General features: G+C 41.2%; 1 long non-coding RNA gene across 1 annotated transcript; it reads right to left on the bottom strand.

Moving 5' to 3' along the window:
- Window positions 1-42,555: 42,555 nt before the first annotated feature.
- Window positions 42,556-46,392, bottom strand: LOC111761089 (uncharacterized). Its single transcript, XR_002794552.2, has 2 exons — window positions 43,813-46,392; window positions 42,556-42,808 (listed from the first exon to the last, which is right to left on the bottom strand). It is a non-coding gene; the product is annotated as an uncharacterized lncRNA (long non-coding RNA).
- Window positions 46,393-72,089: the final 25,697 nt, after the last annotated feature.

The raw sequence follows: 72,089 nt of genomic DNA, 5'->3' as shown, positions 1-72,089 counted from the left end.
TAAGGATTCAGAGTTGCAATTAATAGTTTTAAGTTGTTCAGGTTTGTAATACTTTCATGTTATATTTCCATGGGAGCAGGCCTGAATGCCAATTGCATTTAAGCTTTACTTACAGTATCCTGGTAATCATGGCTCCACTTACTATTTTTTCACACAGTGAGCAAGCCACAGCATTGTTGATCCTAGAGAGTTTCCAGTATTCTACCAGCCTGGTGCATAGCACTCTCTGGCACTATGGAACAGTGCCAGTCTGGAGGTGCTATCCATTGTACGCTTGGCTGTACTGAGTTATCATTAGCTGCTGCAGGAGCTTGAAACTGCAATGTAGTTTCTGTTGATTTCTGGAGCATAACCAGTGGCTGATATAGCAAATATTTCTCTTTGAGGGATCAGTGGCCAGCCTGCCAATAACTCACATGGAGAAGCAATGTGCAATGTATTCAAGACCTGGTTTGAATGTATAAGAGAGTTTGACAATGTTAAAGTTTATTTCTTGTTTTTATATATTTTTTAAAAATGTTTTAATTCAACACATCATATATCAAGTGACTTTGTTTACTTATACATTCTTTTTTTTTTTACCATGGAGATAATAGTAGGTATTTTGCTTTAGTAATAGAAAAAAAAACTATTTTTCATTCTTAAAATGAAAATGGGAGATTTCTAGTGTTGTAGAATTTGAGAGAGATTCAATTATTTTCATATAGAAAAGCCAGGATTCAGGAATGATTTTGAGAAGGAAAAATGGTTTATTGATGGCTGGCCAGACTTGGGAGCTTTCTGTTTCAAACCTGAGCCCTGAACAAGAATTTTGAGTTCCTTTTATACAGAGGAATGGGATAAATCGTTCTTTGTTTCACGCTCAATAGGTTTGAATTAGCATATATACCTTTTACAACCTAGGTAAGCTTTTAGCATGGACTTCATACATTAGAGATAAGCTTTTAGCACATTTGGTTTGCATTTTCCCTGAATATTAAAAGTTTATAGAGTTTGCATTGATAAACTGTTTCCTGGGACTGGAGTCATTGCCATGGTTACCAAGGACAGGACTGCAGCCTCTCACCATCCCACACCCACAAGTCAGGACAGACAGCTTAGGTTAAGGTTTTCTCCAAAGAGACAAAGAGCCTCCCACCCATAGCCCACATCATTTTCCCCCTTTATACTGAAGCTTAACTTGCTAAGCTTTGGCATAATTATTGTTGGAGCTATGAGGTGGGTGGCTGTTGGTTCTTTTGATTGATTACTTTACTTATCAATTTTTAGTGTAGCGTCCAGGAATTTGTTTTTAGAAGTTTGGAAGTTTTCATTCTGGACAACAGGATCCTGGGGTGGGGGCCCCCCTGCAGTTATCCTGGGGCCACTGGTGCTCAGTTGGATTTCCAGTTATACTCCAGATCCATCTACTAATTTTGTTTTACCCTTAAAGAGTTTGCACCTTTAATCTTAAAGGGGTGCTGAAGGGAGATGATCTTTTTTCTGTAACAGCTTCCTGCTGGACATGGGCAGTAGTCATTGCCTAATAAGTGTAAAACTCTTATTTTAACTGGAGGAAGATGGATCTGGCATTCTGTACAAAGCTGGATGAAGTTTTCATATGGTTAATAAGATGTTCATTCTGAAGGAAACAAACTTAATTAAAATTTTGAAATATCCATTTTTAAAAGAGGACATCAGATTACAGAGGTAGACAAGGTTAGGTGCTTATAAAGATGGCACCCCTTTTTAAAAGCTGGTGGGAACAGTATATATATATATATATTTTTTTTTTTTCTCTAAGGTATTTTAGAGAGAAATTACAATAGATACTTAGCTTTGTTTTGAAGACACATTTCAGGCTGTTTAATAATTGGCACACATGTGTTCTGTTAGATGCTCCTGGTGAACAGGCACCTTCTGGACGGTTGGTTTCATTCAGGATTAGTGCATGAAGATGGAAATTTTCTTACTTTTTAGTTGTGGGAGTGGATCAGAACTACAGAATAAAGTTTTTTATATTTTGGTTTTAATAGCACAATTTCTAGTAAATTTGACTGTTTAATAGGTGACCCATAATTAGCAAGCAAACCTCATTTTTGCTACACAGTAGAGTACAGTAGAATAGTAAGTTGGCTGAGCCTGGCTAAGACCATGGCCATATTTTGTAGACATATTTATTAATTATTTAGAAAATAAAATTACCAGGAATTTAACATGTCTAATATACTTTTGTACCTGATCCAGAATAGAAAAGATAATGTTATAATTACTAGGCATATATTTAGTGCAGGACAAAAGTACAGCACTTTAATATTAATTAATGTATTACTTAATGCATAAGGATTCTGAGTTGCAATTAATAGTTTTAAGTTTCAGGTTTGTAATACTTTACATGTTATCTCTCCATGGGAGCAGACCATAATGCCAATTGTGTTTAAGTTTTACTTACAGTATCCCAGTATCATGGCTCCACTTAGCATATTCTTCATACAGTGAGCAAGTCACAGCATCATTGATCCTAGAGCATTTCCAGTATTCTACTAGCCTGGTGCATAGTGATCTCTGGCACTATGGAACAGTGCCAGTCTGGAGGCGATATCCCTTGTACACTCGGCTGTACCAAGTCATCATTGGCTATGGCAGAAGCTTGAAACTGCAACATAGTTTCCATCAATTTCAGGAGCAGAACCAGAGGCTGATATAGCAAATATTTCTAATTGAGGGGTCAGTGACCAGCCTGACAATAACTCACATGGAGAGGCAACCTGCAATGTATTCAAGGCCTGGTTTGAATGCACAAAAGAGTTTGACAATGTTAAAGTTTATTCCTTTTTTAATATATATTTTAAACAATTTAATGCAACACATCACATATCAAATGGCTGTTTACTTATACAATTTTACTATTAATAGTAGGTATTTTACTTTAGTAATAGAGGGGAAAAACTATTTTTAATTAATGAAAACAGAAGATTCCCAATAGAATCAGGATAACTTTTTATTATCATTTACTTAAATATGCACTTTGCAGTGGCCTTCAGACAGGTTTTATTACCACAAAGTTATTTTTTGCAACCAATACCAATCCAAGTTTTTAGTTAACAATGACTTCTAGAACTAGAACTATTTAAACATTTTCAGTTTGGAAGATGTTTTACAAACTCTTTATAATTGACTACAACCATACTGACTAGTTACCTTAGGTTGAAATAAACTTAATAAATTATAATTATTAACTAAAGAAATTTACTTTATTTAAGAGAGTATATCTACAATCTTTCTTCTTTAGCTTAATTTCATTAACGTGCACTTACAGTTTTTATTACTCTAAAGATTTTGTACATATAATGTTAATTTAGTTAATGGGTAATTTATAAGCTATGGGAGATTACACTCAAGCTAAATAAAATTGAAACCATTAAAGTCTATGCAAGGAATGTTCTTTTTTCCTTTACAGGAAGCTAAAACTTGTTTGTTTAAGTTATGAAAATGAATAATTTTTAAAAGCATACTGACTACCAGGTTTCACAACACATTACGCAGTTACTTAATTTGTTTAATCATAATCTAGGAAAGTTCCCTCCATAGTTTTTATGGACTTTACTTACTGAAATTTGTCAACAAAGACACTAATTATCCTTATTTTATGGCTTTTAAAAGGCTTAAACTGGGAAATTATAGGGCAAACTAATTCTAAATTCCCCAGCCTAATAGATAGGTTTAATCTGCCACACCTAGTCCTGCCCTCAAAGCTCTTGCAAAGAGGAGGGCCTTTCCCAATAGTTTTATAATCAGATTTCTATATGACCTTTCCATCCTGCTTAGTTTAATTTGGGTTCCAGGAATATTTATTCACATATATAACTGCATATTAATTTTTAACAATTTAAATAGCACTCTTTTAAGAATTTTGGTTAGTTAATTTGATATTATCATCCTGATGTATGAAGACATACACTGAGTAAATGGGCAGACACAAAGAGGGTTAGACACAGAAACACAACTCATTGAGGTTACCTATGATTTGCATTATTTTATATACTATTTAGCTTAATTTGGGTTCCAGAAATATATATTACTTATATAACTGCATATTTAATCTCAACAATTTGAGCAAATAGGCAGACATGAATAATTTGACACAAAAACATAATGTTAGTTACTTAAAACTTCCATTTTTTTAACAAAATAAGTGTGACTGTAAAACATTTCAGAGACTTTTGACACATTTTCTTTTTTTAATTTGCACTATGACTCTGCAGTTTTGTACAAGAATTTTGTTTCTTAACTAATGGCTTGTAACCAAAATGTTCCCAATGCTTTAGCACCATTTTCTTTTGATTCAAGACTTTATATTTTATCTTGAATTTAGCAGAATTTTGGATAAGCAACAAGATTAATTCTATGTATATTTACTGAGGCTATTTGAAGCCTCAGGGAGACTGGTTTCTCTCATGAATTGCCACTTTTAAGAATACTGACAGTCTAGGCAGGAGAATTCCCTTTTTCCTCCAAGTCCTTGGGAGATAATAAAACTCCAGTGGTCATTTAAACCCAAGGGCTAAGAATTCCACAAGAATTTAGTTTACACTTGGATTCATGAGAGAAAGCAGGGCTACTAATACCAGTAGTACAGGAGACATCCCCAGGTCTGCCTTTCCCTGGACTATAGGGGCAGAAACTGTCATGAAATAACCATAGGCAAAGGCAAGGGAAGGGGCGAGGCTAGGCTTGAAGTAACCATAAATGAAGGTAAGGTTAGTTTAGAATTTACACTTACTATAATAGTTTAGGCTAAATTCACCCAGTTTTAATTTAGTTATTATCTTTCTGCTGCTTTATAATATAAATGCATCTATAATTGACCTTAACTCTTAGTTACAGTTTTTATTAATTTTTTAACCTTAAGGTGAATTGGATACCTTTATTAATTAAGCTACAAGAATTTTATTAGAGTTTAATAGAGCCTATTTTATTCTGACCTGAATTCAGGACCTTTCTGTCATCATGAGAAGGTAAAATTAATTCCAAATCAGGTTAAGAAATCCTAAATTTAGGAAATGGCTGGGCAGCATGGGAAATTCCTAGGGACCAGGCTGTTTTGGGATTTTGCAGGGCAGGAGGTGTCTGGACATTGATTTGGTGGGAAGGTAAGAGAGAAAATTCATGTATGAGATAAAATTGAGGCTCTCTTACATGGAGGTGGGGCTGCATGTGGGACACTCCCTCCTGGGGTGGTCAGAGCCACAGCACCAGCACTGCAGTGGTGATTCCTGGAGGCTCTGCAGTACTGGGGAATTCATAAGCCCTGAGTGGGCTATTGGGGGACTAACAGGGCAGGAGGCCTTCGCAGACCGATTTGGGGAGACAGATGGGAGTTTTGTGCGAGGCGGGGAATTTTTGATTTCTGACATGAATAATAGCACTTCCAGCTAGAGCCCCATCCCCAAGGATGGCTGCTGATCTGCAGTGGCCTTAAATTGCTCACAATAAAGAAACGTCACCAGGAGGCTGTTTCAGGGGCCTGCAAGGTGGGAGACGTCTGGAAGTCGATTAGGGGAATATTATGCCAGGCGTGGGAAATTCCATTTCGGACACTGATATCAGTGCTTCTGGCTGTAGCCCCGTCCCCTGGGCATGGTTGTTGATCTGCAGCATCATTAAATTGGCTGCTGTGTAGAGGCACCCCCAGGTGGCTGTTTCGGGGGCTTGCAAGGCGGGAGGTGTCCTGAAGTCAAATTGGTGATACAGCCACAGAAGAGACCCTAGTGAGAGGGTGAATTGTGGGGTTCTGACACATAGGTCACAGTTTGCGGATGTGACCTCCCCCATAGGGCTGGCACCCAGCTGTGGAGATCCCTGAAGGCTCTGTTGCCCTGCAGTGCTCTGAGGCTCCCTGTTAACCAGATTTGAGGTTGCCAGGTCTGTGTCCCCTAAACCCTGGGGACTGACACCCCAGAGACTCACACCTCTTGAGTCTGCAATATCACAGACTTTCCATCCCTGAATCCACCATGCCCTGAGGTCCATCTGAGGTCCTTGAATGTCCTAGCCCTCAACATTTGTGTTTTTTCTTTTTTGTTTTATTTTTGTTTTGTTTTGATTTTTTAATTTTTTTAAAATTTTTTATTTTTTATTGTCCTGATTGCTAACATTGCATTACCTCCTAGTCTTTTCTCCCATTGTACCCCCAAGGTCTTTTTTTTTTCAGTTATTTAGGTTTTCTTTTTTGTTCCTGTTATTGGTGTTCTATATCTTATTATCTTTTCCTTACTTTTCCCCTCCTTTTACCCACCCCACTTTTACTTTCTTTCTTTCTTCTCTCTCTTTTTTTTCTCTCTTTTCCCACATTTTCTTATTTTATTTTATCTTAATTATGCAATAGGTGCTGCAGGGAACATCTCACATTTGCTGGGTTTCCTCATCCTCCGTTGCCTCATTTCTGTGTGAATTGATTTTGGCTACCTACACTATCCCCTTTTCCCTATATCTTGATATGCTCCATCATCTACTGTCTCTCCTATATTCCACCTCCCTTTCTTTCATCCCCAAAGTGTCTAACTCCTAATTTCTACTGCCTTTGTTTTGTTTTCTGTCTTTTGTCCACTCTTGAAACTACTGCCTTTCTTTCTCTTTCCCTCTCTCACGAAAACAATAGCTTTTTAATTCATACCATATTCCTCCCATATTCAGTCGACTACCTCATCATAGGTACTCTACTTACTGCTATAACTCTACACAACTTACATCAATCTAATATATATCATCCCAGATTCATTGTTGCTCTGTTAACATTTATTACCAATACTACTTTACACATTTTCCTTTCTTACACAATTGCCTTTCCCGGGCTTTAATACTTTCCTTCAAAGTGAACTCAGCCAGCAAAGAGAATTTAGAATAAGAAGAACAAAGTCACAAAGAGAAGACATAACATTTAAGCAAAAACAACAGCTAATTAATCCCCAAGACTAGACAAAGAAGCTAAGGAACTGATTAAACCTGTCAAAACAAAATGATGACCAGACAGCAACAAAAATCTACAAACCAAACCAGTAATCAGGAAAACATGGCTGAATCCAATCAACAAACTAAAAACCCAAAAGGGGAGCAGAACTTCGCACAAGTAATTAAAGAGATCAGAACATATATCACAGACAAATTTAATGAAATAAAGGAAGAGGTTAATAATATGGAGACAACACTTGGAGGGGAAATTGCGCACATACACAAAAATATAACAGACATAATGGGAATGAACACCACAGTTCAAGAAATCAAAAATACACTCACAGCAAATAGCAGCATATTAGAAGAGGCAGAGAAGAGAATTAGTGATGTGGAAGACAGTACATTGGAAATCAAACAGATAGTAGAATTGAATGATAAAAAGATAGAAAAAATCCAGCTAGAACTTAGGGACCTGAATGACAATACAAAACACACAAAGATACGTATTATAGGCATCCCAGAAGGAGAAGAGAAGGGAAAGGGGTCAGAAGGAGTGTTGCAGGAAATAATGGCTGAAAACTTCCCAAATCTACTGAAAGAGACAGATATACATATCCAAGAAGCACAGCACACGCCAAACATCATAAACCCAATCCCAAGAGATACTTGTCAAATTATCCAATGCTCAAGACAAAGAGAAAATTCTAAAAGTAGGCAAGAGAAAAGAAAACTGTCACATACAAGGGAAGCTCCATAAGATTAAGCACTGATTTCTCATCTGAAACCATGGAGGCAAGAAGGCAGTGGTATGATATAGCCAAGGTACTAAAAAAAAAAATTCCAACCAAGAATACTCTATCCAGCTAAACTAGCATTCAAAAATGATGGAGAGTTCAAAACATTCACAGATAAAAAGAAACTGAAAGAGTATGCCAACAAGATACCACCCCTTCAAGAAATTCTAAACGGAGTGCTGCAGGAAGAAAGGAAAAAACAGGACAGGCAGAGTTGAAGGAGAGTGTAAGAGCAACAAAAAGACAAAAAGAGAAGGGGAAAAAAAACAAACACAATATGACAAACACAAGTCCAATCAAAACATGGCTAACAGAAATAATTCCTTGAAAGTAATAATGCTGAATGTCAATGGATTAAACACACCTATCAAAAGATTGAGACTGGGACATTGGATAAGGAAATATGACCCATCTACATGCTGTCTACAAGAGATACATCTTAGGCCTAGAGATTCATGGAGGCTGAAAGTGAATGGTTGGAAAACAATCTTACAAGCAAACAATAACAAAAAAAAGGCAGGAATAGCTATATTAATATCAGACAAAATAGACTTTAAATGCAAAACAATTGTGAGAGACAAAGAAGGATACCACATATTAGTGAAAGGGACAATCTGTCAAGAAGAATGAATAATCATAAATATTTATGCTCCTAACAAGGGCGCCTCTAAATACATGAGGCAAATGCTGGAAAAACTAAGTGAAGGAAAAGATGCACCTACAATTACAGTGGGGGATTTTAATACACCACTATCAACTCTGGACAGAACATGTGAATAGAGACTCACTAAAGAAACAAAATATTTGAACAGTATATTAGAGGAGCTGGATCTAACAGACATATACAGATCATTACACCAAACACAGCAGGATATACATTTTTCTCAAGTGCTCATGGATCATTCTCCAAGATAGACCATATGCTAGGCCACAAAGAAAGGCTTAATGAATTCAGAAAGATCGAAATCATACAAAATAATATCTCTGACCACAGTGGAGTGAAGCTGGAAATCTCCAAGTGCCAGAGGCCCAGATTTCACAGCAAGATATGGAAATTAAACAGCACACTTTTAGAAAAACAGTGGGTCAAAGAGGAAATCTCAAAAGAAATCAATGACTATCTTGAAACAAATGATAATGATAAAACAACATACAAAAATTTATAAGTGCAGCAAAAGCAGTACTGAGAGGGAAATTTATAGCCATAAATTCATACATCAAAAAAGAAGAGCAAAAATTGAAGAACTAACTGCACATTTGGAGGAAATAGAAAAAACAACAACAAAGTAATCCCATAGTAAGAAGAAGGAAGGAAATAACAAAGATAAGAGCAGAACTAAATGAAATAGAAAATAAGAAAGCACTTAAAAAAATAAACAAGACCAAGAAGTGGTTTTTTGAGAGGATCAATAAAATTGAAAAACCTTTAGCAAGACTAACAAAGAAAAAAGATAGAAGATGCAAATACACAAAATAAGAAATGAGAAAGGAGATATCACCACTGACCCCACAGAAATAAAGACTATCATAAGAGGATATTTTGAAAAACTATATTCCAACAAAAATGACAATTCAGAGGAAATGGACAAATTCCTTGAAACACATAAGCAGCTTATTTTGATGAAAGAAGAAATTGATGATCTCAAAAAACCAATCACAAGTAGAGAGATAGAATCTGTCATTAAAAACCTCCCAAGTAAGAAGAGCCCAGGGCCAGATGGCTTCACAGGTGAATTCTACAAAACATTCTGGAAAGTACTAACACCAATCCTCCTGGAACTATTCCAAAAAATCGAAACAGAAGGAACATTGCCTAACTCCTTCTATGATGCCAACATTACCTTAGTACCAAAGCCAAAGACACCACAAGAAAGGAAAAGTACAGACTGATTTCTCTAATGAACCTAGATGCAAAAATACTTAACAAAATACTTGCTAATCGTATTCAACAACACATTAAATGAATTATACACCACGACCAAGTGGGATTCATTCCAGGTATGCAAGGATGGTTCAACATAAGAAAACCAATCAATGTAATACACATATAATCAGATTGAAGGGAAAAAATCACATGATTATATCTATAGATGCAGAAAAAGCATTTGACAAAATACAGCACCCTTTCTTGATAAAAACACTCCAAAAGATTGGAATACAAGGAAATTTTTTGAACATGATATAGAGCATATATGAAAAACCTACAACCAACATTGTTTAAAATGGAGAAATCCTAAAATGCTTCCCTCTAAAGTCAGGAACAAGACACAGATGTCCATTCTCTCCCCTACTATTTAACATTGTCTTAGAAGTACTTCCTCGAGCACTGAGGGAAGAACAAGATATAAAAGGCATTCAAATTGGAAAGGAAGAAGTCAAAATTTCATTATTTGCAGATGACATGATCCTATACATAGAAAACCTTGAGAGGTCTACAACAAAGCTTCTAGAACTCATAAATGAGTTTAGTAAAGTCGCAGGTTATAAGGTCAATGCGCAAAAATCAGTAGCATTTCTGTACACCAATAATGAGCAAGATCAGGAGGAAATCAAGAAACGAGCACCATTCACAATATTAAATTAAAAAAATCAAATATTTAGGAATAAATATAACTAAAGATGTAAATAATTATACACAGAGAACTATACAAGAATGTACAAGGAAATCAAAGAAGACCTAAATAAATGGAAGAATATTCCGTGTTCATGGATAGGAAGACTAAATATTATTAAGATGTCTATGCTACCAGAACCAATCTACACATTCAATGCAATCCCAATAAAAATCAACACAGCCTTCTTTAAGGAACTAGAAAAACTATGAAATTTATTTGGAAAGGAAAGAGGCCCCGAATAGCCAAAGACATATTGAAAAAGGAAAACGAAATTGGAGGAATCACACTACCTGACTTCAAAACATACTACAAAGCTACAGTTGTGAAAACAGCATGGTATTGGCATAAGGAGAGACACACAGACCAATGGAATCGAATTGAAAGTTCTGATATAGAACCTCATATATATAGCCATATAATATTCGATAAAGCCACCAAAACCTCTCAACTGGGAGAGAATGGCCTATTCAACAAATGGTGCCTGGAGTACTGGATATCCATATGTAGAAGAATGAAAGAGGATTACCATCTCACACCTTATACAAAGATCAACTCAAGATGGATCAAAGCCCTAAATATAAGAGCCAAGACCATAAAGACCTTGGAAAGCAGTGAAGGGAAACCTCTACAAGACCTTGTAATAGGAAATGGCTTCATGAATATCACACCAAAAGCATGAGCAGCAAAAGAACAAATAGATCAATGGGACTTCCTCAAAATTAAAGCCTTCTGCACCTCAAAGGAGTTTGTTAAGAAAGTAAAAAGGGAACCTACACAATGGGAGAAAATATTTGTCAACCATAAATCTGATAAGAGACTTATAACTTGCATATATAAAGAACCCCTATATCTTGAAAATAAAAAGATAAACAACCCATTTTTAAAAATGGGAAAAAGATTTAAACAGACACTTCTCCAAAGAAGAAAGACAAATGGCTAAAAAGCACATGAAAAAAGGCTTCAAATCTCTAGCTATCATGGAAATGCAAATCAAAACTACAATAAGATACCATCTTACTCCCATAAGATTGGCAGCTATGAAAATAAACAGAACAATACAAATGCTGGAGAGGATGTAAAGAAATGGGAATACTCATCCACTGCTGGTGGGAATGCAGAAGGATCCAACCATTCTGGAGGACAGTTTGGCGGTTTCTCAAAAAACTAACCATAGATTTGCCATATGACCCAGCAATACCACTGCTGGGTATATACCCAGCAGAGCTGAAAACAAGGACACAAACCAATATATGCACACCAATGTTCATAGCAGCATTGTTCACTGTCGCCAAAATTTTGAATCAACCCAAATGCCCATCAACAGACGAGTGGATCAATAAAATGTGGTATATACATACAGTGGAATACTACTCAGCTTTAAGAAAAAATACCCTACAAACACACGTGATAACTTGGATGAATCTTGAGAACCTCATGTTGAGTGAAGCAACCCAGTTAGTAAAGGACAAATACTACATGACCTCAATGATATGAAATAAGCAAGCTGTCTCAGAGAGCTAGAGACTGGAAGATAGGCTTACAGGAAATTAGGGGGTAGAGGAAGGATGTAAACTCACATCTACGTGGGTGAAATCTATGATAAGCTGGAGGTAAGTATGCGTACAAGGAAGAGATAAAATGGGGGCATAGGTTTACCTTTGGGTGGTGAATTGCGGGTTTGAGGGGTCTAGGGATTGGCAGATGGGTAATATTGCCCACGAAATTGGGGGTGTGTGGGGCAACATACGAACATAGGATATTGTCAGGTATTGGTTGGGAGTATAATGCTGAGAAAACCTTTTCAAAATATAATTACGAAAGTTACCTGTTTAAGATACTCAAAGGGGATAATCTGACGCAGTGCAGACTCCTTGGGAATATGTGAATGCTCATTTTGCTAGAGTGGTTTATACCATTGGGTAGAAACCCATATAATTAGAGTGAAGTTAGACCCACATCCTGGGGAGGACTAATGCCATCAAATAGAGGGAACTGTATCTCTCAAGAGAAAGGGTGGCTCCCAGGGCATTAGGGTAGTTGAGCAAGTCAAGCCCTCAACACTGTTGCAAGTATCTCTGAACATGGATCCTCAAGAAATGAAGATTGACTGTCACTGTGGGCCCCAAAGGGGAGGAAGAAATAGATATAGAATAGATGGAACCAAAGTAAATGTGAGGGCAAAAGAAGTGTTTCACAAGAGTGCACAAGGATGGATATAAAACATGTAATATTACACCAAAAACATATAGAGGACGACAGACTAATAATGTAAACCACAATGTAAAACATAGGATAACTAAAAAATTTAGAAAACTGTATAGCCTACAGTATAAACCACAATGTAAACACAAATGTTACTTTGTTTGAAAGCTATTGTCTCAATATCTGTACATCAGTTTCAGTAAATATGATATGCATAACGTAAAAGATTATGGCTGTGGAAGGGAAATGTTTTATAATGGATATGCGGGAGTACTGTATATTGTATATATGAATTATTGTGATGTAGGGCTCTTGTGAAGAGAAGCTCAATAATTAGGAAAAAAGAAAAAAGATAGGATGTAGAATTTTTCCAAATCCATATGTATTCTATATCTAACATTTAAACTCATCGCTATATTCCATTTTACTAGTAAGGGAACCTGACATTATATTGGGCTTCACTTCTCAGGAAGTTTTGGATCACAGAGTGGTTCAACAATGGCAGTGGAGGAATACTGGTATGGGATGTTATTGAGAGGGGACATATGGTTGACAGGGAGTTATACAGGGCATGTGTCCAGGGTGCATGGAAATGTTTGGATATACTCATAGTGGAAACAATTAAAAACAACAGCTGGGGGGTACTGGGTTCCTGGCCAGGGGAGGGGGGGCTCTGTCATGGTCCGTAGGGGAGCAGTGGCAGTCCACCAGGTGCAACGGCAAGGACCAGGAAGGAATGAGGGTCCAACAGTGAGCCCCTGGTACTAATGACTATGTTTGTGTGCCTATACACCTGAAATAAGAACAAGGCCTAGAGCAGCACTGTGCCTAAGAGTTCCCTCCTGACAGCCTCTGTGTTACTCAAATGTGGCCAGTATCAAAGCCAATCTCAGCATGTAAATGCAATGTCTTCCCCCCAGTGTGGGACATGACACCCAGGGATGAGTCTCCCTGGCACCGAGGGATCACTACCAAATACCAGCTGATGATGCAACTAGAAAATGACCTTGAATTAAAGGTTCAACGCAGACCCGCAGAATATCCCTGTCTACATATAATAACAGGAGTTTAAAATGGTGTTTGACCTAATGTAAGGGGGAAATGGAAAGGAGAAATAAGTTTATATGGCTATGAGTCTCTAAAAAAGAGTCTGGAGGTTGTCAGAAGAATTTCCCTTATGCACACCTGAGCGGAGTCTCAGAGACAGATAAAATAGATACAACCCCAGGTATTGGTTCTTTTGAGGGCTAAAGAAACCCACAGGTTCTATGGTCATGGCAGATGGAGTTCACTGCCATGTCAGTTGGCCCTTCTTTGGAGCTGGTGTTTCTGCGTGATGGAGCTGGACTCAGACGGGATCTCTTTTCACAAGCCTTTCATGCTACTTTACTGGAATTGTAGTTGGTACTGGGGTTTAAGATATATCTAGGGGATTTGAATCTGTGGACTGACAATATGATAGCCAGGCCCTGAGCCTCAACAGACTTCAGCTCCTACACTCTTATTTATTGGACTTACCCCACTCAGCTAACATGGAGTTGAAGAATGTCAAACACCACACCATGGAGCCTAGAGTTCCTACAACTGAAAGCAGGAGAAGCGCATCCAGTATCCATGTGGAATCTAAGCCCTCTCTTGACATAGATGTGCAATGGACACAACCAATCCAAGGTCCACAGAGAAAATGGGCATTGGTGTGGGAAAAGTGGCCATGGTGGCTGCTGGGTGTGGGGAATGGGAGGAAAAGATGAGATGTGGAGGCGTTGTCGGGTCTTGGAGTCATCCTGGGTGATGCTGCAGGGACAATTACTGGACATTGTAGATCCTCCCATGGCCCACTGGAATGAACGTGGGAGAGTATGGGCTATGATGTGGACCATTGTCCATGAGGTGCAGCAATGCCCAGAGATATACTCACCAAATGCAATGGATGTGTCATGATGATGGGGGAGAGTGTTGCTCTGGGGGGAGTGGTGGGGTGGGGGCGGTGGCGGTGAATGGGGACCTCATATTTTTTGAATGTAATATTTTTAAAAATGAATAAAAAAAAAAAGAAATCCTAAATTTAGGCAGAGAAATTACGAGTGCAAACCTCTGGTGCTTTTTAAATAGAAAACAATATGGAACAGTGTTTTCAGTGTTCCAGTACAAAAGAAAGAAAAATTAAAATAGGAATCCTAAGTCTTAGCATTGATTGGAAGGGGACATCTCAGCTTCTCAATTTCTAAGGTCCCAGAGGAAAAAGGAAGACACCCCTATAGGAAATGTGATAAAATTATCAAATACATCTCATGTAGAAGAGTCAATATGTTAAAATGTTTTATAGAAAATAAACAATAACAAAAAAAAGAATTTTATTAGTAACAATTCTGTGAAGTCCTGCCTTTTCTTCGTAATGGAACAAATTTTCATCTGCAAGTTATGCATTTAATTTACCAGCAAGATTCATTTTCAACTATGTTTTTACCTTTTTACCATGAATTCTTAGGCACCAGCAACTGACAAAAGCCAAACACAGATTTCAAAGTAGCATTTCATTCCTTTTTTTTTCTTTTCCCTCTGTAGTCTTACAGCCCTGAAGTTCCTAGCCAGACCATTGAAAAGGCTATCAAGGGATTAAAGGGCCATTGTTTCAAGTGGTAGCCTCCTTTCTTTAGACAAGTTTACAGTTCTAAAACATTTCAAAGTATTTCTACAGTCTTACAGAGAGAGAGATTTGGAAAAGTAAAGAACCTGGGCAGAATGCAAATGTATTTTGGCCTTGACATCCTAGGAAGGGAACATTACTGCATTTTATTTTGATTCTGCTTTTCATCTCCTTCACCTTCCCCCTTCCAGGCAGTCAGTGCACAAAAATCAAACAGGAATGCAACTTATAATTAGAAGGTGTGGACTCACTGGAAAGGGGCAAGCCACTGCCCCCTTTTCAGCTTTCTGCCAAAATGGGTAGACAGAACCTACTCAAATTGAGCACCCTTCCTGGGGACCCAGCCACCCTGACTGGGGCAGCCCCAACAAACCTGAGTGTGTGGCATGTACACAGATGGCCTTCAAGCCCCGGCAGAGGGGCAGACCAGAGATGAGGCAGCAGAGCATGCACAAACATCCTGACTCTGCAAACATCCAGACTCCTCAGTTTTGCCCCATAATCAATTCACCCCCTTGACAATGGCAAGGGAGGGTTCCAGCTCAACTAAATTCCACCACTTTACATAGCCACACAACTATAACACCAGCATTGACCTGACACAGAAACACAAAGGTCATTAATCTGACTCAAAAGTTCTTTATATATATTTTTTTCAGCATGGCTGCCCCTGCACCCATCACAAACCTTAGACAATTCATTTGCGATTCAGCACCACAGCAAAAGATTCTAGCTAGACCTTTTTCACTGTTTAAGTTTACACCCAGAACAAGCTTCACTAGAAAAGCTGATCCATTTTCCTGTAACCAAGTTTGTTTGTTTTTTTTTTTAAACCCAGACCAATTTCCAGGACATTAGGACTTGAACTTATAAATAGCCCTTCCTATTAAAATCAAGCCTCCACTCCTTCGGTGGATATAAAACCAGTACCAGATTCTACATGCAGTTAGACAAACCCAAAATACCAGGCTTTTTCCTAGTTTTTCTCCTTTTTCCAGACCTAGAGAAAACAGCTTCCCCCCAATTTTCTGGGGCTACTAGGGTTCTCTTGGGAGGTGATCAGCCTCTCTCCCTAGCAATTAAAGCTAGGGTTCTCCAGACTGTGCTTACACGGGGAGTCTTACCTTCTTCCATGTTCAGAGTTCTTTCTCATTCCCAGAATCTTTCTCTTCAGACGTTCCATTGCCCTTGATTTTTCTCGGGAAGATTCTGGTGGAGCCCACATCCTTTCTGGATTAAATTTAATCTAGGGGCACCCAGATTTGGGGTTCACCCAAGTCCTCCCAGCTTCCTCAGGGATATGGAAGGGGGCAGCAAAATGCTACCATCTCTGGCCTTCGTTTGCAATCTGGGATGAGCCCCCCAAAATGTTGTAGCATTTGAGAGAGGTTCAATTATTTGCGTATGGAAAGGCCAGGACTCAGGAATGATTTCAAGAAGGAAAAATGGTTTATTGATGGCTGACCGGACTCAGGAGCTTTCTGTTTCGAACCTGAGCCATGAACAAGAATTTTGAGTTCTTTTTATACAGAGGAAGGGCTAAATTATTCTTTGTTTCAGTGCTCAATAGGTTTGAATTAGCATATATATCTTCCACATCCTATGTTAGCTTTTAGCATAGACTTCATACATTCTAGAAAAGCTTTTTAGCACATTTGGTTTGCATTTTCCCTGAATATTTAAAGTTTATAGAGTTTGCATTGATAAACTGTTTCCTGGGACTGGAGTCATTGCCATGGTTACCAAGGGCAGGGCTGCAGCCCCCCATCATCCCACACCCACAAGTCATGACAGACAGCTTAGGTTAAGGTTATCTTGGAAGAGACGAAGAGCCTCCCACCCATAGCCCACATCAATGCAACAGTGTTCATATGAGAGTTTGTTGAAGTGCTATATGTAATTGTAAAAAAAGAAAAATTGTCAATGTCCTACAGTAGAATATTTGTTTGACAAATCATTATATATCATATTTTATAATAGAATACTTTCCAATTATTAATAATACACATACATAAACATGGATAGTTAGATAGTTGCAGATAGATGATAGTTGGTAGGTAGGTTGGTAGATACATGTTGCAATGGGCAAATGTACACAGTATATTGTTTAATGGAGAAAACAGATTATAAAATATTATGCATAGTTAGATGCTATTTATGCAAAAATGTTTAAATATTTTTAATGTAAAGTGAGTTCTTGGGAAAGTACATATGTGCAAGTTTAGTGACGATATTGACAATTCAGATTTTAAAAAATTGTTTACCTGCCTCTCCCTAAAATAAACATCAAATTTAAAAAAATAAATTTTAAACCAGAGAAAATTTAAAAACAATAAGTAGAAAAGTTTTTCCCTAAGTTCTCTAAGGCCGATGACAATCACAGTTCATGTTTGTAATTCACAATCTTACTTTTCTTTTTCTTTCCTTCAGCTCCCACAATTTCCATTTTATCCTGCTCTCTGAGTGAGGAGTACTTAAATGTTCCACCCAAGCAATATATCCATGGGCTATGATTTCTGTAGTTTAGGACTCTGATTTTATCCTATTTAAAATATCCTAAGACCTCAAACCGAGAAATTACCTTAAAAGGTGTATCTGAGTCGCTTCACTAGTGTCCACGGCGCCTCTGCGCCCGCAGAGCTCACCGCCTGGCCATCCGCGCCTCTCCCCGGCCTGCAGGCGGCCCCGCGAGGAGTGCTCCCCACCAGCTGCACCCCGGCCAAGAGGCGGCGCCTCAGCCTGCGGCCTCGGGAGGGCAGCCGGCAGGGCCGGGCTCAGGGCGGTGGTGGGACAAGCGCCTCCACGGGTCCTGTGCGTGTCTGTCCCTGTCTCTGCACGTCCATCCCTGTCCTCCTCTGCGTCCACTTCTGGGTGCGTGTCCGGCCCTGTGTGTATCTGTGACCATCGCTGTGCATCCGCCCCTGTCCAGCTCTGAGTCCGCCTCTGGGTGCGTGTCCGTCTGTGTACCTGATGTCCCTTGAGCTTGTGTCCCCTCTCGCCACCCACTGGCCCTGAGGGCCACCTCCAGGTCCTTCATATGGCCCCGTGTCTCCGTCTCTGGTTTTGGTCCCTGGAGCTGCACCACACGCTTGTGTCCTGGTGGCATTCCGTGTCTCCCTCCCTCTGTCCGGCTGTCTGTATTCTGTCCGGTCTTCCTCTCTTCTCCGTGGCCTTCCTCATGGCCGGTTAGTCCCTGTCCTTCTCCTGGAAGCCTGCCCCGGGGCCTCAGGCCGTCGCAGGGAGCTTGGACATGGGGTGTGGGGAGATCCCCGCCGTCACTGCACGCCCAGCCCCCGGGCTACTGGGACCTTCCTGCCTGCAGGCGGCTCCCCTGGAGAGGGGGCTCCTGAAGGCTTTGTCTTCCTGCCCCTCCCGCCCTCAGTCCTTCCACACCGCAGGGAACCTGTTCGGTGTTGTGGGCTGAACCCACCCGCTGGGAAGAGGGAGGCGGGCCACTGCCTCTCCCCAGGGACCCCAGTCGGAGTGCTTTGGGCTGGGCGGCGTGGGGTGCCTGGGATTGCTTGAAGGGGCTTGGCTGCAGATGTGGGTGGGATCTCCCCACCCCTGGGCGTGCAGTATTTGCTTACTGATGGATCCTTCCCAGATGGAAGCAGGGACAGCCCCCTCCTCTGCGGTCTCAGGGTTGTCATTTTCTCCTGCAAAGACTCCTCCCATCTCCTTGCAGAAATGGCTTCCTAGGCTTTCTCAGCAGTCGGCCCCTCCGGTATGGGCTGGGGATTTCGGAGGGGAGCAACTGCCCCGCTGAGTGCAGAATGCCAGCCTTCGCGATTCCACCAGTACCCTTTCAGTTACATTTGGGGAAACTGAGTCCCAAAAAGTCAATGCACACAGCCCCTCCCCAGGTCACAGGGCAGCTAGGGCTTGGCAGCGCTAGGATTTCCAGGCCCTTGAGCGGCCGTGCCCTGGAGGCCTTAGTGAGGGGAGGAAATAAATTTGAATTCTTTCTGTAGGAGGCAGGATTAGCATAGGGCACTTTTCCTGAGTGAGCAGCTCCCTGCCTAGCCTTCCTTGAAATGGAGCTTTCCTGAAGGGTGGGGATGGGCAGGCTTTCCACATGTGGAGGGAAGAGGACAGTCTTCGGCTTCTATTCTGAAAAGGTGTCAGGACACTTTAGGCAGAAATTGGAGGCTCCTCAGTAACACATTCAGCACACGTTCATGGCAAATTCCAGCCCAACAGGCCTACCTGGCACCTGGCTCCCAATGTCTGGAATGGGAGGGGTCAGGGGCCATCTGCTCCAGGTCCTCCAGCCTCTTGCTCAGCATCTCCAGGCAGCCACCACCTCTCTCCTGTCCCTCCTGCCTTCTGACAGACCCTGCCCCCATGGCCTGTAGGCCTTCCCAGAACAATGCTAATAGCATAGGTGTTTACTGAGCACTTACTATGTGCCAGGTGCCTTAGTGGGCTGCTTCAGCTTAATACTAGTAAGATCTTGTGAGGTGGGAAAATTATTTCCACTTCACTGAACAAGAGCCTGAGGTTCAGAGAAGTAAGTGACTTACGCAGGGACAGCCAGTGGGGAAGTGGCAGAATTGGGATTGACCTCCACTTGCTCTGACCCAGAGCTTGCCCTGAGTGTCCCAGCAAGGCCTGGCTGCTTCCGGGGAGGAGAGCCATCCACAGGAGGCCAAGACCAGAACTCCATGACCACACTCTTCCTCATTGTCTCCTCCCCTGGCCTCCAGCCCTCCCCTGGCAAACAAGACACCTCCACCCTACCCTGTACCTGCAAAGCCATCCCCTACTCATCTGCCCCCCAACACCCACAAGTCCTCCTTCAGGTCCCAGCTCAAGTGCTGCCTCCCTGGGCAGCTTCCTCTGACTCCTCCAGGCAGACTTCCCTACTCCGTGGCCCGGACTCCTTGCTCCCCTTGTGCGCTCTCTGTTCTTATGGCGATTGTGACATCATCACTGTCAGCAAGGCTGTCTCCATCTCCCCATGAGGGACTGTCCAAGCTGAGTCCTCTCACCTGGGAAGGTAAACAGCAGGTACCCAGTCAACATTGTATAAAAACATGAACTTATGGTTCTGAAAGGCCTTGGAGGCCAAGGATATTGGAATTCTAAATTCTCAGAAGGACTTGAAATTTGATGTTCAGAGAGGGCTCAGCTTAGAGCCTGAGTAGATTAGAGGCAGAAGTGTGGCAGCGCAGCCAGGACAAGCCACCAGCCCTGGGCACTTGTACCTCCAGGAGGGTTTTGTAGCAGCTGTGACCCCTGAGGCTTGAACACCTGTGGGTTAATGAGGTAATTTAACTCTCTCAGATGGTTGGTGGTGCCCTGTAGTTAAGCTTAGGTATTTCAGAACCATGCCTCCTCCTCTCAGGCAGTTCTGGAACTGTGGAGGGAGCCTCTGGTAGAGGAGCTTGGCTTTGGGCAGACTCCTGTCACCTGAGTCAGCATCTGTCAGTGGGATGGGACAGATGCTGGACTCTCAGGATGAGGGAAGAAAGGAACCTCGCAGGCCCTCTGAGTGGCATCTGTTGCAGCCTCTGCTGTGGAAGCCTGTTACGAGTGCTTGCTGTGTGCCAGGTGTGGGCTCATCACCTGCCTTGTTAGGGGGTGAGTGGTGGGCATAGTTGAGCCTGGGACTGCTGGGGCTGTGGGACTGTGTCCACTCTGGGTGGGATTTGGGTGTTTTGCCCACAGGAAATGACTGGGATTCCAGGTGACCTATGAACCCAACTGAGCTTCTGTGGGTTCCAGAGTCCAGTGCCCAGCTGCTCTGGGGTGGAGACTCTCGGGGCAAAGTGGGCTGAGCTGTCTTGTGGGCCCTGGGCATTTGCCCAAGTGTGTGTATGGGGGGGGGGCTGGCCCCCTTCACAGAGGCAGCTCACATCTGGCAATGGGTCTGGCTGTTTGGCCGTGACCTGGCCCAGGACCAGGTGTGCTTGTCCTCTGGGCCTGCCTCAGTGCATGTTGTCAAGAGCCACCCAGGCCTGGGCTCCCTGCCTGTTAGGAGGCCCAGGGAAGTGCCATCCTGTGGGGACAAAGGAGTATTTAAATCCCCTCATTCCTTTTGTCCTTGACATAAGCCCTATGGTAGGTGTTGTTCTGCTCTTCTTTTGGGCCTCCATGAACCAAGAAAACTGGAGGTTCCAGGTAATCTGCCCCAGTTGCATACATGGTAAGTAGCAGGATGTGCTAGAACAAGCCTCACCTGCTTCCACAGCCTGCAGGTCACACACACAATTTCAAGACAGGGGACCTGGTGGAGTTGTGAGTGCTCAGGAGGGTGGGTGCCGAGAAGGACACCACTGGAGCTGGTGGGGAGCACCATGGTGGGTGTGATCCCTGACATAGCGCTGAGGCTGGGCAGGCCTGGCTGGAGGTGGAGGAGAGTCGAGGCTGGAGGGGGTGTGGAGCTGTGGCCCCTAGACCCTGGGCTTCCCTGGCCAGGTACCTGGCAGCTTGGCAAGGGTTGGGGCCATTGAGGGGCCTGCTTTGGAGAGGGATTAGCTGGCAGACCCTGTACACACACAGATCACCTAATTCCACCTTCCTGGAGGTAGGTTCTTTTCCTGCCCCATTTCACAGGAGAGGAAACAGCTTCAGAGAGGAAAGTGACTTGGCCAGAGTCACACAGCCTGGAGGTGGCAGAGATGGGATTCCAGCTGAGGGCGGTTGGATGCAAATAGCCATCCCAGAGGGGGCCCTGCAATGGACCAGAAGGAGTGGAGGGGAGCTGCCCTCCTGTGAGCCTGTCCTCTGTCTGAACAGTGGTGCCTGTGGCCCAGCCCTTCATGGTTTGGCCCAGTGCAGCTGGGGAGAAGCAAAGTGGTCTGGAGGTGAACATGGGGGCTGCGCTGGCTGCTGGAAAAAGGACGTGGGCCCTGGCTGAGCACTGCACACTTCAATGCCTCTGTGTCCTCATTTGTGAGATGGAGACGACAGGCTTCGTGGGGTCATGGGAAGTCATTGGAGGAGGTAGTGGACAGCTTCATAGGGCTGCCGCAGGGCCTGAGTGGGCATTGGGAGCTCAGCCTGGATTCCAGCCTGGGTGGGCTCCACCCCCACAGTGCCACTGTCTTGACTTATTGTCACAAAGAGTCAGAAGAGCCTTGCTCAGTGACTAGCAGGTGAAATTATGGTTATACTCTTGCCAGGACATTGAGACAGCTATGCCATCTGGGGGATGGTTTCCTGGGGCTCCCTGGAGCCCTGCACACCAACCCCCTCTTGGGCATCTGGCCTAGTGCTGTGGGGAGGAAGTATGACTCTTTGAGCAGTGCAGTGGCTCTTTCGGTTCCTAGCCCTGTGCTTATGAACTGTGAGCTCTGGCCTCCTTCTGTTGGGAGTGGCTGGAGCAGGTGAGCCCATTTGGGCTGTGGTTGTGGCTCTCTCCTTTTTCAGGAACCTCAGGAATCTGGACTTCTGACTTTGAGGCCAAGGGTCATCAGCTTGTTTGCACCTCCCCCTGCTCCCTGACCCTCAGCCTGCAGCAGAGGGGGTGACAGGCATTTGCTCTCCTTGTTTTTATTTGCCTCCTTCCCCAAGCTGGGTAGGGCTTGTGAATCTGAGCCAAGCAATGAGGCTGCTAAAGAGAAAAAACAGCCACAAAATGACCATTTCTTCTCCAATTAAAAATTGCTACATGCAGGGAAGCAGACTTGGCCCAATGGATAGGGCATCCGCCTACCACATGGGAGATCCACGGTTCAAATCCTAGACTTCCTTGACCTGTGTGGGACTGGCCCATGCACAGTGCTGATGCACGCATGGAGTGCTGTGCCATGCATTTGTATCCCCTGCATAGGGGAGCCCCACACATAAGTAGTGCACCCCATAAGGAGAGCTGCCCAAGAAAGAAAGAAAGAAAGAAAGTGCAGCCTGCCCAAGAATGGCACCACACACACAGGGAGCTGACACAACAAGATGATGCAACAAAAAGAAACACAGATTCCTAGTGCCACTGATAAGGATAGAAGCAGTCACAGAAGAACACAGCGAATGGACACATGTTACATGCAGATTACAGAAAACTAGAAAATAAAAGAGGGAAGCAGATGTGGGTTAAGCAGTTCAGCACTTGCCTACCAGATGGGAGGTGTGGGGTTTCTCTCTGGGTGCCTTCTAAAAAACAAACAGACACAGGGAGTGGACAGTGAAGACAGTGGGTGCAAACAACAAGGGGGGTAGAAATAAATAAAAATAAATCATAAGACAGCAAATAGACACAGAGAATAGACAAGTTGGGTGGGGTGAAGGGGTGAGAAATAAAGAAATCTTTTAAAAATAAATAAATAAATAAATAAATCATAAATAAAAGAATCTGAACTGGTGGTTCTCTTAGGGAAAATTGTACTGCAGTTATATTTTTAAATAATTCCTATAGATCAAGCTATGACTAAATTGAGCTCACAATATGAAATTACGAGATGAATGGGCAAATAATTCTAGTAAGAATTAGGAGAAAAAACAAATAACAGGTTTAGATCCCTAAGATCCTCTCAGAATAGAGCTAGCCAAGAGAGACAATGAAAAAACCATTCTTTAAGGGCGATTCGATGTATAAAATAAGTAATGGAAAATGTGAGAAAATACATGATACTATCAAATTAGTCCAAATCAAAATCTAATGGAAATAGTCATAGAAGATAAAAACTTTATGGATTAAATAGCAGATTAGACACAACTGAAGGGAGAATTCATGAAATGGAAGCTAGATCTGAACTCAGCACAAAGAGGTAAAAGGAGAGAAAAAATGGAGAGTTTGAGAGAGGAGGAGAAGAAAATGATCATGAATGATCACTAATTCATAGATTTTAACTAAAATGTATGAATAAATAGCTTTTTTCCATTGATGTGAGTGTGACATTTTGGAGCTGTTTCTGGATCCCAGAAAGGATCATGTTTTAGGAGCTCAGCCATTTCTGTGTGTATGGGGCACTTTGGTCAGATTGCTCCTGTGAGGTGTGTCCCAGGGTGGGTCCTGACCCTCTAACTGGAGTACTTTATAAATGAGGGACTGACAGAGGAGACATGCAGGGAAAAGCAGCAGAAACAGAGACCCCAAGAGGCTGGAATCAGTGGAGCACAGAGGCATGGAAAGAGGCCCCTGAGAGGCTGAGAGAGATGAGGCCCAGAGGAAAGGGGAGAGACAAACCATATGCCTGAGCACCCACAGTGGAGCTCAGGGAAAAGCGAACTTGGAGGGAAAGGCAGAGAACTCACCAGAGACTGTCCACCATTGTGCCTTGTCACATGGCAGGAGTCCAGGATCACCAGCAGTCAACCTTAGGTGAGAGAGCATCTCTGAAGATGCCTTGATTGGGACATTTTCAAAGTCCCAGAACTGTAAGCTTTTAACCTAATGCATTCCCATTTTAAAAGCCAACATTTTTCTGGTATTTTGTTCCTAGTAGCTTTTAGAAAATTAAAACAAAGTGGTTTCAAATGTTTTCTTATTTCCAACAATGCTGTGGTAATTAATCATGCACATTTCCTAGTATATATCTATACATATTCCAACAAAGTATAATTCTTGGAGTGGGATTACTGAGTTATGAAAAATGTGTTGGTCCAACTTATTTGCTGTAGCCAAATGATTTTCTTTTTTTATTTTTAAGATTTATTTATTTATTTCTCTCCCCTTCTCCCCATCCCAGTAGTCTGTTCTCTGTGTCTATTTGCTATGTGTTCTTTGTCCACTTCTGTTGTTGTCAGTGGCACGGAAATCTGTGTTTCTTTTTGTTGTGTCATCTTGTGTCAGCTCTCCATGTGTGCAGTGCCATTCTTGGACAGGCTGCACTTTCTTTCATGCTGGGAGGCTCTCCTTACAGGGTGCACTCCTTTTGCATGGGGCTCCCCTGTGCGGGGACACAAATGCATGGCACGGCACTCCTTGCACACATCAGCACTGTGCGTGGGCAGCTCCACATGGGTCAAGGGTGCCTGGGATTTGAACCACAGACCTCCCATGTGGTAGACGGATGTCATAACCACTGGGCCAAGTCCACTTCCCATCAAATGATTTTCAAAGGAGATCAATTTATACTGCCATCAGCAGTGGAAGATAATTCCCATTCTTCCCCTTTTAAATTTTCACCAATCAGATATTTGTGAAAAAGCATCTCATTATTGCTTAATTTGCATTTCACTGATTAGGTTATGTTGAGCACCTTTTCATATAGCTATTAGAAGTTCAGTTTTCCTGTTCTGTGAATTGCCATTGCATATATTTCTAATGGTTGTTTTCATTTTCTTAGTGATTTGAGTGTAATTTTCATGTATTCTGCATACAGATGAGTTTTAAGTGTTTCAAGTATGAGCTGAGAATATAAATAACAGGACATAGCTTGCATTTTAATTTTGGTATCTTTTGGGGACAGGTTTTACTTTAGTAAATTTATTGCTGTCATTATTATTTGTACTTTTTGCTTATTGTTTTTTCGTCTGAGATTTATTTCCCTACTCTGAATTTATAAAGATACTATTGGGGTTCTCTAGAGAAAGAGAACCAATATGATATATATACATATATAATTATTAAAGGAATTGGCTCATGTGATCAGGGATTAACAAGTCCAAATTCCATAGGATAGGCCACAAGCTAGAAATTTCGGTGAAGTTGAAGCTGTATTCTGCAGGAGAAATAGGCTGTCTGATGTAGACATACACATACTTTTTGATATAATGGCATTTTACTACCCTGAAACATATTAAATATATGTAATAAGGATAACTTGACATTAGAGCTTTAGGCAAAGATATATTAATTATTTGCATGGCATAAGAGCTTCTTCTTAGAAAACATGATACATGATGTAAAACACATAGAAACTGCTCTCTATGTTTGAGTGAAGCCAAAATACTTTATGCACAAGTGAGAGGATAAGGCAGCATCTAAATGACTCAGTCTGTGGTTTTCCTGGGATATTTCTCCATATTTTCAATAGTTATATTGGAATCCCCAAAGAGGTTGAAAACTTGGTGAAGGGAATAGGGTAAAAAAAGGAAAAAGGAATGGATACAATAAAAACTCTAAGTGTACAATTCAGAACTATTAATTAAATTCATAATGTTATGCTACCATCACTACCAACCATTACCTAAATTTTTCCTCATGTCAAATACAAACGCTATACCCATTAAGCAATACCTCTCCACTCTCCCCAACACAGGCCCTGATACTTTCTTTTTTTAGAAAAGATTTATTTATTTATTTCTCTCCCCTTCCCCCCATCCCAGTTGTCTGTTCTCTGTGTCTATTTGCTGTGTCTTCTTTGTCTGCTTCTGTTGTTGTCAGCAGCACAGGTATCTGTGTTTCTTTTTGTTTCATCATCTTGTTGTGTCAGCTGTCCATGTGTGTGTCACCATTCCTGGGCAGTCTGCACTTTCTTTCATGCTGGGCAGCTCTTTTTATGGGGTGCACTCCTTGCACGTGGGGATCCCCTATGGGGGGACACCCCTGCGTGGCCTGGTGCTCCTTGTGCACATCAGCACTGCACATGGGCCAGCTCCACACGGGTCAAGGAGGCCCGGGATTTGAACCACAGACCTCCCATGTGGTAGGTGGATGCCCTAACCACTGGGCCAAGACTGCTGCCCTACCCCTGATAATCTCTAATCAACTTTCTGCCTGTATGTATTAGTTTATTCATGTAAGTGGAATCATAGAATATTTGTCCTTTGTATCTGGTTATTTCAGCATAATAGTTCATTCATCCATGTTGTGGCCTGTATCAGGATTCTTTCCTTATTTTGACTGAATATTATTCCTTTATTATTCTATTAAATATGTTTATATATATATATACACACACACCAAGTTTCATTTAGCCTTTTATCCTTTGATGGACACTTAAGTTGTTTCTAACTTTGGGTTATTTTAAATAATGCTGATATGAACATTCATATATGAGTATGATAGGAACTCTTTTCATTTCTTTTGAGTGTATACCTAGGAGAATGGCTGCTGGGCATAGGTTATTCTATGTTTAAATTTTTAAGAAATTACCAAAATGTTTTCCACAGAGCTTGCACATTTTTACCCTTCCAGATTCACATTATTAACCATTTTTTTCTTTTGTAAACATAAAAATGCATAGAACAAAATGGTCAATTTAAACATTAATTATAAAGCAAACACCAATATCTCAAATCCATCCGAATGGTCAATACTTTACTTTTCCCAGGAATTACCACACAACTGACATTATAGGAATTGAATTCTTATTTTTACTTTTTAATCACATTTTAAAGCACCTATACAATATTTCAAAGTTTTCCCTGTTTTTGGACTTTCTATAAGAAGTGCCTTATATATATTTATTTGTGCCTTACATTTTGCTCTTCTGTTCTATTACCATATATACAATCTAACATTTCCCTTTAACCATATTCAAATATATAACTCAGTGAAGTTAATTATGTTCACAATGTGTTAAAATCATCACCATCCATTACCAAAACCTATCCACCATCCCAAAAAGAATCTCTGTACATTTTAATCATTGACTCCCTATTTCCTACCTCCACCCTGTTAACCTACATCCTAAATTATGATTCTATGAGTTTGCTTACTTTACTTATTTCATGTCAATGAGATCATAGTATATTTGCCCTTTTGCATATAGTTTATTTCACTCAATAGGATGTCTTCAAGGTACAACCTGTTGTTGCCCCTGTATCAGAATTTCACTCCCATTTGTGGCTGAATAATATTCCATTTTCTGTACATACCATATATTTTTTATCCATTCATCAGTTAATGAACACTTGGGGTCCTTCCATCATTTGGCATCATGCCACAAGAACTTGGGTGTGCAGATATCTGCTTTCAAATGTTTTGGCTATACAACCATGAGTGTGCTTGTCAGACCAAATGTTGATTTTGTGTTTTCCACAGTGGCACCATTTTACATTCCCTCCAAAAATGAATGAATATTCCTATTACTCCACATCCTCTCCAAGACTTGTAATTTTCAGTTTTTGAAATAGTAACCATTCTAGTGGGCATGAAATGGTATTTTACTGTGTTTTTCATTTGCATTTCCCTAACAGCTAAGCATCTTTAAAGACTTGAATGTTTTTTCATGTGCTTTCTGGTCATTTGTATGTTCTCTTTGGAGAAATGTCTATTCAAGTCTTTTGCCCATTTTTGAAATGGTGTGGTGGTTTGGAGCTATATGTACCCCAGAAACACATGTTCTTAAACTTATTCCTTGTAAACACCAGGAAATTGCTCTCTTTATTCACTGGTTACTGACACCCATCCCCCACTCTCACATTAGGCAGCAGTGGAATCCAGCCACTGCCATAGGTTCTTGGTGCCAGACAGAGACATATAAAACCTGGACCATTGACTACGGGGTGCAGTGATGTTCAGAGATGTAATTACTGGGTGCAATGGATGTCTCATGATGATGGGAGAGAGTGTTGCTGTGGGGGGAGTGGGGGGTGGGGGCGGTGGGGTTGATTGGGACCTCGTGTTTTTTTAATGTAATTCATAAAAATAAATAATTTTAATTAAAAAAAAAACAAAAAACCTGGTTCCCAAGATTGAAGGGGGTACCACACAGGCCCAAAGCTTCCCACTGCTTTTGATTAGCTACTTTGGGTCTCTGGGGGCATGACCTTAAGGGCAATTACTGTTTCTTGCCTCCCCATCCTCAACAAAAGTGACAGAGCAGACTTAAAGAAATAATGCTTCCTCAGACCTGCAGAAGATAGGTGGACTACATTTTATAGAAAGGTACCAAGTCAAGAAGGTACAGCTTTGTGGAACAATGAAAGAAGTTCCTGACATACTTACTGTCCCCTATCTGATCCTCTACCCTGAAAGCTACTCTGGTTGGTGCTGGTTTTGTGGTTCCTGGTCTTGATCCAACTGTAAAAGACTCTCTTGGGAAACTCTATCCAGCTTGTCCCTCCTCCCAGAATTTGTCCTACAGGCAAAAGCAGCTTGAGACAACTAAAGCAGTGTAAAAAACAATTTAGGCAGACAGTCTAGGGCAAAGAGTTACCTGCTTTAAATCCTACAGTGGAACACCTGGAGAAGGAAGAAGGTCTGCTTCTGTGAGGGTCCACAGGGACATTCAAATGCTTGTAAACAGAGGAACTCATACGGAAAGAGAAAAAAAATTCTAGAAACAGCAATGAAGACCAGGCCTGTCTGGACATACCAGACAAATTCATTATAAAAATGTTATTCAATATGCTCAAGGAGATGAAGGAAAATACAGAGAAAAAACTAAAGAATAAAAATGTTTATAAAGAACCAATTAGCAGCTAGGACTTAGGGACCTGAATGATAATGCAAAACACACAAACATACGTATTACAGGCATCCCAGAAGGAGAAGAGAAGGGAAAGGGGTCAGAAGGAGTTTTGCAGGAAATAATGGCTGAAAACTTCCCAAATCTACTGAAAGAGACAGATGTACATATCCAAGAAGCACAGCGCACCCCAAACATCATATACCCCAGCAGACCCACACCCGAACACATATACTTGCCAAATTATCCAAAGCTCAAGACAAAGAGAAAATTCTAAAAGCAGCAAGAGAAAAGAAAACCATCACATACAAGGGACGTTCATAAGATTAAGTGCTGAATTCTCATCTGAAACCATGGAGGCAAGAAGGCAGTGGTATGATATAGTCAAGGTACTAAAAGAAAAAAGTTTCCAACCAAGAATACTCTATCCAGCTAAACTAGCATTCAAAAATGATGGAGAGTTCAAAATATTCACAGATAAACAGAAACTGAAAGAGTATGCCAACAAGAAACCTCCCCTTCAAGAAATTCTAAAGGGAGTTCTGCAGGAAGTAAGGAAAAAAAGGACAGGCAGAATTGGAGGAGAGTGTAAGAGCAACAAAAAAGACAAAAAGAGAAGAAAACAAACAAACAAAATATGACAAACACAAGTCCAATCAAAATATGGCTAACATAAATAATTCCTTGATAGTAAGAATACTGAATGTCAATGGATTAAACTGACCTACTAAAAGATTCAGACTGGGACATTAGATAAGGAAATATTACCCATCTATATGCTGTCTACAAGAGACACATCTTAGACCCAGAGACTCATGGAGGCTGAAAGTGAATGGTTGGAAAACAATCTTACAAGCAAACAATAACCAAAAAAAAAAAAAAAGGCAGGAGTAGCTATATTTATATCAGACAAAATAGACTTAAAATGCGAAACAATTGTGAGAGACAAAGAAGGATACTACATATTAGTGAAAGGGACAATCTGTCAAAAAAAACGAACAATCATAAATATTTATGCTCCTAACAAGGGTGCCTCTAAATACGTGAGGCAAACACTGGAAAAACTAAGTGAAGGAAAAGATGCACCTACAATTATAGTGGGGGATTTTAATACACCACTATCAACTCTGGACAGAACATCTCAAAAGAGAATCACTAAAGAAACAAAATATCTGAACAGTATCTTAGAGGAGATGGATCTAATAGACATATACAGATCACTACACCCAAACACAGCAGGATATACATTTTTCTCAAGTGCACATGGATCATTCTCCAAGGTAAACCATATGCTAGGCCACAAAGAAAGGCTTAACAAATTCAGAAAGATCAAAATCATACAAAATAATATCTCTGACCACAGGGAGTGAAGCTGGAAATCTGCAAGGGCCAGAGGCCCAGATTTCACACCAGGATATGGAAATTAAACAGCACACTCTTAGAAAAACAGTGGGTCAAAGAGGAAATCTCAAAAGAAATCAATGACTACCTTGAAACAAATGATAATGATAACACAACATACCAAAATTTATGGGATGCAGCGAAAGCAGTAATGAGAGGGAAATTTATAGACATAAATACATACATCAAAAAAGAAGAAAGAGCAAAAATTGAAGAACTAACTGCATATTTGGAGGAATTAGAAAAAAAAACCAACAAACTAATCACACAGGAAGAAGGATGAAGGAAATAAAGATAAGAGCAGAACTAAATGAAATAGAAAATAAGAAAGCACTTGAAAAGATAAACAAGACCAAGAGCTGGTTTTTTTAGAAGATCAACAAAATTGACAAACCTTTAGTGAGACTAACAAAGAAAAAAAGAGAGAAGATGCAAATACACAAAATAAGAAATGAGAAAGGAGATATCACCACTGACCCCACAGAAAAAAAGACTGTCAAAAGAGGATACTTTGAAAAACTATATTCCAACAAAAATGACAATTCAGAGGAAATGGACAAATTCCCAGAAACACATAAGCAGCCTATATTGATGAAAGAAGAAATTGATGATCTTAACAAACCAATCACAAGTAAAGAGATAGAATCAGTCATTAAAAACCTCTGAACTAAGAAGGGGCCAGGGCCAGACGGCTTCACAGGTGAATTCTACAAAACAATCCGGAAAGAACTAACACCAATTCTCCTGAAACTATTCCAAAAAATCGAAACAGGAGGAACATTGCCTAACTCCTTCTATGATGCCAACATTACCCTAGTACCAAAGCCAAATAAAGACACCACAAGAAAGGAAATTTACAGACCAATTTCTCTAATGAACCTAGATGCAAAAGTATTTAACAAAATACTTGCTAATCGTATTCAACAATACATTAAACAAATTATACACCACAACCAAGTGGGATTCATTCCAGGTATGCAAGGATGGTCCAACATAAGAAAATCAATCAATGTAATACACCATATAAACAGATTGAAGGAAAAAAATCACATGATTATATCTATAGATGCAGAAAAAACATTTGAAAAACACAGCACCCTTTCTTGATAAGAACACTCCAAAAGATCGGAATACAAGGAAATTTTTTGAACATGATAAAGAGTATATATGAAAAGCCTACAGCCAACATCGTTTACAATGGAGCAATCCTAAAATCCTTCCCTCTAAAGTCAGGAACAAGACAAGGATGCCCACTGTCTCCCCTTCTATTTAACATTGTCTTAGAAGTACTTGCTCGAGCACTGAGGCAAGAACCAGATATAAAAGGCATTCAAATAGGAAAGGAAGAAGTCAAAATTTCATTATTTGCAGATGACGTGATCCTATAAATAGAAAACCCTGAGAGGTCTACAACAAAGCTTCTAGAACTCATAAATGAGTTTAGTAAAGTCCCAGGTTGTAAGATCAATGTGCAAAAATCAGTAGCATTTCTGTACACCAATAATGAGCAAGATCAGGAGGAAATCATGAAATAAATAACATTCACAATAGTAAATTAAAAAATCAAATACTTAGGAATAAATTTAACTAAAGATGTAAAAAACTTATACACCGAGAACTAAACAAGACTGTTCAAGGAAATCACAGAAGACCTAAATAAATGGAAGAATATTCTGTGTTCATGGATAGGAAGACTAAATATTATTCAGATGTCTATCCTACCAAAACTGATCTACACATTCAATGCAATCCCAATAAAAATCAACACAGCCTTCTTTAATGAACTAGAAAAAATAACTATGAAATTTATTTGGAAAGGAAAGAGGTCCTGAATAGCCAGAGACATATTGAAAAAGGAAAACGATATTGGAGGAATCACACTACCTGACTTCAAAACATACCACAAAGCTACAGTAGTGAAAACAGCATGGTATTGGCATAAGGAGAGACACAAAGACCAATTGAATTGAATTTAAAGTTCTGATATAGAACATCATATATATATATATAGCCATATAATATTCGATAAAGCCACCAAACCCTCTCAACTGGAAGAGAATGGCCTATTCAACAAATGGTGCCTAGAGAACTGGATATCCATATGTAGAAGAATGAAAGAGGATCACCATCTCACACCTTATACAAAGATCAAATGAAGATGGATCAAATACCTAACTATAAGAGCCAACCATAAACACCTTGGAAGTCAATGTAAGGAAACATCTACAAGACCTTATAATAGGAAATGGCCTCCTAAATATCACACCAAAAGCACGAGCAGCAAAAGAACTAATAGATAAATGAGACTTCCTCAAAATTAAAGCCTTCTACAACTCCAAGGAGTTTGTTAAGAAAGTAAAAAGGTAACCTACACAATGGGAGAAAATATTTGGCAACCATATATCTGATTAGAGACTTATAACGTGCATATATAAAGAACTCCTATAACTTGAAAATAAAAAGATAAACAACCCATTTAAAAAATGGGAAAAAGATTTAAACAGACACTTCTCCAAAGAAGAAATACAAATGGCTAAAAAGCACATGAAAAAATGCTCCAAATCTTTAGCTATCAAGGAAATGCAAATCAAAACTACAATGAGATACCATCTTACTCCCATAAGATTGGCAGCTATGAAAAAAACAGAAGAATACAAATGCTGGAGAGGATGTGAAGAAATGGGAACACTCACCAACTGCTGGTGGGAATGCAGAAGGATCCAACCATTCTGGAGGACAGTTTGGCAGTTTGTCAAAATTCTAACCATTGATTTGCCATATGACCCAGCAATACCACTGCTGGGTATATACCCAGCAGAACTGATAACAAGGACACAAACCGATATGTGCACACCAATGTTCAAGCAGCATTGTTCACTATCGCCAAAAGTTGGAATCAACCCAAATGCCCATCAACAGATGAGTGGCTCAATAAAATGTGGTATATACATACAATGGAATACTACTCGGCTGTAAGAACAAATACACTACAAACACACGTGATAACTTGGATGAACCTTGAGAACCTCATGTTGAGTGAAGCAACCCAGTTAGTGAAGGACAAATACTACATGACCTCAGTGATATGAAATAAGCAAGCTGCCTCAGAGAGCTAGAGACTGGAAGATAGGCTTACAGGAAATTAGGGGGTAGAGGAAGGATGTAAGCTCACATCTACATGGGTGAAATCTATGATAAGCTGGTGGTAAGTATGTGTACAAGGAAGGAATAAAATGGGGGCATAGGGTTACCTTTGGGTGGGGCTTTGGCGGTTTAAGAAGCCTAGGGATGGGTGGATGGGCAATATTGCCCAAGAAATTGGGGGGATGGAGGGGCAAGACACGAACATAGTGGATTGTCAGGTGTTGGTTGAGAGTAAAATGCTGAGAAAACATTTTCAAAATATAATTAGGAAAGTTACCTGTTTAAGATACTCAAAGGGGATAATCTGACACAGGACAGACTCCTAGGGAATATCTGAATGCTCATTTTGCCAGAGTGGGTTATACCATTGGGTAGAGACCCATATAATGAGAGTGAAGGTAGACCCACATCCTGGGGAGGACTAATGCCATTGAATAGAGGGAACTCTATCTCTCAAGAGAAAGGGTGGCTCCCAGGGCATTAGGGCAGTTGAACAAGTCAAGCCCTCAAAACTGTTGCAAGTATCTCTGAACATGGCTCCTCAAGAAATGAAGATTGACTGTCACTGTGGGCCCCAAGGGAAGGGGGAAATAGATATTGAACAGATGGAACCAAAGTAAATGTGAGGGCAAAGAAGTGTTTCACAAGAGGACACAAGGATGGATATAAAACATGTAATATTACACCAAAAACATATAGGGGACGACAGACTAATAATGTCAACCATAATGTAAAACATAGGAAAACTAAAAAATTTAGAAAACTGTATAGCTTAAAGTATAAACTACAATGTAAACATAAATGTTACCTTGTTTGAAAGCTATTGTCTCAATACCTGTACATCTGTTTCAGTAAACATGATATGAATAATTTAAAAGATTATGGCTGTGGAAGGGGAAAGGTTTTATAATGGATATGTGGGTGTACTGTATATTGTACATATGAATTACTGTGATCTAAGGCTCTTGTGAAGAGAAGCTCAATAATTAGGAAAAAAGAAAAGAAAAAGATAGGATGTAGAATTTTTCCAAATCAATATGTATTCTATATCTAACCTTTAAACTCATCACTATATTCCATTTTACTAGTAAGGGAACCTGACATTATATTGGGCTTCACTTCTCAGGAAGTTTTGAATCACAGAGTGGTTCAACAATGGCAGCGGAGGAATACTGGTATGGGATGTTATTGACAGGCGATATATGGTTGACAGGGATTTATACAGGGCATGTGTCCAGGTGCATGGAAATGTTTGGATATACTCATAGTGGAAACAATTAAAAACAACAGCTGGGGGGGGTACTGGGTTCCTGGCCAGGGGGGGGCTCTGCCGTGGTCCCTAGGGAAGCAGCGGCAGTCCCCCAAGTGCAACGGCAAGGACCAGGAAGGAATGAGAGTCCAACATTGAGCCCCTGATACTAATGACTATGCTTGTGAGCCTATACACCTGAAATAAGAACAAGGCCTAGAGCAGCACTGTGCCTAAGAGTTCCCTCCTGACAGCCTCCATGTTACTCAAATGTGGCCAGTCTCAAAGCCAAATTCAGCATGTAAAGGCAATGTCTTCTCCCCAGTATGGGACATGACACCCGGGGATGACCCTCCCTGGCACCAAGTGATCACTACCAAGTACCAGCTGATGACATAACTAGAAAATGACCTTGAATTAAAGGTTCAATGTGGACCAGCAGAATATCCCTGTCTACATATAATAACAGGAGTTAAAAATGCTGTTTGACCTAAAGTAAGGTGCAAATGAAAAGGACAAATGAGTTCATACGGCTATAAGTCTCTAAAAAAGAGTCTGGAGGTTGTTATAAGGATTGCCCTTATGCACACCTGAGCAGAGTCTCAGAGACAGATAAAGTAGATACAACCCCAGGTATTGCTCCTTTTCAGGGCTAAAGAGACCCACAGGTTCTATGGTCATGGCAGACGTGGTTCACTGCCATGCCAATTGGCCCTTCTTTGGAGGTGGTGTGTCTCCGTGATGGAGCTGGACTCAGTTGGGATCTCTTTTTACGAGCCTTTCATATTACTTTATTGGAATTGTAGTTGGTGCTGGGGTTTAAGATATATCTAGGGGATTTGAATCTCTGGACTGACAATATGATAGCCAGGCCCTGAGCCTCAACGGACTTCAGCTCCTACATTCTGATTTATTGGACTTACCCCACTCAGCTAACATGGAGTTGACAAATGTTAACCACCAAACCATAGAGCCTAGAGTGCGTACAACTGAAAGCCAGAGGATTGCATCCAGTATCCATGTGGAATCTAAGCCCCCTCTTGACATAGATGTGGAATGGACACAACCAAGTCAAGGTCCACAGGAAGGAGGAATACAGTAAGGATTAGAGTGGACTTAATGGTATCCTATTCATGAACTATTGTGGCTAATAATCGAGAAAATGTGGCACTGGTGTGGAAAAAGTGGCCATGTTGGCTGCTGGGTGCGGGGAATGGGAGGAAGAGTTGAGATGTGGAGGCATTTTTAGGACTTGGTGTTGTCCTGGGTGGTGCTGCAGGGACAATTTTCAGACAGTGTATGTCCTCCCATGGCCTACTGGATGGAACGTGAAAGAGTGTGGGCTCTGGTGTGGACCACAGGCCATGGGGTGCAGTGTTGCCAGGAGATGTACTCACCAGATGCAATGGATGTGTCATGATTATGGGGGAGAGTGTTACTGTGGGGGGAGTGGTGGGGTGGGGGCGGTGGGTGTGAATGGGGACCTCATATTTTTTCAATTTAATATTTTTTAAAAAATGAATAAATTGAGTAGAATTTGGGGGGGGGGGGGAAGAATCTCCTCTGTCACCATCCCAACAAATTGATGTACAGACACCTCCTGCCCTGCAAACATCCAAAACAGCCCAGTCCAGCAGGACTCCAACCCTACTCAGCCGCTTCTTTGCAGGAGAGATTATAAAGTGCACTCACTCGAAGCCAAACTCAGCATGTAGATGCAGTGCATTCCCCCCAGCGTGTGACATGACACCCGGGGATGAGCCTCCCTGGCACTGAGGGATCACTACCAAATACCAGCTGAAGATGCAACTAGAAAATGACCTTGAATTAAAGTTTCAATGCGGACCAGCAGAATATCCCTGTCTACATATAATAACATGACTTTAAAATGCTGTTTGACCTAATGTAAGGGGGAAATGGAAAGGAGAAATGAGTTTATATGGCTATGAGTCTCTAAAAAAGAGTCTGGAGGTTGTCAGAAGGATTTCCCTTATGCACAACTGAGCAGAGTCTAAGAGACAGATAAAGTAGATACAACCCCAGGTATTGGTTCTTTTGAGGGATAAAGAGACCCACGGGTTCTATGGTCATGGCAGATGGGGTTCACTGCCATGTCAGATGGCCCTTCTTTGGAGCTGGTGTTTCTATGTGATGGAACTGGACTCAGAGGGGATCTCTTTTCACAAGCCTTTCATGATACTTTACTGGAATTGTAGTTGGTGTTGGCATTTAAGATGTATTTAGGGGATTTGAATCTCTGGACTGACAATATGATAGCCAGGCCCTGAGCCTCAACAGACGTCAGCTCCTACACTCTGATTTATTGGACTTACCCCACTCAGCTAACAGGGAGTTGACAAATGTCAACCACCACACCATGGAGCCTAGAGTGCCTACAACTGAAAGCAGGAGGATTGCATCCAGTATCCATGTGGAATCTAAGCCCCCACTTGACATAGATGTGCAATGGGCACAACCAATCCAATGTCCACAGGGAAAATGTGGCATTGGTGTGGGAAAGGTGGCCATGGTGGCTGCTGGGTGCCGGGAATGGGAGGAAGAGATGAGATGGGGAGGCGTTTTTGGAGCTTGGAGTTGTCCTGGGTGGTGCTTCATGGACAACTACGGGACACTGTAGACCCCCCCAGGGCCCACTGGATGGAACGTGGGAGAGTGTGGGCTATGATGTGGACCATTGACTATGGGTTCAGCGATGCCCAGAGATGTACTTACCAGGTGCAATGGGTGTGTCATGATGATGGGAGAGAGTGTTGCTGTGGGGGGAGTGGGGGGTAGGGGCGGTGGGGTTGAATGGGACCTCATATTTTTTTAATGTAATATTTTTTAAAAAATGAATAAAAAGAGAATAAGGTGCACTCTGTCAGGCGCCATCTTGCCTCCTACCCACAACTATCTTTTTAATATAGGATAAAGCATCTGCCATATCTGAAAAGATTCCAAGGGCTGATGTTGGGGCAGCCATAACTGGTGGCTCAACAGGTGCATTAAGTTGAACTGGATATAAGCTAGGATAAGCACCTGGATGATATATGGAGACTGGATATTTCATTAGAGTAGACAGTTATTTTCTTAATTATAAATGGGTTAGTACTAGGATTAGGCATAAAGCCAGGAGACTCTCCTCTGTCTTTTGGCTCAGAATTAATTTCTTTCAAGTGGCCCTCCACTTTCTGTTTCTCTATGGGTTTTGAAAATATAGTAATTTCTTCTTTGTCATCTTCCTCTGATTGTAAAGGATCCAAGGTGGCAGTAATTTGCTGGCACAAAGCTCACACAGATAAAAGGAATGGATTCCCCTCTTTGATATGCTCTGTGTAAAGCTTGAATTACACATCTCCACTGTTTAAAATTTAAAACATTATGCCCCTGAGGCTGAAACCAACCATAATGCTTTTGTATTAAAGCAAACAATTCAATTAACTCACAATTTTTCAGTCACACCACTAGCTTTCAACAAAGTTTTTAACACTTGCAAATATTCTTCCATAGTTTACATTTGAATACCCATTACCCTGATGACTTCATGGAAATGTTACTTACCTAAAAGAAAACTTGAATCACACTGCTTTGGACATCATTCACGACCCTTGTAGGAGTCCTTTCCGTGGTTCCCAATACTGTTTAGGAAGACTCCCTTCTTTGGGCCCTGCATTGGGCACCATCTGTTGGAGATGTGGGCCTGAAGGGTATTGGGAATGAAAGAAAGAGAAAAAGAAGAATGAAAGAAAGAGGAAGAAAGTGAGCTGGGATCAGGGGGTCTGTGAGTAGAGACTCATCAGACAACTTTATTGTTTACAAGGGGCTCTATATATACCCCAGTCTACATGAGAACAAGCAGCAACATGCAGTTAACTATCAGAATTACTCATAGTCTAAGGAATTTAAAAAATCTTATCTCAAGGTACAAAGTCTAAGTGTTCAATTTAATACAAAAGATATGTGCTCATCTTTTCTTTCAGCCTTTAACAGGTTCCTCCTGTTTACTGGGAACTCTTTATTACCACAATCCTTAGGTTGCAAGCATAGCCATGGAAACAGCATGTCTCTCCTTGTTAGACCACTGTGCCTCAGTTTCCAAGGGAAAAAGCTATAGAATATTCCAGTCTGTAATTGGATGCAGAAGTTATACCATACTCAGCCATGAAAGGATAGTAGCTGCGGTTGCAACATTACATGAGGTGTCAGCTGACATGGGCAGGGGGCATACTTTTTAGCTAATAGAGCCCATGATTTGCTGGTTGCTAATCTCAAGAAAAATCCAGCATATGTCAACTCACAGGGTGACCTTTTTTGAAATCATACTGCTCTCTCCTTAAAATATCGAAATCCTCTACTGTGATACTTTAAATCCAGTACTCTGTTGTCCATGCCTGAAAAAGATGATTCTCAAGATTGTGAGGTTCATATTTCTCAATTATTACCCCCAGGACCAGATTTATCAAAAATAAAGCAAAACAAAACACACACACACACAAAAAAAAACAAAACAAAACAAACAACATAAAAATCCTTGAAAAATCTGCCTTAGATCATATTTTTAGATGTGTCTTACCATAAAACAGAAACAGATAATTATGAGACAGACTATGAAGTAATCACTACAGTAGAAGCAATCACAGGTCTACAAGCCCCTGGCCTCACCATGCCCTAGTGAGCTGTGGTGAAATTTTTAAATAGAGGCAGTCATTTAGCTAAAAGAAAATCACAATATTTATACTGTGGAGTAATTCATGATTTTGGAAGTGTATGAAAACAAATAGACTTCCTGAAGTCATTAGGAACCAAATTAAAAATGGTAAATATCTGAAATAATAGATGTATTTCTATCAATCACCTAAGGATAAGGTAAAACAAAGAAAAAATGCCGTGATAAAAATGGAAGCTCACACTCACAAAACTTAGAAGAAAAATGCCAACCTAGCAGCTCAACAATATGTGGAGACAACAAAACATTTTCCTTGTATAATGTCCCTCATAAGCCCTCTCCAAATGAGTTAGCTTACAGTTAGGAAAATGTTTCTGTATTTGAAAAAGAAAAACAGAGTCAGTAGGGTTACCAATTAAATTCTGGGAATGGAATCTAGGAAGTGCTGGATAGTGCCCTGTTTGCCCTAGAGTCCCTAGAAGGAACTACATGTGAGCACTACATGAAATTACCCATTACAGAATGCAAAAAATGAAAAAGGACAAGGAAATACATTGGTGGGCAGTCTTTGATAAGGTACTTAAAAAAATCTGTAATCAGATTCATGCATGACAGGCTTGTAATCTAGTCAAAATTTATTAATGTATATATCTCCATAAACTTAACCTCCACAACTGGACTATTTGAACATCAGCTGAAGGGCTTTACCAGCCAGTTCTTTCAATGGATTATAATTATATATACTTATGACTTACAGCTATTAAGAATGGGTTGAGGCATTCTCTTGTCAAAATAAGAATGCTTTAACTGTAGGGGAAAAAAAGAAAATGGTTTTCCAAAGCAGGGAGTACCCTTTGAACTCTCAAGCAAGCTTCAAACTCACTTCACTGAAAAGGTTATAAAAAAGCATGTCAATAAACATTTGTGTAATCTAACCATCTTTTTAAAAATTTAAATATATATATATTTAAAGTTTGTGTCAAGTGGTTCTGATCCAGCAAATCACCCATTGCCCATACCATCCAACACCTACTGTAAGGTAGAATAAATCCATGAGATATTTAAATTAAAGTTTAAATATTGATTCACTGGTGCTGTCTTGGCCAAAACATTCCCCTTGGTCCTCATGGCCCTGAGGTCTATGCCATCAGGCAAACACCACTGATCCCACAAGAGGTAATTATAGGGCAGCTCATGTATGGGAAACAGTTCACTAAAGAGGATCTTTAACAGTTTGATGCTGGATGGATCCCAGAGAATCATGACCTTAGAGCCAGTCCATACCTGTGGAAGTGGACTTATTATAAATTGGACTCTTTGGTTAAATTACTTCTGTAAGGCATGCCCCAGGGTGGGACTTAATCCTCTTACTAGAGTCCATATGGAAAGAGACAGACACAGGTGCTCAGAGTGAAATGCTCAGAAGCTGAGAGAGAAACCAGAAACTGAAAGCAACAGAGTTCAGAGGAGAAAGCAGAGACTGACAGATGACACCATGTACCTTCCCATATGACAGAAGAGTCCAGGATCACACACAGCTGATCTTTGAGGAAAGAGCATTGATTTGGACTCTTTTCTCAGCTTCACATCTGTAAGCTTGCAAGTCAATAAACCCCCTTTGGAAAAGCCAACTCATTTGGGGAAATATTGTTTTCATCAGCCTTGGCTAACTAAAACAGGATCCAATATAGTGAAATGAGGTTTTTTCAGTATTGTAGGAAATCAGTGGAATATACTCAGGGATATTTTTTTTTAAGTTACTGAAGATTTACTGACCCTCTACCACCTAAAGACAACATCCCATCACCTGCAAACTGATGCCATTATATTCTGGAAAAGAAAACAATGAAAAACCAATCTCTGACCTACTTGAAATAAACTTTTCAGGTTTTAATAACTTCACATATAGCTGTCAAATTAGAAGGAAATGAGACTTGGGTACAACACATGCAGATAAAACTGATGTCACTTCCAAGGTGGGTATATGAAATGGTATGTGGTCCAAAATTAAAATTAACCAAAATAACCCAGAAGCAGTTGACACTGTGTGTGTATCTGATGTGGACAGGTACTGCCAAGATCATGGAACAAGAACCCATTCAACCAAGTGTTTTGTAGGTTATGGGGAAGTTTTTTCAGTGATGAGGTACGAACACAGATACCCAGCAAGATTGCATGAAATGAGAGGTTCATAACATCAAAGAATCTGGAGGGGGAATGGAGAATCTTGGCATGGCAGGTCCCAGCTTACCTGACCTAGGTTCCTGGGAGGATTCATGGAGGGGCAGGTTGGAACACATGTTTATTCCAGGCTCTTGTCTTTACTGTGACCCAGATGGGAAACATCCAATGGATCCTGGGCCTGGCAGTTTCACAATATATGGTACAAAAAGCAGATGTGATTGAGGCCATGTGGAAAAGCTGAGAGCAGCTTATCATCCAAGCCACATGGAAATTGATGCCTTGCAAATAAATTATGCAGCAGGAAAAAGCTGCAGTGGCAAGGGGGCAACTGAAAAGAAGTGGCAGAGTCTGATCATAGAAGGTGAGGTTAGGTCTTATCATCCATACCTGTGAAGGTGCAGGTGTTGCTAGTTGTGGTTATACCCAGGGAAGGGTTAACTCAGGTGGTTGCTCAAAATGACTAAGTCAGGACAAGGTGAAGATGTGTCAAAATAATTTTTTTATTTCATTATGCCAAAATTCCCTTGTTTAATTGACACCCTTGTGCTTTTATCTATATTTACAATTTTGTTTTTATGCTTTTATCTTCCTCAAAAGCCAATTTTCCACATTTTCTCTAGGCATCAAGATAAAACCTTTAGTTTAAATAACATTATTAGGAGCAGATGTGGCTCAAGTGGTTGAGTGTCCACTTCTCACATTGGAGATCCTGGATTCAGTTGGCTCATGCCTCCTAAAAAATTAAGAAAAACAAACAACAAGAAAAACAAAAGAAAAAATCAATTCAGGGAAGCCTATGTGGCTCAATGTTAGAGCTCCATTTTCCCACATATGAGGTCTCTGGTTCAAACCCTGACCTTGGTACCCCAGAGAACAAAAACAACAACAAAAATCCCAAGGGGACTGCACTTCATCAGTCCAACAGTGGTTTACATGGACTAATATCCAGGTAACCCTTCCCAGGAGAACAAAAGGCAAGTCAGCAAAGCCAGCATCAGGTGACCAAGGGTATTGGCTCTTCTAGGTTTGAATTTGTTTCCTAGTCTGAAAAGGCAGACTGTGGTCAGCACTCATTTTGTTTTGCTTAAAAAAAAACTTTTTCCTGAGAAAGGAAAAAAAATCATACTTTCATTTTTTAAAATCATCACTTCATAAAATTATGGGTTTACAAAATAATAACATTTGACATCCAAATAAAATAGTTTTTCTCCCAGGAATTTCTCAAACTCTTTTTGTGTCATATATGATGCTAACAAATATAAAGTAGATAATCTAAATTAGTTTCATGACAAAATGCATGTTTTTCCAAAGCTGCACAGAAAGCTCACCTAAACCCTTGGGCCCTGAGAGAGTGGCCTTTAAGGAGAAAGCTGGGCACCCCGGCAGCCTCTGGGGCTGAGGTCCAGAAGCAGAATCCCCTGTGAGTGGGGATTGGACCATGAAGGCAGCAGAGAGGCCACAGGAGCCCAGAGGCTTGGTGGGAAATCTCAGTCTCCATTCAGCCATGCTCCATTTGGTGTTCCCTGCACAGATCAAAGGCACCTGGGGAAGTGGCTGCCTCCAGGGAGAAGACCAGGCTGGGGTAGCTCTCACTTACCCCCATGGAGCAGGGAAGAGCCTGAGGGCCATAGTGGACCACCTGCTCACAGAGCCTCTATTCTCTAAGCACCGACATCAAGCACTTGCAAACCACATCCCTCCAGTATAAAACATTGGTCTCCTTCTGACTGCACTCACCACGGGGGAGGTGTTACTACTGCCCATGTGCAGAAAATGGCTTGTCACGTCAAATCCTCCAAAACTGCAGGTTCTCTGTGTGAAGGAGAGGTGGACAGGAGAGGAGTTACCCCTGAAGTAGATAGCAGAGCAGCACACCAACCCCAGACCCCACTTGCAGGGTGTCGCTGAGCCCCAGATGTGTGTGCAGGTGGAAGTGATGGGGGAGAGGGTGCAAGACTCAGGTTCCCAGGAACTTCTTGCCTAAACAGAGGTCCACAGTGCCCCTGACATACAAACACCATGATCACCACACAGCCCTCTGGATATTCTGTGCCCTAAGATTCCCAGTCTTGTCATGACCCAGCCTCCCATTCAACCTCCCTTATGTCAGTGACAAACAAAACAAGTGCTATTTATACAGGGTCATGAGCTCAGCAGTTTTAGAAGAGAAGACAGAAGGCCTGTGGCTCCAGAGAGCCTTCTAATGGACTTCTGTGTAGTTTAAATCACTCAGAAAGGAACAAGGCTATGTTTATTGCAGGCTGACAGGCAGGCTCATGCACTGGTGTCTCCTAACCACAGCCACAACTTTACCAACCTACTTAAATATGACCCTTTTTCTAAAAGTGTAAAGGGAAGAGACCACATTTCCCCAGAAAGAAAAAGTTGGATGAACAACTGTCGTCAACCACACTCTTTAATTTCATCAGGAAAATTATTGAAGCTTTATAAGGAAGAAGAATTTCAGTGTCCTTTTACCTTGTTTCAAACTTCATGGAATGCCTTTATATTAGGTAATATAAGACAGTAATTTTATATTTCCAGAACTTGATTTGAATACACTGTTGACTAAAAAACTAAACAAACAATACCTAAACTTCTAAGAAAATAAGTGAAAGCCAAAACACCCTATTTTTGGCACAGCTGATTATCTTTTTATGTAGCTGTAATAAGATGTGAACAGCAGATACATGTTTCTCAAAGGACTATAGTTAATACTATGTATACTAGAACAGCACAATGAATATTAGAAATGCTGCTTATTTAAAATAGGCATGCTTGCTCTAAATACTTTAATTAGCTGACAGAGCAACACCCTGGAAGGGAAGTTCCAGACACTGGGCTCCCAGATGTGGACTCGAATCCTGTGTCTGTCCTACACAATATGATGGGTGAAGTGCTTAGACTCAGCTCTGGTTCCCCAGCAGCAACACTTACCATGGACTGAAGACTGGATGGCAGGTGCTCAGTGACAGCCACTGCACTCAGGACAGCCAACAGTGCCTCCCGACCACTGTGACCCTGAAGTTGAGGCTCAGTCAATGCCACAACCATGCAAATGAAGGGCTGGAATTCATTCTGTGAATTTCCACTCTAAAAGCAAAGCACACTGGGGAGGAATGGAAGGGCTGGATGTGGCAGTTTTGTCCAAAGAGGAAAAGAGGAACAGGCAGCAGCCTCTCAAGGTGGCAGGTGATGAGGACATCACAGAACCTTCTCCCTCAGCAAACAGCTGCTGCTGCTCTGAATAATGTAGGGTGGATGCAATCTCCAATGGGACCTCCCTAATTCATAGCAATTTAATGGGATATCTGACTTCCTTTATAGTCAACTTGGCTGGACTTCCATCTACTCTGTAAACATAGAAAGACCCACATGCAAAAACGTTCACCAAACCACCTAACAAAGCAAATGGTATTGCACCCACCCTTCAAGGCTGATTTTTAATATTAGCTTTCCCTTCCCACCTTACAAGGCCAAGTAAAGGTTCCCATGTTTACAAAGGCAATGATTTTATTTCAGTTCCTTTCACCTGACTTGGGCTTCATGACAGTGTAGGGTCCAGATGCCACACTTGGTAGCATCTGCACATCCTTCTTTAACCAGCAGCAGCTTCACAAGACTGGAGCCTAGCTTGTTATTTCCAATGCACATGAAATAGCTGATAAAGAATTTATGAGGAAACTATGACTGCAATAAGTTAAGCTCACATTTAAGTTTCTAAATTCCTGCTGTGTGCATTTATTCTTAAATTTGAAAGCTTAAAGCTAAGAATGGACTAGTTTTCTTAAATACCAACTAAGACCTCAACCTAAGATAAGATAAGGTATCTGGAACAATTTTTCTTTCAATCAGTGGGGGATTGACAAGCAGTATAACAATAAACAGTCCTCAAACTAATCTCCAACTTTCTCTGTAATACCACATAGTTCTAGAAGCAGCACTCCTTAAATGAAGAAAATAGGTTGTAAATATTAAAAGAAAAATAACCCAATCTTTGATTTTGTGATATAAATGAAGCTATGTACTCCTTGCATCTTCTGTACAATTATAGAAATGTTTCAGACATACTTGTGGAAAGGGCAGCTAGTAAATGGAATATGCCATGCAGTTGCCATGCATATCTCTTCCCCCAAACAAAAATTTAATGACCAAATAAAATAAAGACAAGTGACACATCCAGTGTGTATGAGGCATGATCATTTCCCTGAGGTTTCATTAAGCAAATATGGCATTTTTAGAAGACAAAAAGATCAAGGTTGAAGAATAAAGGACAGCTTTTGGTAAAATGAAGGAATATATGAAAAGGAGATGCAAGAGAACTTTAAAAATAAATAGAGCAAAGAAAATAATCCTAACCCCTGAAAAACAACAAGAAAAATTTCTTATTTCTCAGTAAAACATTGTTTTACATTACTTTCTCTGGATAATTAGAAAATTAAATGTTGTTTTCCTTATTGTACAGTAAAGAAATATGCACAAATATAATTGAACACTGAACACATTTCAGCAAATGCTAAACTGCCCAGTGCTGCCCTAAGTTCATAGTACCTTAAAAATATTTAGACTTGGGCTGAGATTTGTAACAGAGATTACATACATTGCTATCATTATGGGGCAAAATAAATATTTTCTTATAAAAATGGTGCTTGAAGATAACCTTGTCTGATATCTACATGATGCCTGTGGAATCAGTCCCTAACCCCCACGTTAGCACAAATCTGAAAAAACATCTTTCAGAGGGAAGTTCTTGATGAAGTTACATTGTTATAAATGGTGACATATGCAGTCTATTATTTAGGTATCATATTGATAACGTATCATCTTATGTTGTGAACCTACATATATTGTGAATACAATGAGGGTCATATGAACAACTGAATGTACTCAATTTGGGAAAATTGTCAGTGTCACATAATTTAAACCCACAAGGATGGTCAGCCAATTAGGGAAGTGGGCTGTTTTATCATGGACATGAGCTGAGAAGACACTGGTGTGCTGAGCCTGTACTGAGTCTGGCCATGGTATATTATACAGAACAGATGTGAGGCTGACTGAGCAAGAAAGAGAATTGTCATTTCAGCACAAAAACAAAACCCAAACAAAAAATACCATGCTAGAAAGGAAGAGAAAACTTTTGCTACATAGTAATAGTATTAAAAGAGCCACAAGATTCCTTTTCTAGAATGGAGAAGGGTGTTTCACATTGGTGCTGACCAGACAAGGACCTGGTGAAATATAAGTAGCACAGCCTTGGGCTGGGGAGGATGGCAGGGTGGAGGGCCACTGCCACCCTGAAGAGCTGGGTGTGAGCCCAGGGCTTCTCCAGGCTCTGGGCATTCATACAGACCATGAACCAGCTTCAAGGGGACACTCACATCCTCTTACCAGTCTAACCACACAGTAGTAAAACTGAGAAGCATTTTATTATCTCTAAGTAACTACTTCATTTCTGGCTACATACAGGAGAATAGACAAGATGTATGTGTACATTTCCAAATGCTGCTTCTTTTGTTTAAAAAGATAAGAGCATCTAAGAGCTTAAGTAGAACAGAAGAGCTCTAGTCTTCTTCCCTTTTAGATAGCAGAGATAACAAGCATGTCTCTCAAGGCATCAAAGCAGAATGCTCTGATTGGTTTTGGGTCTCAGGAGGTTGGGGGGGGCCTTCACATTTAGCTTCCCAGCCCCAGTGGCCTCCCACTATCAAGAGGACAGATGGGAAGAGGGGGGAGCATGGCTATTAGCAACCTTTGTTCCTTTTGTTTGGGGCTTGTGTTGCCCTGTGTGACTGGAAGGGGGATGGAGCAAGAAGCTGAGCCTTTTTCTGGTCAGAACCTCTGATTCAGGTTCTGATGCTTTTACCTCAAGGAATCTCCTACTCCCAACCTAATGTGTTGGAATACAACAGTGGTGTGAAATTAACATGAAGGCTTCCACGTGCCCCATGAACAGAACTGGGGAGCCTCAAAAAATCCCACTGCAGGCATGAAAAACCCTGCATGGCACATGTGCAATACCAACAATGATCTATCTACTGATATATTATGAGCACCTCACAGATTCCTGTTTCAGAACCAGAGACCCTGGTTAGAACAAAACGGTCATTACTGAAGTTGCTAAAGTCTGTTGGTGCACAAAAAGACACACAATGAAAGGCATTATATTTTATCTTGGTCACTATATTATGACCAAGTGATGAGAAACAACAATATATTGTATATTGTTCAAATTATCTTCTAAGGGAGTTGTTTGTGGTGCCAAGCTCCTCCGTGAAAGAATATAGGAAAATGTCTACAGAAACTTGGTAGTAGTCAACCAGCAGGAACCATCAGATTCAGGTGCATCTCTAAGTGAAAACAGGTGTCACCTTGGGAAGCAGACTTGGCCCAGTGGATAGGGTGTCCGTCTACCACATGGGAGGTCCATGGTTCAAACCCCGGGCCTCCTTGACCCATGTGGAGCTGGCTCATGTGCAGTGCTGATGCACACAAGGAGTGCCACCCCATGCAGGGGTGCCCCCCGTGTAGGGGAGCCCCATGCAAAAGGAGTGCACCCCATAAGGAGAGCCACCCAGAGTGAAAGAAAGTTCAGCCTGCCCAGTAATGGTGCCACATGCACATCGAGCTGACACAAGAAGATGATGCAACAAAAAAGAGACACAGATTCCCGTGCTGCTGACAACAACAGAAGCAGACAAAGAACACACAGCAAATGGACACAGAGAACAAACAACTGGGGCAGGGGAGAGGGAATTGGAGATAAATAAAATAAATCTTAAAAAAAAAAAGATGGCAGCCATCAAAGGGACCCTGTGCAAGAGGAGTAGGAGGAGAAACCTTCATCCTCAAATTTGATTTTTAGTCCTTCATCTAAAAGGAGAGTAGTGAGACAGAAAATTCAGAAAACTTAGCTGGTGGACAACAGAGAAAGCACCACAAATATGCTAGCATTTACCTTTCCTCTGATGAAAGTCTTGCTCTATGTATAATAAGGAAGATATGGTGTAAAAGATTCTGTAGGAGTGAATCAATGGAGACTATTGGATGTGGATCTTGATGCTGGTGTAAGTGAACATTCTGGTGGTTGGTTGAATCAGGATTCAGCTTCAGATCAATTCAGTGTATAATTTGAAGTTGAATCTCTTGATTCAGAAGATTAGTGAAGAAGGACAAGAACTCTTATATGAAGATGATCAGGTTTATCAAATTACTATATATCAAGCAGGGGAGAGTGATACAGACTCATCTGAAGAAGATCCTGAAATTTCCTTAGCTCTCTGTGGGAAATGTACTTCATGCAATGAAATGTATCCCCCCCTTGTGGAAATGCATTACAACAGATGTGAGAATTGGCTTCCTGAAGATAAAGGAAATGATAAAGGGAAAATACGTGGGAAAGCCATACTAGAAAACTCAACACATGTAAAAGAGGGCTTTAATGTTCCTGATTTCAGAAAAATGACATAGAGGAAAATATAAAATCACATAAGCCTTCCAATCCCAAGAAAATGAGGGCTATTCTCAGCCATCAACTTCTAGTAGCAACATTTATACCAGTCAAGAAGATGTCAGCCATCTGCCCATTGGGATTTGAGCCCCCTCTCAAGTAGAAGCAGAGCGGGATCACCATCCCAAAATAATCAAGACTGGGGAGTGAACAATGGACTAAAGTAGACTTAGTATTATTCTATTATAGACTTAATATTATTCTAGCAATGGAAGAACTTTTATCATTAATGTAAAGGTAGTGAGTGGCCACTAGAGGTTCTGAGGTGAGGGAGAGGGAAGAATAGGTATAATATGGAGACATTTGGGGAATTGGAATTGTCCTGCATGACATCACAATGACAGGTACAGGCCATTACATTTGGTCATAACCTATAAAATTGGGTAAGGCAGAGTGTAAGCTATAATAGAAACTACAGTACATTGTTAATAACTGTTGCTGAGCAGGGAGGTCTCAGTCTCGCTCAGGCCCAAGAGTCGGGGGGGTCAGCTCCTACCGAACCGCCGGTGGGGGGTGCTCCAGGGATAGAGCACCGGGGCTCTCCAGGCGTGGGGGACGCGCGGTTAGGAAAGAACCACGGAGACCGCCTGAGCGCAGGAACAGGTCTGCTTTATTACGGAAGTACACTTAGCTATATAGGGTTGGGTAGAGGGAGGGGCGTGATGAAGGGAGGGTTGGCTAAGGGGCGGCTGTGGACAGGCTGAAGCTGATGGATAGACCTGAGGTAAGCAGTTACTGGGGAAGAGGGCAGATTGTGGGTTGGCAATATGGGCGGGACTGGCGGGAAGGACGGCGGGGGCTGGAAGGGGAGGAGGGGTGGAGAAAGGCGGCAACAAATAACAATGCTTCAATATGTGTTCATCAATTGTAGCAAACTTACCACACTAATGAAAGATGTTGTTAATGTGGGAAAGTGTAGGAGGGTTAGGGTGAGGAGTTGGGAGATATGGGAATCCCCTACATTTTTTATTAAACATTTATATAATCTAAAGCTTCTTTAAAAATTAAAAAATTAAAGCTGTCAGAGTGTGAGAGGAATAAAACACAAGAGCAAGAAAAATGCATGGAATCTAGTTTCCATCCTTGTGCCATTGAACCTTGTGACCTAAAATTGTCTGTATCATCCATGAAAAAAAGGATGTTATAGCTTGTGTTACATGTTCAAAAAAGCTAAAAAAAACAAAAACAAAAATAAGGCCTGCCCAATATGTGGGCAGCCAGTTCAAATGATTATGCTAACTTATTTCTCCTAGTTGACTTGTTTGTAAGAGTAGAATAATATATTTCTAACTATGTAACCCTAAAAACTCAGACAGTATTTTGGCAACATTAAATGTATTTTTATGTTTTTATATATATTGAAGTGTAAAAGTATCTCAGTCCATGTAGAATTCTTCTCCTTTATGTAATTTACCTACTTGGGGAGAGGATGTGGTTTAGTGAATATTCATTTCATTTTAGGAAAATTTCACTTCTCTTTATACTTCATATTTGGGTTTTTATGTAATTTGAATTGGCTATATAACTGGTTATTTTGGCAACATTAAATTTATTTTTATGTTTTCATACATATTGAAGTATAAAAGTATCTCAGTCCATGTAGAATTCTTCTCGTTAAGGTAATTTACCTATTTGGGGAGGGGATGGTGTTTAGTGAATATTCACTTCATTTTAGGAAAATTTCACTTCTGTTTATAGTTCATACTTAGATTTTAATGTAATTTGAATTGGCTATATAGCTGGTTATTTAATTCTATCCTTCATATTTTAATTCATTTCCACCTTCACTTACATAAAAATATCTGATTTTTCAAAATATAAGTAGGGTATTCACATTTAAGTTATTTAGTACCTTTCTTTTAATGAGATAAACTTTGTGAGAAAGATTTATTATTTAAATTTTAGATACTCTTAAATCTTCTCATCCTTAGTTACTCTGCTCTTTCAGAGTCTCTTAAAATGTTCTTTACAGGGAAGTGGACTTGGCCCAGTGATTAGGGTGTCTGTCTACCACATGGGAGGTCCACAGTTCAAACCCAGGCCTCCATGACCCTTGTGGAGCTGGCCCATGCGCAGTGCTGATGTGCACAAGGAATGCCCTGCCACGCAGGGGTGTCCTCCGTGTAGGGGAGCCCCATGTGCAAGGAGGGTGCCCCATAAGGAGAGCTGCCCAGCACAAAAGAAAGTGCAGCCTGCCCAGGGATGGCACCACACACGTGGAGAGCTGACACAGCAAGATGATGCAACAAAAAGAGACACAGATTCCCATGCCGTTGACAACAGAAGCTGAGAAAAACAAGAACATGCAGCAAATGGACACAGAGAACAAATGACTGGGGTGGGGGAGGGAGGACAGGGGTCAGGAAGGGGAGAGAAAAAATCTTTAAATAATATTCTTTACAGATACATAGAAATTGGTAGATATAGTCTCTGCTACTGAAGTAAAAAATGTACCAGTTGTTCTCCAGGTATAGGTGGTGATGATGTCCACTGAGAGTCTTTTTTTTTAATTCATTTTTTTTAAAATATTACATTCAAAAAATATGAAGTCCCATTCAACCCCACCGCCCCTACCCCCCAGTCTTTGAGAAGAGCCAATACAACTTTTTTAAAGCTCTAGTAAAATGTGGAGTTGTCCTGGGAGATCCAATGTGACATACATTTTCAGGGTTTGGTGGGAATTGTTTGTTTCTCTCAAGTGAAAAACAGTTTAATTCACTTTGAAATGTTTCTTAGACAGGGTTACACAGTCTCTATTAATTGCCTAGCTATCAGACCTTTGCTTAAGACCAGTTTCAGAAACCAGTGAATTCAGAAAGTGTTATAGACTAGTGATATCGACTAGACTCAGACTCAAAAGTTCCAATTGAGAGCTTTATTAGCTGCGCGGCAACTGCCTTGTCCTAAGCAGAGGGGAGTAAGCAGAGGGGAGAGCAGCCCCGAGTCACAGGGGGAGTTTGCTTATACAGGTCTTTAGTTTCAGGGCAGTGGGCAGTAGCTCAGCAAGCAAGTACATACAGAAGCAGGTGTTTGCGGTTAATCAAGCGCTGGGAATTCTATCAGGGGAGACAAGCGATTGGGGAGTTCTTATTATTTACAAGGATCTGGGTCAGGTTGGCCTTTTGGCAGGGGCTGATGACACTTTCTACAGGAGGAGGCCTTGAGATAAGGTTTTACTGTTGAGCAAGCTTGTTACAAAAACTAGATATAGGCGGTTAGGGAGCTATGGAATTTTCCTCTCAGGTGGGGGTGGTCACAGGCTCCTGCTTCTCCACAAAAGATTACTTCATAAGTTAGTTAAAAGGAAGAACTGTTCAATTTTTTAAAAATAGCTGAAAAGGTCAACATTTCTCTAAATTACTCAGAAAATATACATCACTTCCTTCAAGAATTACAGGGTCATGAGATTCCAATATTGCTGTCAAACTGCACAGATTAACTTATTGATTTATATATACATATGAGACCTTCAGCAAAATAGTATGAATAAACAAACCTTTAGACAAGGGAAGTTGAGTTTTAATTTAAAGTTCCAGTGTTTTGCTTCTGGTTATGACAGGTTGAGGGCAATAAAATAAACTGAACTATGAGTTTAGAGTAGAACTGAGGGACAATTTTAAACAGCAACATAGTGTGTCTGTTACTAGCAGTAGATCGATATAGATTAAAGAGTCAGAAACTGTCTGTAACAACTGTTCTGGAGCTCAGGAGGCCAAAGGAGCATTATACAGAGAGAATGGTGTATGGAAAACGCTGAGAGATTGTGCTAAAAACTGTATGTACAACATTATGAGTATAATAAAAGCCATTGCTTATACACTTTGGATAGATCATAGTGTATGTGAATACATCTCAAAAAAACACACAACAATTTAATGAACTAATAAATAATTGTGCAAGAGTAGCCAGAAATAGCAACTATGTACAGCAGGGGAATCATAGAGACGTTGAGAGGTGAGGAATTTTCTTGTTTTTTTTTTTATTATTACTGAAATAATGGAAATGTTGCAATAATGATTGAAGTGATGAATGCACAACTCTGTGATCATACCAATTTCCACTGTTTTTATACTTTGTATGAATTGTAAGCTTTATTAATATGTATAAATAAAATTGACTTGTTAAAAAAGAACACTATGCAGTCTAATTACATTTTTATCAAGTTTAAAAAATACAGAGTGGCTCACTCTGCAGTGACAGCTGGCACCCATCCCCCATTCATGATATGGGCTATCTTAGGATCTAGTCCCTGGCTGGCTGTTGTGGGTAGAGAGGAACATGGAAGTCTAGCCCAAGAATGGTGGGGTTGAGCATATCTTTTGATCAGCAAGTTTTGATTACTGAGTTCCAGTTCTGAGCTGCTGTTTTAGCTAACCCAGACAAGGACAGCCACTGCCATTGACTCAACCCCACTGTTGACATAGAGGAAGGCATTTAAGGTTTAAAGACACAATACCTCCTTAGGGTTGCAGGGAACAGTTTTCTAAAGGGTGTCATATTTTTGGCAGGCCAGGAATTCAAGCTTCACCGAGTTGTGAAAAAGGCTTCTGGTGTCTTACCTGTACCTCTCTACAGGGCTCACTGGGGCTGGTCTGAGCCCTTTTTGTGAGTCTCTGGTCCTCTTTTGACTGGAAATACTGACTTCAGAAAGTCCTTTCTGAGGAGACCATCCTCCAAGATTGTGCATATCATGTAAAACAGCTAGAGGCAATGAAAGGAGTGTGTAAAAAAACTATAGATACAAAAATAACAAAAAACAAACAAAAACAGAACAGATCAATATTCTCAGAGAAGGAACTAGGAAAGAACCTTTTTTCTTGGGGTGAAATAATTACACAAAGAGTACACTCTTAAAAATTATACCAAATATCCAGACTAGAATGAGATGAAGAACTGGGAAAATTTGATCAATTAAATACAGCCAATTCTGAGTGTCAGAGAAGAGTTTTAATATAGAGTCAATCAACAATAAAATACTAGGGAAGAGAAGGAAAGTGACCTTCATGTTGGGGCACTTTGAAACTTTATGTGGAGCCCAGGAAAGATCACATATTCTTGGAGCTAATTCATTCCTGTGGGCTTGAGAACTTGAATTGGATTCAATTTGGCGTCTTTGCCTGGATTGCTTCAGTGAGTCTAGGGTGGGTATTGGTCCTCTTGCTGGAGTCCTTTATAAATGGAGGACTGAATGCAGCAGATGTAATATAGCCTGTGCCTAAATCTAAACTTATTTTATATCCAAATATGCCCAGAAAGCCAATTGAGAAGTATAAACTCTATAGGCTTTGGATATTCAGAGAGGATGTAAGCTGGAATGTGAGGGGTTTGTGCTAAATGCTGACTTGGAATGTGGGGGATATGCATTAATTCAAGCTGACCTGGGGGAAATAACCTATCGCATACTCAGATAAAACACTTGAAGAAGATAACAAAAAGTCTTCTTGCATACAAGCACCATTTGTCTCCCCACTCTTATTTCCTCTGTATAAAAGGGGCCCAAAAATTCTATTTGGGGCTTAGTCTTTATTAGGACAGGAGTCCGCTGAGTCTGACTGGTCAAAATAAATCAACTTCCTTCTCAGAGTTCTCGTGTCCTGGCCTTCGACACCACATACACCTGACTTCTCTGCTACTACAATTCGGGGGCTTGTCCAGAATTGTGTTGAGAAGGTCAGAGGTGGCAACAATTGTCTGCCCCTGTCAGATGTCTCTGAGGAGGCTGGGAGGGCCCAGGTGAAACCCAGCCCTGGGTGCCCCTGGACTCCCCGTTTAGTCCAGAAAGAGTTTGTGGTCTTCACCAGAGCCCTCCTGGAAGAACCAGAGCACCAGTGGGTTTGAGAGACCCTGAGAATGAAGCAAGGAGCACCACACATCAGATGGGTAAGGCCCGCAGGGGCAAGAAAAGCCTAATTCTAAAATTAGGAGGGAGACTGATCAGTTCTCTAAAAGGGGAGGCCCCAGTACTCCTGAGAATACAGGAGGAAGCTGCCTTCTCTCCAGGCCCAAGAAAAGGAAAGGTGGGTGATTGTGTGCATGTGATTGTGGCAACTGAGTGAGATGCAGAATGTCACTTCTGCAGGGCAAGTGCACAGTCCTGATCTGTGGTTCTGTTGTGACCTTATACAACCAAGGGCAGTCTGGGGGGGGGGAGGTCCCTGCAAAGGGACCCTCTTCCAAGTCGGGGGCTTATACAGACTCGCTAAAGTTAAGAGGTGCTGAAAGTTCCCGTGAGGGTTGCAGCTGGAGAGGGACAAAGTGTAAGGCGTGAGTGCCTGTTGTGTACCATCAGCACAGGGTGGAAACATGGAAACACACAAAGTAGGATCCTGTTAGTTTGTATGCCAAAAAACTTCCCCCGTGCATTCTGTGAAGATGTATACAGCATAAGGTTCCAACCAGGAAAGCTTAGGATGCTTTGTGAATTAGAATGGCCAACTTTCAGCATGGGCTGGCCCCAAGATGGCATTTCAGATCCCTGGATCATCCATAAAGTCCATGATGCAGTAACTGGAAACCCAGGACACCCAGACCAATTCCCCTATATTGATGCTTGGGAAAACACTGTGAGCCAAAATCCACCTTGGTTAGGGTAGTGCATGACTAAGGAAGCTAGAATTTGCCTAATACAGAAACCAGGGAGTGCTATCCCAGGGACCAGACCAAACAATCACTGTGCAAAGGGCCCAGAGAAAGTGTGCCCCAAGTCCAGTGCCAATCTTCCCATTTTAGAAGGGCCATATGAACATGAGTTTCCACCACCTTATGTGATGACTCCTGTCCCAACAGTACTAAGGAATGAAAATTAGCTAGTCTCCCTAAGCAGTGCCCCATTGTTATCATCCACATGGGGAAGTGTGATGCCAATACCATCCCTGCCTCTGCTTTTATCACCATCAGAGAGGGCACCTATACCATCCCTGCAGTTGCTTTTATCGACATCTGCACCAGAGAGCCCTATGCCATCCCTGTAGCAGCTTTTACCATTTCCTCAGTGGTCTTTGGCAGCTTCTGCAATGGAAAATACAGATCAGCTGCTTTTACAGCCCATTGCCCCTGGCAATGCTGCTGCAGTGCTGCCAGTCAGTCAGGGGGAGATGCTGAGAAGTGGCAACTCAAACCACAGGAAGCCCCAGGAACAGAGGGAGCAGAGAGAAAGCCTGCCTTCCAGCTACCTCTCCATGAAGCCTGGACCCCAATTTTTTATGATGCACATGGCCAGATTTGGGGGGGAACTGGACATTCATCTATCAGCCCTTTACCATAATGGACCTTTTTAACTGGAAAAGCCACACCTCACCATTCTCAGAGAAGCCTCAAGCCATGATGGGCCTTTTCCAGTCCATCTTACAGACCCACAAACCCGCCTGGGTTGATTGTAAATGACTTATAATGACTTTATTAAACTTTGAAGAAAGAATTCGTGTCATGCAGGGAGCTCTAACCTGGCTTAGAGAGCACCCACCTGAGGGAACTTTGGACAGTGACCAATATGCCCACTTGCAGGCCCCCTGTGGGATCCAAAGAGCACAACCAGGCTCAACTGAGTAGAAACTTTCCATAGGCCCTTAGTTGAATGATTCAGTGTGGGGAGCCACAAGACAGTAAATATGGCAAAAAAATACTCAAATTCTACAGGCTCTAGGTGAGAGTCCAGCTCAATTCTATGAGAGGCTGTGCGACATGTTTTGTGTATGCACACCCTTCAAACCCAGATGCTCCTGAGAGCCAAACAATGGTCAATGCAGTGTTCATTTCCCAATCACAAGCTGACACCCAAAGAAAGCTGCAGAAGTTGGATGGGTTTGCTGGAATGAATATCTCTCAGCTCATGGAAGTAGCTACTAAAGTCTATGGCAACCATGATGTAGAAACAAGGAGGGAAGAAAGTCAGAAGATGAAGAAGAAGGCAGATCTTCTGACAGTGGCAATCATGGGAAAATCCATTCCTGTGTCAAGGAGAGTAAACTGGGAAGCCCCTACCCTAAGGAGAGGGAAGGGCTTACACCTAAGGCAAAATCAGTGTGTGTACTGCAAAGAGGATGGGCATTGGCTGCAAGAATGTCCCAGCTGGCCAACTGACCCTGCTGCTGCAGCCAAAACATTAGCCAGGAAAGCTAGTCAGGCATCACCAACCAAAACCTGGGTCCATAAAAGTTCAGGAAAAACCCTGCAATTTAAGCCATTGGGCTGGCAGTTATAGAGGACTCTGATAGAGATTATTAGGACAGACCAGGCTCCTATTCTCCCAGCCCTGAAGAGCCTATGGTCAGAGTCCAAATTGGGGGCCACACCATACATATGATCATTGACACTGGGGCTCAACATTCTGTAATGACCAAGTCAATTGGGCATCTCTCAAGAAGACAGGCCACTGTCAAACGGACAACTGGCAAAAGTACCCAACTGTCCTTCCTGCAAGCCAGGACCTGCAACATTGGGGGAAAAGAGGTCCCTCACAAATTCCTTTATCTTCCAGAGTGCCCAGCCCCCCTCCTGGGTTGAGATCTGCTGTCTAAACTGCAGCTCAAATTGCCTTTGACATCACGGGGCAATCCACACTGACACTGGGGCCACAGGACCCTCTGAGAATAGCGCTAACCCTTCCTCTGTAGGAGGAATGGAGACTGTTTTGCCTCAGTGAAACTGGCCAATCCATGCCCATGCAGCTCCCTTTTGAAGATGTGCCTGAAGTATGGGCAAAGGGTAACCCAACAGGGATGGCACATGACATTCCTCCAATTATTACTGAAATTAAAGGCCACAGCCAGTCCAATAAGCATAAAGCAATATCCAGTTCCACGAAAAGCTCAAGTAAAGGTCCAGCTACATATTCAGAGATTACTGAAAGAAAGCATACTGAGGCCATGCCAGTCTCCATGTAACACCCCACTCTTTCCATTTAAAAAAGCTGATGGAGTTTACTGCCCAGTCCAGGACTTACGAGCAGTTCATTTGAGATTCAAATCCCCTAAATATATCTTAAACCCCAGCACCAACTACAATTCCAATAAAGTAGCATTTGGCAGTAATAACCCTTTATTCTGCAGTTTCTAATCCATATACTTTTCTCAGCTTAATACCCTCATTGGCAATCTACTTGTCATGCCTAGATCTTAAGGATGCCCTCTTCTGTATTTGGGTAGTGCCCTGGAGCCAGCCAATTTCCACCTTTAAGTAGGAAGATCTGAACTTAGGTGATAAGCAGCAGCTAACATGGACGCGATTGCCTCAGGGGTTTAAAAATGCACCCACTATTTTTGGACAAGGCCTGGCCACTGATCTCAAATCCTTTAAACCAGAAAGTCATAACTCATTTCTCCTCCAATATGTAGATGACCTCATTCTCAAAAGTCTCACCTACCAAGACTGTGCTGACAGAACCCATGCCCTCTTAATGCATCTACAGCAAAAAGGCTATCAGGTGTCTAAGAAAAAAGCCCAAATCTGCCTATCACAAATCAGATATCTAGGTTATAAAATAATGCAGGGGCACTGTAAATTGGGACTTGAAAGAAAGAAAGCAATCTGTAATCTCACCCAACACTCACCAGAAGCTGCAAGAGTTCCTCAGAGAAGGAGGATTCTGCTGCAATTGGATCCCCAATTTTGGGGTCCTCACGTGCCCTTTATATGAAGCCACAAAGGGGGAAGATCATGATTTCCTGCTCTGGGAAAGCCCACAGAAAAATGCTTTCATTGCTCTCAAACAAGCTCTAATGGAAACACTGAGCCTCAGACTTCCAGATCTCAGTAAACCATTCTACCTCTACATTCACAACCGCCAAAGGATCACAGTAGGGGCACTCACTCAATACCTCAGTTCATGGCAAAGACCCATAGCCTATTTATCCAAGCAACTGGACACTAGCCCAAAGATGGGCTCTCATGTCTGCAAGCTGTAGCAGCTGCAGCCATTTTTACACTAGAAGCTATAGAATTAACTCTTGGTCAGCCTTTAATTGTCTGGGTTCTGCATGCAGTAATCGCAGTCTTAGAAGCCAAAGGAACACACCAGCTATCTAACAGCTGCCTGGTTAAATATCAAACCCTATTATGTGACTATTCATTAATTCAACTGGAACTTGTAAAAACCCTAAATCCTGACACCCTGCTACCCGTGGAGCTGGGGATTCTAGCCCAGAACTGCCTGGAAACATCACAAGAAGAATATTCTAGCAGGCCAGGCCTCCAAGACAAGCCACTGGCAAATTCTGACATGGAGTTCTTCATGGATGGGAGTAGCTTTATGCAGGGCAGCAATCAGTGAGTGGGATATGCTGTGGTATCAGGAGGCCCAGAGCCTCCTGGATAACACATCAGCACAGAAAGCCAAACTCATTGCCCTCACCTAAGCCCTACAACTTGCAGCTGGAGCAAAGGTTAACCTCTACACAGACTCCAAATATGCCTTCTTTACCCTGCACACACATTGAGCCTTATACAAATAAAAAGGACTCATTAACTCAGGAGGAAAGAGCATTAAATATGGTACACAGATTCTGGAACTACTAGAAGCAGTTTGGGAACCTATCAAAGTAGCTGTAATGCACTGCAAGGGACACCAGACAAGTCACAGCCCCATCATCCAGGGAAATCAGAGGGCAGATGCTGAAGAAAAAAGAGTGGCATGGGAAGGATTCCTATTTGAAAAGCTGGCCACTGTTCTCATTCCTCAACCTCTTAATTATCAAAAACTCCAGTATACCCTGCCTGCTCTTGTCCCACAGCCTCTGAATCACCAATAGCTGCAATATACTCAAGCCAAGAGAGAGTGGATACTCTCTGAGGGTGCGATATAAGGAGAAAATGGATGGTGGACATTGCCCGATCACAGAATAGTTGTGCCACAAATATTAGCCACAACTCTAGTTCAACACTACCATGAGAACACACACTTGGGAAAAACCCATCTTAAAGAAGTGTTAGAAAGATTCTTCTACATCCCAAGTCTAGCTGCTATCACCCATGACATATGCCAGTGGTGCATCACATGTGCAAAAATAAAACCTTTGGCAGGGCCTACAGGAGTCCCAGGAGTCCAAAAAACTGACAATATGCCTCTTGAAAATCTTGTAGTTAATTTCACTGAAATGCCACACTCTGGAAGTTATAAATATCTCCTAGTCCTTGTTTGCACCTTTTCTGGCTGGGTGGAAGCCTTTCCCACTTGAACAGAAAAAGGTGAAGAAGTAACCAATTGGCTCTGACAATGGACCCACCTTCGTCTCTGAAATCACTCCAAAGATTGCCAAAGCACTGCGCATCTGGTGGAAACTGCACACCTCTTGCCATCCTCAGGCTCAGGAAAGCAGAGTGAATGAACCATGCAATAAAGACTTATATTGCCAAGATTTGCCAAGAAACTGGGCCAAAATGGGTGCAAGTACTTCTGAGTCCTTTTCTCCAAGTTCGGGCAAGCCCAAGCTGAAAGCTAAGCCTAACCCCTTTTGAAATCCTCTTTCAGAACACCCCCCCCCAATCCAAAATATAGAAGGAAATCTCACAGAAAGAGGAAACTTATCAATAGCTCAGCAAATGATCAGCTTAGGAAAAACATTACAAAACCTGCCACACTAGGTCCAAGAAAGGGCCCCCATTAGCTTAAGCAGCTATATACACTCATACAAGCCAGGAGATGCAGTCTGTGTCAATGGCTGGAAATCAGCTCCACTAATTCCTCTATAATGAGGACCCTATCTTGTCATTTTATCCACCCCCAGTGCAGTTAAAGTAGCTGAAAGCACCCCATGGATACACCATAGTCAGGTCAAGTGAGCTGCCCCAGAGTCCTGGACCCATATTCCAGAAACCCACAACTCAACCAAACTCATCTTGCAAAGGAACAAAACACCAAGCCCTGCTCCAGTCATGCCCTGGAAGCTGACTGGTTATGCATGGCCAAAGGTTGAGGATGGAACACTGAGCTCTGCTCCAATCACACCGCAGAAACTGATAGGTCTACATACAGCCAAAGAATAGGAATCCAGTTTAATCCCAGTTACAATGTCCCTTTTGTTATACTCCCTACTCCTGGCCCTGACCCTCCCCTGGTCCCAGGTTGGCATCACAAAGTGTGAGCCATTATCCAAAAGGTGTGAATGGGGGCCTATGTCAATACCACATTAATATATCATAACCATTACACCTGCAAGGGCCATATAGCCACCTGCCAGTTTCAAGGAATCTTCTATAGTGTCTGTAACATATCTGGTCAAATAACCTGCTATGACCCCAAACCCCCAACAGTCTCCCATAAATGGGAAATAAGGGTACTTAATCAAAATGGGGAGCTACTTAGCTCTACCCCAGCCACTAGCCAGAAACAATGAGTGTCCCTTCTATTTGACACATGCCAAGTTATAGACTCCGGGATACCATGGAACATCAAATGTGGAGTGCTTAGCAGTGAGCAAAAATATACTCACAACAATAAGTATATGTGTGCTCCAGAAATGAAAAATGCAGCCCAAGGGGGGGCTTCTGGTTCAAATACATAGGTGCATACTACTGCCCCTACTGGTCCTGTGTCACCTGGACCATGTGGAGCATAGCCACAAATAAACAAACAGCCATCCTCACAAAAGGAATGGCCCTGGCTAACTGTTTATGCTGTCATTGTAACCACTTAAACCTCACCATCCTTAAACCTGAATCCTGACAGGCTCAGGGAGTCCAAATGAGTCTCTGCATTGATGGTAGAGGAATAGATCCAGGAGATTACATCTAGGTTGGGTATTGGGAACACCCACTCACAAGTAAAGCCCATTCTCTGTTCCACTCCTTCTATGAAAAAATGGAAAAGCCCTTTTCCATTCCACAAGGAGTGAGACGCCTCTTCATAAGCCTAGCTGAAGTAGTAGGGGCAGCTTAAATGTCTCCTTGTGCTATGTATGTGGACATACTAATATGGAAGACCAATGGCCCTGGGAAACTAGAGAATACAATTACAGCCAAACATATAATGAAACTGGCCTCTCAGTTGTCCCCTAGATAGTATGTGGTCCTTGTAAACTTCTGTCATAGGAAAATATTGTGTTTCAAGGGCCTGCCTAAACTCTTCTATATCTGTTGGAAACCTAACATGTACAGGGGGAGAATTCCAAAATTATATCACCAATACAACAGAGCCTTGGGGAACATGGAATGAATCTGACTTCATTCTCATAAATTATACTTCCCCCAAATTAATCACTGTGTGGAACTCCACTGCAAAAGGCCCCTTTAATGCCCCAAATGGTCTGTACTGGACTTGTGGGAAAGTTGTATTCTGAGAAATTCCCCAAAACTGGTGTGGTATTGTATGCTTGGTACAATAAAACCCTCCTTCTTCCTCATTCCCTTAACAGAAGGGAAAGAGCTAAGCCAGCCAGTGTATCAAAATACAAGAAAGGGCTGTTGTTACCTGGAGAGGTGAAGAATGGCCCCCTGAACATGTAATCCTATACTATGGGCCAGCATCTCAGGCAGAGGATGACAGGTGAAGTTATTGAACTCTTATGTATATGCTAAACTGAATCATCCACTTGCAAGCTGTGGTGGAAATAATAACTAATGAAACTTCTCATGCTCTAAACCTACTAGCCCAACAGCAAACTAAATTCAGAAATGCTATCTATCAAAACCATCTCACCCTAGACTATCTCCTGGCAGCTAAAGGGGGAGTTTGTGGAAAATTCGATCTCTCTAACTGCTACCTTGAACTAGACAGCACTGGAGAGGTTATTGATGAAATTACAAGCAAAATGGTAAAAATTGCTCATGTTCCAGTGCAGAGCTGGAATGGCTGGAATTTAAGTAATCCCATTGGAAGCTGGCAGTCAATAGTAAACAATTTCAAGCTTCTACTGAGAATAATTGTCTTCATCATAGGAAGATGCACCATACTTCCTTGCCTCCTCCCTTTCATCATAAACAGAATGCACACCCTAATAAATGGTATAGTAAAAAGACAGACAGCTGCCCATCTCATGGCCCTATATACATACCAGCCACTCCAGAGAGATTCTGACAATAGTGATGCCAAAGCCTAGTAACCTTAAGCAGACATCAAAGGGGGGGAAATAATATACCCTGTGCATAGATTCAAACTTATTTTATATCCAAATATGTCTATAAAACCAATTGAGAAGTATAAATTCTATAAGCTTTGGATATTCAGAGAGGATGCAAGCCAAATATGTCAAGTCTACCTGAATGTGGGGGATATGTGTTAAATCAATCTTACCTGGAGGAAATAACCTATCTAATACTCAGGTAAAACACTTGAAGAAACTAACAAAAAGTTCTTTTGCATACAACCACCATTAGACACCCCCCCCCTTATTCCTTCTGTATAAAAGGGACCCAAAAATTCTATTAGGCACTCAGGTTTTATTAGCACAGGAGTCCATCAAGTCCAGCTGGTTGAAATAAACCATCTTGCTTCCAGAATTCTCATGTCCTGGCCTTTGATACTGCATACACCTGGCTTCTCTGCTACTACACCTTCTTGCCAAAGACCGACTGAGTAGGTACAACCAGAGGTACTGGTACTCCTGATGGCTAAGGAGACACACAGTCTACGTTCATGTCTGATGCTTCCAGATTTCAGTGCCCTGCAAAAGGCAGGCCAGGGCTAAGAGATACCAAAAGCTGTGATGGAGGAGGTCCCAAGGATGGAAATTTTGCAAATTACTTAACAGACTGTTAGAAATAGCTTCAGGATTTAAGGTAGCAAGAGGAGTTAATTGGAGGGCCAGGATCTCATCATGTAGGTTCCATAAATCCATACTAATATGTTCATGATTTCAAATCCCTTGTAAATGGAAATGGCCAGCCGTCCAATTCTGTATTGTATCATTGAATAATATGGGGGTGAAACAAACAAAAGCATACTGAGGATGACACTGATATTGCAAAGCATCAAGTTGATTACCCAGTGAGATAACAGTTTCCTCTAAAGCATTTAGCCAAGGGTTGATTAAGTGTGCAGGAGGCATAACAAAATTAGGCTGATGAACTATCAAAAGATCATCATCCCAATTAGCAGTAGTAACACATTAGTTAAATTACAATGCAAACTGTGTACATAAAAATACCCTTCTACTTTGTAATTTTCAGGCCTCCCCTGCCCCAATACCAGACAGTTAACAGATGACCACAAACCCGGACCCCTTCCTTGTGCAATCATAAATGAAACTTGTTTTTACATTAACAGAACTGGTCAGGTAAAAGAAAATCTTAAAGTCCTAAGAAAAATATAGAAATCATTCAGAAAACACAAAATAATAATTATGAAAATCAATCATGGCTATCCTCATTCCTTTTTTATTTTTCATCACCCATAAAATCAATCCTTTTACCCATTATAACATTATTATTAACAGTATTGCCTGCTTATTTTTGGTCCTTGTCTCTTACAGCTTCTTGTCCAATTCATACACCAAATCATACAGTCAATAACCCAGGAATATGTAAATGGTGTCTCTCTGATATGAGAACAACAATATAAATGCCCATGGGACCTAAAACCACAGCCCGCTATACAGGATGGAAGAGAACTTCTTTTCTTTGCCCCTTGACAGCAGAAGTAGCCAGACAGAGCCAACACCCCAAATCCCCTCACCCTCCCATCCTGCCCAGTACCATACACCCCAATACCCAGTTCCCCTGTATATATATAAACAAAGAATTAGGAATGTTAGAGATTTGCAACAATTAAGCCATAGCTCACTTTCCCCTGATATGCATTGGGAAAAGGCAAACCCCCTCCCCTGGGTCTGAGGGCATAGCATGGCACTTTACCACAGGTTAAAGAAACCTCATAGAGACAGGAATAAAGGGAGAAAGAGATCTTCACCATCTGCATATCAGAGGTAGATGGAGATCTTTTCTATCTCTACCTGCATATCAGAGGGAGAGGGAGATGGAAGCCTTCAATATTTACATATCTTTTAATCCCTACAGATGAAAAATCATCTGCTTCTGCAGCTTTCCAAAAAGCCATAAACTCCCTCAACCCCTTCCCACTACCTCACTCAGACCCTCAATCCCCCTCCCACTAACTGTCATTTCCCCTCCTAAGAAAGTTCTGCATAAATTCAAGTCCCCCCCCTTCCAGGAGTGCACTGAAGCCTCTCTTCAGACTCTCACCATGCTGGTGGGGGGGGGGGGGGCTAAAGTCTGTTCTTCAGACCCCCTCCATTGGGAGAGCTTCTCAATAAATTATTTTTCTGCCTGTGGTCAATCAGTCTCCATGTCCCAGTGAATGCCATTTTTCTCCAACAGTAATATTAAGAGTTCCCTCTATAATAACATAAGGAGACACAAAGACCTGAATTCCATAAGTAGACTCAAAGGGCTAGTTTGCAGTTCCAGGATCTGTAATGTTAATAATATGATGTGTGACAGCTACCAATTGCCACAGTTCTCATTGAAGTATTTTAACCTCCAACCATAGCTACATATTTCCCCCTCTTTGTTTTTGCAAAGTACTGAATATAGCTTGGGTGGTTTCTTGTTGTATTATTCCCCAGAGGGTTTGTAGCATGCTTCTGAGGGCTCATCCCTGAACCAGGAGGGAACCAATGTCACAGTCATTGAAGTGAGCATGAAGAACACTCATAGATGACGTTTATGAGTTATTGGTAGGTAACAGGCAGCAGGAACTGCTGGGCTAGGCACCATAAGTTTTGGTACTCATGATGTTCACCTTTTTGGTGGAGCCACTTTGCCTCTTCTCAGGTTTTTTTGCCACCAGGCCAGGACAGATGGTTGAGCTACACACACAGCCTTGGGGAGGTACTGCAAAAGTCCATTGTTGGCTTTTCTACAGATAGGAGAATGTAGGCTGACTTGATTTCCCTAAGAAGATACTAGTAAATTTTAAAACAAAGTGATAATATAACTGGATATTAATTTCTTGTAACAAACTAACAATATTTGGGACTGTGGTGTACAGCAGTGGTATTACTTTAATTTATGGTAAGAGGTTGTTTTGGTGACACATACTATTTTTAATAATAATTAAAATGATGATTAACCATATTATACTTTAATATTATGGTGAAACACTATTAAATTTTCAGGAATTTTATATACTCTTTATTTACATGAACTTTTTACTCATACTGATGTAGGCTATGGGTGGGAGGGTCTGTTCATCTCTTTGTAGATAACCTGTGCTGTATGTGTCTTGAGCTGTGCATGTGGGACAGTGAGGAGTGCAGCCCTGCCCTTGGTAACCATGACAACTGCAGTCCCAGAAAAACAATTTAGCATTGCAAACTCTACATACTTTAGAACATTCAGGGGTAATGCAAAACAAATGTGCTAAAAGCTTACTTAGAATGTATGAAGCCCATGCTAAAAGCTTACCTAGGATGTGGAAGATATATGTTAATTCAAGCTTATTGAGCACTGAAACAAAGGACCATTTCACCCTTCCTCTGTATAAAAAGAACTCAAAAATCTTGTTCAGGGTTCAGATTTTGAATGAAAAGCTCTGAGTCCAGCCAGTCATAAATAAATCTTTTTTTCCTTCCCAAAATTATTCCTGAGTCCTGGCCTTTCTATAGGCAAATAATTGAACCTCTCTCAACTTCTACAACAATACAACTTCACTTAACAGAGGGTTGAAGAATCTCTTTAACACTTATAACACTTTTAAACACTTTCCATTCAACCCACAACATATCAAAGGAACTTAACTATTTTATCATTTTATTTTTTCAAGGTAAAAGAACAAACCTTTTTTAATAGTTTGAAATAAAAAGATACTTTTCAGGACTTGACTTCAAGAAAGCAGGTTTGAACACTACATTCGTTCAAAAGTGAGAAGACTTGCTTTTTCTTAGAAAACCAAGGAAATGATAGGTTAAATTACAAGAAGATATTTTGATAAAAAAGACTTTTTTATACTGATTATTCAGGAGAAAAACTTTAAAAACTTTTACTAAAACAGGCTGATGACTTCAGAAACTTTGAGAAATAACAAAATTTAACTTTGTATTAGTATACTATTAAAGCTTTTAAAACTTTATAGATAGACTTATCAAATCTTATGCAACTTTAACCATAAAAATTCCTTTTCCACTAACTTTCTGCACTTTCTGTATTCATTCAGGTTTTGTCCCACATTTTACTCTTTCTTAAAAACCAATCATTTTGTCTTATACATCTTACTTATATAAGTTACTAAAATGATTTTGGAAACTGTCTCCAAGCAAACTTCTTAAAACATACAATTACTTTCAACAGTAAGCAAACTTGTTAAAATAATGATTCAGTTTGCTTATATGCAAATATAACATTTCTTCACTTTAAATACTTAGTAGCATGCAGTAGTAGAAACAGCCTTTTAGAAACAAGTTGGCAGGTGATGCTGATTGCCTACATGTTTTCCTGTTACTCACATTACTTTTTGATTTTATTATTATTTCAGTTTATGTTTAATAATGACTCTTTGGAATTTGCCATTTAAATACTTTAATTTAAACAATGCTTCCACAAACTACTTGTAATTATTTTTAACTATGTAGGTTATAATTACTTTAAGAGAAATTTCACCTTCACAGAAACATTCCTTTACATAAAGTTACCGCAGTAGCTTCTACAATTTGCCACATGTTTTCAAGTCCTGTCCTGCATATATTCGTTCTGATCTTATGAAAACTGGCCATCTTCTTTTAGGACAAACACACTTTCTCAAGCAAACTTATTAAATTTTAGTCAGCACTCTCATGAATTTTTTACCTTTTTAAATATTCATTTAAGTTTTATATCTTTTATTTTATCCTGTGAAGAAAAAGACATTATTCATTTCAATGTGGGATAGCCTCCTCCTCAGTAGGGGCCAGCCCTGGTGGAAGGTAGACGCGTAACCTGGAGCCAGTGGTCAAGGGAAGGGCTGGTACGGGCGCAAGCCCTCAGCCCGCCCAGGCCCACTATGAGACGGCCAGTACAGATGCCACGTCCTCTGGCCATTGGTATGCGGCGCTCCAAAGCCCACCCAGTCATCTAGGCTACGCCCACTGTTCCCGCCAAAAGGCAACATCCAGACAGCTCCCCCACTCCCCCTTCCCCCTCCTCTTCCCACCTCCCCTCGCTGTGACGCCATTCCCGCCCCTTCCCGTACCCCCCCTCCTAGCAGTTCCGTGTTGCTCCTTACCAATCCTCATCGAAAGTCTCCCCAGCACGCCTTATACGGCATCCCAGCAAGAACCCTGCCCGCCCCTCCGCCACAGCCCTATATAATCTCTGTACATTCCCCAATAAACGGCTCTGTTACAGCTCCACAAGGGCGTTTCATCTCATTTGTTCCTTTCGCCCTCCACACCTTGCACACCTCCGCCAGAGACTCAGCCAAGTCTCCTGCCTCGCCCTCGCCTCCGGGAAGAACCGAGGCTACGAAGACCGCTGCTGCACATTTCAATTTAGGCAAGAACTATTATGTATGAAGAAACTTGTATGGAAGTTAATTTCATTAACCAAGACTTACAATTTTTATCATTGTACAGATCTCATTAACATGTAAACTTATGTATTATATAAATGCTTATTTAATTTTTGGTAATTTGAATACAGCTTTTGTAGAAATTTTTATATATTAGTTCATATTACCATCCAGAGATATTAAAATATACACTGATATTGAACAGCAAAACACAAAAACAATTACATACAACACACCAACAGAAACATAAAATTTACAATTTGACACATAATTCTTATTTTTTTGGTGTAGTTGTTTTTAAGTTCTCCATCATTTCACATCTTAGATTTTACGGCTTTTAAGGTTCCTTCTGGAATCTTGTTGCCTGTAACATGCAAGCTTATTCTTGGAAATACTTCTATTATTTATCAGCAACAAGTGAAGATAACTTGAGCAGCATAACTGCAGTTAAGCTTTTAGTGGTTAAACAGTTAACACAAATTTTTGGGTTACTACTCTTTTATACTACACTGAGACTTGAAGTTCAGGAGTAAGCTATTGACTCAAAACTGAAAATACTTTTTAATGCCTTGATAAAAAATTTGTACTAATTTTATTAATTTGGCTTGTTGCAGAAGCACAGAGATTCAATAATTGTGTATGGAAGGCCAGGACACAGTAATAACTTGGGGAAGAAAAAATTTACTAACAATCGACCAGGCTCAGGAACTCTTGTTGAAAACCCTGAGCCCCAAATAAGATTTTTGGCTTCTTTTTATGCAGAGGAAGAGTCAAATGATGCTTTTTTTGAGTACAAGATAAGCTTGAGTTAACACATATTTCTTACATTCCAGGTAGGCTTGAATTAACATATTTAGTTTGCATCCTTCTTGAATATTCAAAGATTATAGAGCCTATATCAATTGCTTTTCCGGGACAGGAGTAGTTGGCATGGTTACCAAGGGCAGGGCTGTGGTTCTTATTGTCTGATAGTCACAGCTTGGGGTATTTATGAAGAGACACACAGGCCCCACCCATAGCCTACATCAGGCTAAATAGGCCCAAACAGAATCAGCATGGAAAGAAAACAGAACACCAATGTTGCCATATTTTTCTCTCTTCCAGGATTTTAACTCTACCAGCCCCCACTATCCCACTGCCACATTATCATGTAGGCAGCAGGGGTTTGCACAGTTGTTGCCAGAATATTTTCCTTATCTTAGTTAACATTTTAACAGAGAGTTTTCTTATAAGCATGATTTCACTAACAAGGGCTTCATTTAGCAACTTTGCCTGTGTGGGATGTTGTATTTGTTGCAAAGGCTCATAGGCTCCAGTGCCTGTAAGCATGTCCAACGTAAGAGCCATATTGTGAGCCTGATTACGCTCAGCAGGAGCACTGCATTCTTCAAACAAATTACTTTTCCATAAAAGGTAACTGCCCCTCCTCAAGCAAGCTTTAGCCAAAACCATCCAATCTTTGGGACAAAGAGGATCTTCCCCTACTGATTCTACCAAGGATAAAGTGAATAGGGCAATAAGTCCATATCTGCTACAAGCAGATTTCAATTCTTTTAACAACTTAAAAGGAATGGGTTCATGCAGATGTAACATATTGAACAGGATTGTTGGGATCAGGGTGTTCTATGGCAGGAAAAAGAGTAAATTGAGAAACATCCTAGCCATGCATCCAGGTGGGCTGGTTACCAGCCTGTAAGAGAGACAGAACAGGAAGGACCAAAGCTACAGGAGACACTAGGGAAGGAGAACTCACATTAGGGGGAAGGCACTGTTGACCAGCAGGGGCAGCTTTCTGCAACACTTGCTGATCCTCCAAAGACAATTGTGACAGCTGCCATTGGATAGTGGCAGGGGTAGAATCACGATTGTCTGCCATCTGGAAATCAAGGACAAGTCTACTGGAGAAAATCTAAAAATTGTTATTCCTCTTGGGTAGTTACCTTAGAACCTCAGTCAGACAACAGTCCTTCAACATTTGGGCATACATATCACATTGAGAAAAAGTGATTCCCCATGTTTCACACCTGGTGAACAGACCCAAGCTTATGGGCGGTTGTCTATGCATTTATCGCTTTTAGTGGTCTCACTGCAGCCAACAACTTCTAGGATAGGGACTACTCAACAGTTGCATCAAGATTGCTTGAAATTACCCAGTGCCTCGGGTGCCTGTTTGGGCCCCAGTTGCCATGACACGTGGGGTGCAGTCACAGCCAAACAGCCTCTGTGCAGTCCCTAGAAAGAGGAGGGGAGAGAGTGAAGAAATGAAAGACAGAAAATAGAACGGAAAAGGTAGGCTGTGAGGAACTGCAGGAGGACAGAAGCTAACTCAGGCACGCAGTTTAATCAGGCACATTGTTTTAAAAGACATCAACACCTTCAGCAGTTCCCAGGGGAAGCTCTTGTTTCAAGGTCACTACAAATACAATAGTTATTCTTCTCTTAAACAGCCCTAGGATAAGAGTTCCCAGGAAATCAAATTCATACTTAGCATATTTTATTCAACAAAAACTTCACACAGGGGTATCTCCTTCTTCCACAATATTCTTCCTATTGAAATATGGAAAATGTTTTGCAGGTGTCAGCAGACCCTGTTTGAAGGACATTCATACTGCAGTAAAAGAGAACATCTTAAAAAATTTTTAATGAAAAGTTTTTGTGATCTATGTATCATAAAAAAAAATCAAAATAAAAATAAACAAGAAAGCGACTCCATTGCGGAAAGTAAGAGCCAAATGTCACCACTAGGTGCCACGATTGGATGAGAATTGTACCCTACAACACTTCCTGGGAAGAAGGAGCCAGAATCTGAAAGAAGGAGGAGGGGCAGGGACTCTTCCCACAGGAGATGTGGAGGACCCCTGGGCAACATATGTGACTGATTTGGGAACCATTCTCTATCACATAGCTACCTGGACCAAGCCAAAAGTCTGGGTTAGGGCAGGCTGCCAGGATGTTCTTCGGGGGGATCCTCGCCAACCAAAGTCCAGAGGTATCATCAAGAAAGCGACTACCGAGGACTGGTTTGTCCTGCAGATCTCTCCAAGACAGAGTCACAGACATGCTGAATTCTGTCAC

This window comes from Dasypus novemcinctus, chromosome 19 (genome assembly GCF_030445035.2).
Source record: "Dasypus novemcinctus isolate mDasNov1 chromosome 19, mDasNov1.1.hap2, whole genome shotgun sequence".
Taxonomy (NCBI): Eukaryota; Metazoa; Chordata; class Mammalia; order Cingulata; family Dasypodidae; genus Dasypus; species Dasypus novemcinctus.
The sequence above is the reverse complement of the archived record's forward strand: the minus strand, read 5'-3'. Positions and strand labels throughout refer to the sequence as shown.